This window comes from Misgurnus anguillicaudatus, chromosome 2, assembly GCF_027580225.2.
Source record: "Misgurnus anguillicaudatus chromosome 2, ASM2758022v2, whole genome shotgun sequence".
Lineage (NCBI taxonomy): Eukaryota > Metazoa > Chordata > Actinopteri > Cypriniformes > Cobitidae > Misgurnus > Misgurnus anguillicaudatus.
The window spans coordinates 47,767,628-47,829,422 of NC_073338.2; the positions used below are offsets into that span (position 1 = coordinate 47,767,628).

Here is a 61,795-nt window from a genome sequence, read left to right on the forward strand (position 1 = left end):
GAAGAGCTGCTGTCAAACACTGGATTTGTTAGGAGCTTTCAGGAGGTTCAGAACATATTTATTTGATGTGACATAAAATGAGAGGTTCTAATAGATGCACTCAGGAATGTACGAGGATGCTCGACTGGTGCATAGCAGCTGAGATACACAGGCAATATGGGCGACAATTGCTGTATCACATCTCTCTGGCTATGTAATATAGCAGTTCTGGGATTTCCGCTTCCTAATACCTGTGCTATTATTGGAAGTTTAAAACATATGTTTTCAATTTCGGCATTAAAGCGATAAGCCACAGAGGCCATGTGCTACAGTAAATTATACCCCGGGTTAGTGGTGTTCTTAGACACAACATGACACGGTGAAATGGGAGTGGGACATTTTTGCTTTTTCAATGGGAACAATGATGTCTCTGAATGGAGTATCCCTCTTCAGAATTATGGATGTAGTTTTTAAAATGTAGTAATTAATTAAAAACAAAATAAAGCTGAATAAAAACTAGAAAAATGGCTGCTAGAAAATGCATAGCAAACTGTTTAACCTTCTCAGAAAAAAAATCATATGACATCCAAAAAACAGATCTTACTGTAGATGCAAAGCAAAAAAATAAAAATAATAATCAAAAAAGAGACTAAATCCCAGAATACACTGCAGGATGTTTGCACTCCTATAACACTTTCCAACATGGATCATTTAAACAGGCTTGCACCCTCCTTTAATATAAAAAAATTCAATAAACCACAATTGTGCTGATCAGTGTTTGCTTTAGTTAAGCCCTTGACATTCACTAAGGTAAATCTTTCTTTTCTTAGTGTTTGTATGTGTTTAGAAATGCATGTGCTTTGTAAAATAAAGATGCGTTTCAAAGTTAAGTTGATATTGGTTGCTTTTTATGAAGATGTCAAGATGATATTAAATTAAGCTGCTTTACATGAAGACTGCTATAATTGTCTGGTTTGTAAATTCACTGTGACAAGGTAAATAGAAAAGTGTCACCTATTTTTGCACATCGTTAACACCGCACAAACATACAAGCAAATTTAATTAAGGTAAATCGCTTAGATCTAAGTTTTCTTTGCAATAGCAGATGTATCTTAAAACATGCTTCAACAGCCAAAGAAAACTTAACATTAAAACACAAAAGTCAGGGGCCCAACTAAAGCAAACAATGATCACCATAATGGTGCATGCATATATATATATGCATGGATGCCCCAAAGCATATAAAATTTGTTTAAAAATTTTGAGAAATTGCTTTTATGATAAGAAATACACCAAGTGACAGAAGAAATTGATTTCAAAATAAAGTGTAAGATTTTTCTTTATGTACTATTTTCTTTCTGGACTGAAAGTAAAACAAAAATATACAATATTTAGAGAAAACTGAATCATCTTGAGACATCTCATATTTTACAATATCAACAAATAAAGTGAATAAGAATGTGGTTCATCATGACAGATGATATTGTAGCAAAACACATGTCATTATCAAAAGATAAACACTGCTGTTTAACCATATCTAGATATTATATTAAAAAAAATTAATAAAACATATTTTGAGATCAGCATAAATCTAGTCATGACTAATCAAGAATGCATGTGTACTCAGTATATTATTTAGAACAAAGCTGCTTTCAAGTTCAATGCCTTGGGTCATAACCAAAATTGAGTCAGCACCGCATCCATTCTTCAAATTTTTTTAACCCCTTCAGGGTCTAGGGAGGGCTGCAGGCCAGGCAGGTTACACCGAACAGATGGCCAGTCAAACAATAACCATGTAATAGGATTTTGTTTTGAGTGCAGTTCCCTAAAATGACCAGCAGGGGACATCCAAACCTTTAAAAAACTTGAAGGTTTATACTTGAGGTTGGCGCTTTGGACTACCTTCCTAACATATAGCAATATTACACTATACTATTAAAAAATACAAAAGAGTTAAAGTGAAAGCAGAAAGCAATAGAAAATGTCAAATTAAAACAAAGTTATAGAATCTAGTAACTAAAGCTAAATGTAAATAATACATAAACATACATCAACAAAAAGAAATTCATAAAAACCTGCTCAACAGCATTTAAATGTCAGTGAATGACATGAACAGTCTATGTGACTCATAGTTTAACAATGATATTTTAGTAAACATATGGTGACACAAATGAAAATTAATCCACATACTACACTTTTACTATGATAAAACCATGGTTCATTTTCCTAAAGGGTTTGTGTGTAAATGTACACACAATTACAAAAAAACAAACATTGCATATGAACTGTGAATTAGTCACGTAACTCACATGTCATTTTGCTCACAGCTGATTGGTTGTATTTCTTATCTAGAACATAAGCTGCCATTGAGTAGGTTAGCCATGTAGTGTAAGTTACTACGGCAATGGACACTTTTTAAAACCAAGCTACTTTCATGGTACCCAAACCAAGGATTGGCACAAATTAATCCTAAACTATATCCAACTAAACCGGCTTCGTAATTTGAATACAGTAACAGTTTATTAAAATTAAGTTGGAGTGAAACAAAGAAAATGGAAAAATACTCCACCGAGTTAAGGTCAATGAGTACACATACTGTATATGTGACCAGACAACAAACAGAGGAAAAACTGGAATTTATCTGATTCTTACTGTAAACATTTCAGCAAGCTTTTAGTGACTTTAGTTGGCAACACTGAAAAGTCCCAGTGACCGGTGTGATTGATCTAAAGAGTTCCTTTTCCTGTTCCTTCTTTGGAAAGTACTGTACAGAAAGTGGCTTTTGGGTCATACATAGTTTTCTAAATACAGATGTGCACAGACATGATCACTACTACTAATGTTAATATTAATGCTGATGCCGTATTTATCCAGGTTCCCTGTTTACTTTAGGTCAGTGTTTATAAATCTACGACCAGTTGCTCAAGACAGGCTTGATGTAATGTGTGCACTAAATGTTATGTTTTGTTCTCATTTAGTTACATTGTAGAAAGTATACCTATACAATTATATCTGAAAAAAAACTAATTTGCCCAAATGAGGATGTCTTTATTGATCCTTCACTTGATTACACATAGGATGGATATTTTGGAAATGATAGATTATGTAAATGTTGGGTAATGTAAGTGTATTGCTTAATGTGAAACGGTGTAATCTGTCTTTTATAGTACAAGGGTTAGGGTTAGTTGAAACATGTATGTTGCATTGTTTGCTGTTGGATGAACTGATTGTTAAAAGTACTAAACTGAAAGAAGATCATACTGTTGTTTTAGTGAACCAAATGTTCTCATTACATATTACAAAAATCTTGTTTTTGAAACAATGATTATGTGGACTAAAAACATGTGCAACTTACTGAAAGCATTACATCAGGTTTTGAAAGAATATCTAGCTGTGTTACAAGTGAAGTGTGATTTTGGATTTGGATTTTTGTACTAAGGGTTTCGAAAATGTACACCTTACTTGTGAAAATAGTACCAAAGCGAATAAAAAAAACTGCAATAGATTAAAACTGGGATTGGAAATATGAATGTGAAAATAAAAACAGTACAAAAATCATAATTTTAATAAACTTGGACAAAACTTTATACGTGACGTCAAATGGTTGCAATAAAACCCTACAGCGAGGTTAACGTGATAAAAAAGTCTAAGATGAAATGTATAAATGCACACAGACAGCAGGTGGTGGTATTTGGTCCGCATTTCAGCATCAGGGGCCTCATTTCAGAAAGAAGGTTAAAGGTCAGGTTTTTCTTGATGCAATTTTTCAAACTTTAGTTGGTGTGTAAGGTTGCTGTTAGAGTAAGTAATACCTGCTCAAAGTTAAATGCCAAGCAACAGATTTCGCTTTGTGTGAGTGGGAAATAAAAAAAATTCTCATAAAAAATATAAAAGATACCATAGTATTAACCAGTAATATTTCACAACAACCATTACACGTCATCAATTTCAGATCACGAAATATAACGCGGCATGTAGGTCAGGGGTTTTCAAACTGGGGGGCGAGGCCCCAGGGGGGCCGCGAGATGGTGCCAGGGGGGCCCCAGTTTTATGACATTTTATAAAATACATCAATTTATCATGAATTCTGTGTAATTAAACATAAAAAATAAGGCTACTAACCAAAAGCACTACTTTATTTGTATAATTGAATATGTGTTTTAGTAAAATGTTGAGTTTAGAACAGTTTTTTGTCACAAATTTTCTTTGGGGGGGCCGCGAAGGAATGCATCATGCACAAGGGGGGCAGCACGCTGAATAAGTTTGGGAACCACTGATGTAGGTTACAATGAGTGTTGCATGTGGTTTCAACGTGTTTTCATTAAATCAACGACGTTAAAACCAAATATAAAAAAGGAAAAAAGTACAAGTCTTCATAGTCGGGTAAAAGCTGTGAAAGCTCAAACTGCGAGCTCGTGCTAAAACAAGACATACTCATAAAGATATAATCAGATTAATGTGTTCATCTGTTATCTGCAGTTGGCTACTGTAAGTCAGTTGTGTCGTTATATTTTCTTCAGTGATTGTGTTTGTTATCAGCAGGTGTTCATCATGACTCAATCATCACTTCGTTATCTCGTTATTCATTAGGTTTGTTAGCTGTGATGTGTTTTTCTTTATAAACAAACTTAGCCTTTCACCTAATTCCTGCAATTCTTGTCAGGTATTATGAGAGTACAATATACCCCGTGGTTTCCTTGAAACAGCACCAAGGTCCACTTTCACTTTCGACAAGAAAAAAAACACGTGATGCTACCATAGAAAAAAACATCGAGCAGACAATCGTGAGCCAGGACTCGAGCAGCATACAGCAGCAACTTTAAAGAGAAATACTCCGTTAACGGACACAGGGCTTTTCACATCAGAGTGACTAAAAATACTGATTATTTTGTTTCGTTATGTATTTCTTAAAATTGTTTGATCTGTAAAAGGTTCCAATATTTAATGTCGTAGCTTTATGCGCTTTATTTTTCTTTTAGGTTTTGTACTTTCTCGTGTCTTATTGAGATGTCACGTAAGATGGTGATGTCAGCTCCAGTGTGTTTGATCGACACTGATGCAAAGGGGATGTTGTGTGTGAAGAAAGAGGCTAAAGCCATTCTGGACGGGATAACGGAGCCGGTTGTGGTCGTGTCTGTGGTGGGACTTTACCGGACGGGCAAATCTTACCTCATGAACCGGCTTGCAGGACAACAGTCAGGTCAGAGAAAACATAAGCAAAGTCTTGCGTATGGAAAAATGTGAAAGTATAGGAGGAAAATATCCAGATGTTGGAAGTTGCGTTTCCTTTCACTCGAAGCACCGCTGAGTGCGCAGCATAGGTGCGCAGTCAGAGTACCGCGAGAGCGATTCTACAGCATATGAATCAGTCTGCTCTCGCGATACTTTATCATACGCTGATCGGTAAAAACGTTTAATTCTAACTTTACATTTTATTTTGCTGTGGTCTCAGGCTTTGCTCTTGGTAACACTATCGAGTCGAAGACCAAAGGAATCTGGATGTGGTGTGTCCCTCATCCCTCTAAAGCAGGACACACTCTGGTGCTGCTGGACACTGAAGGACTTGGAGATGTGGACAAGGGAGGAAACCATCATCATCTTCATCATATATGGCAACACAGCATTCACAACTACATCTTACATAATTGTTTTGGCACAGGTTCCAAGATGATCTTTATAAATTTCATTTAAGTAATATCACATATGCAAGAATGCGACTGTTCTGAATTTCCGTATGCCTGTAATTTGGCCATACATTGCTTAAATTCATCCCTTACAAAAATGTACCATGTTTTTGTTGTTGTAGAAGTGTAGTAATATATAATTCAACAATGACATTGAATTATATATTATAAGATATGTCCCTGAGTTGATTTCAGTTAAGACTTCCAAGACGTCCATTTAAGTCAGGGACTATGGTTAAGTCCTGTCTGGGAAACCGCCCCAACAGCTGACTTCATCTGAATGTTTCAGGGAGATGAGAAACATGACACTTGGATCTTCTGTCTGGCTCTTCTGCTCAGCAGCACCCTCGTGTACAACAGCTTGGGAGTCATAGATAATATGGCACTGGAAAAACTACAGTATCCTTATACAAAATTCTATACCATAATCTCATAAAGTATGTTTTACTTTTACAATATTACTAAATTTGTTTCTTATGATCCATGTGCAACCAAGCCAACATTTCTTGGTGGGGCCAATGTAGGCACCACATGGGCTTAAAGTTTGGACCCTAAGTGGGTTTGTCCGCTGGTCCCATCTGACTTAGCCCACATGAACTTGATGTAGAAACTGAAGCCAATGTGGACTAAACCAATGCCAAGTATGGGTGTGGTTGGGTTGAAGAATTAATAAAGTTAAAGGAAAAGTTTGGTATTTTACACTTAAAGCCCTGTTTTCAGACTGTTCATGATGAAATAGAACGGTTTCCACTGAAATTTCGACATATGCGGCTGCCCCGAGAATTTTGGGGTGTTTGTTGTTTCACCTCCCACCTCTACAATGGCTGCATAGGTGCACTGGAACAATCCTTCCCAAAATGCATTAAACTTTCGTTTGCAAAGACGTGAAACTCACCGAGTGGTCAGGGGTGTTCGCCGACATGCTCACACAAAAATCGCTGCAAAAGACGCCCTCCAACAGATGTTTTAGCATTCGTTGTTAACTTGTGGACCTATTTTCCAAACGCCTCACACTCGTATATTCTTCCGTTGAGAGCTTGAATAATAGACACTCCAGCCCAGTTGGTGGCGCTAATCCGCCTTTGCAAATTGCAAGAATACCAACAAAGTTCCCGGCACGGAGTAATACCGTACCTCATAGCACAACTAATACAAGTCAATGGAGTTGGACAAAACTCTCTTTTTTTTTTCTCTGGTTCATCTTTTCTTTAGTGATTCTGTTTATTAACAGCAGGTGTTTTATATTAATGGTCAATCATCACTTCATTCATGTCTTCATTATCTCATTAACTTCTTCAACCCAACCATACGAATACTTGCCATTGGTTTAGTCCACCTTGGCTTCAGTTTCTACATCAGGTTCATGTGGGCTAAGTCAGATGGGGCCAGCATTGATACCCTCGGACAAACCTGCTTGGGGCCAATACTTCAAGCCTATATGGTACCTACATTGGCCACACCAAGAAATGTGTGCTGGGAAATTACAAACCAAAATGTATTTTTTTAATTGTATGACTTTGAGCACATGAATTATTAAAACACAAATGTAACGTCATTGGTTTTTTGGTGCATCATGACAAAATTATCATTGATATCTGAACACTTCAATAGTTATCCTATAACTAATCTTTTTTTCTTAAAATATTTCTACCTTAATCTTGTAATATTCTGAATGTAATTTAAGTCGTAAATCCTTTTATACATTTTCAAGTTTACAGTTATGTTTATATTGTGGTATTTTATAACTGCACATACACATGCTATTCATTCACAAGCAAACAGTGTACTTTCTCCTAAACACCATGCTTACAGTTACGTAACGGAACTGAGAGAGCACATCCGTATAAAGGCAAAAGCAGAAAACATGGATGAAAGTGGACAATACATGAGTGTTTTTCCAGCCTTTGTCTGGACCGTTCGTGATTTCTATCTGGACCTAGAAAAGGACAATAAACCAATCACAGCTGACGAATATCTAGAGGGAGCTCTGGATCTTAAACCAGGTAACACCTACAACAATGTCCAGTTTGCTTTTCGTAGATTGGCGGTACCAGTTGCTCAGTCTGAGAAAATGGAGAAACATCTGAGATGCAGACTTTTTCTTTATTCTTTTTTTTTCAAATAATGTTGCATGTAAATAATAAAGCGTGTGCTTAAATTTATTTAGCACACGGCAAATTTGTGTGTCACTTTATAATAACTGCTTGTTTGTTATTTATTTTAATTATAGGTGACTCTCGTAAGATTGAGCGGTATAATCTGCCCCGCCGCTGTCTGCGAAATTTCTTTGTGACGAGAAAGTGTTTTGTCTTCCCTCGACCTGCTGCACCGAAGGACATGAAGAGAATGGAGAAGCTGAAGGAGGCTGAGCTCGATCCAGAGTTCCTGCAAGAGGCAAACGTTTTCTGTCAATACATCTACAGCAGTGCACAGTCCAAAACAATCATGGAAGGTCGCACTATCACTGGAACCGGTCAGAATCTACCTTTAAAAATATATAAATATACATACACACATAACATTATGACCACCTAATATTGTGTAGGTCCGCTTTTGCCACCAAAACAGCCCTGACCCATCGAGGCAGAACCAGCATATACCTTTTCACAATTTCAGCTACAGTAGCTCGTCTGTTGGATCGAACACACGGACCAGTCTTCGCTCCCCATGTGCATCAATGAGCCTTGGCCATCCATGACCCTGTCGCCGGTTCATTGGTTTTCCTTCCTTGGACCACTTTTTTCCTGCTTCTTACACGTCAACTTTGAAGACGAGTGAGTTGATGTGTTGGAAGCAGGAAAAAAGTGGTCCAAGGAAGGAAAAATGGGCAAGCTTAAGGATCAGAGCGACTTTTACAAGGGCCAAAATTTTGATGGCTAGAAGGCTGGGTCAGAGCATCTCCAAAACTGCAGCTCTTGTGTGTTGTTCCCAGTTTGCAGTGGTCCATACCTATCAAAAGTTGTCCAATGAAGGAAAAGTGGTAAACCTGCGACAGGGTCATGGGCGGCCGGTGCTTATTGATGCGCGTGGGGGGGCGAGGGCTGGCCCGTGTTGTCCGATCCAGCAGATGAGCTACTGTAGTTGAAATTGCTGAAAAAGTGAATGCTGGTTCTGATAAAAAGGTCTAGTGAAGTCCATGCCATATAAATAATATGCACCTCATCTCTTTTGAGTAGCTTCCATGTGCATAAAAAAATTTGTGTATATTTGTTTTTTGGCAGTTTTGGGAAATCTGGCCGAAGTGTATGTGGCGTCAATTCGCAATGGAAGTGTACCATGTCTGGAAAACGCAGTGATTTCCCTGGCTAAGATCCATAATGGAAAAGCAGTGGATGAAGCTCTTCAGCTCTACGTGTCTGAGATGCTCAAATCAATCCAGTTTCCAGTTGACCCAAAACAGCTGTCTAATATTCATGAGCTTGCAGAGAAGAAAGCTATTGAAGTCTTCATTCGCAAGTCCTTCAATGACACGGATCAAAATTACCAACGCCAGCTTGCGGTACCTGCAAACATACTGTACACGCAAACACAGAGCAGTTAGAGAGAGACAGGAAACAGAGAGAAGACAGGAAACAATGTTACAGGTTGTGTCGCCATAAAAAAATCTAGAATCAAAAAGTTCACTTTTTGGCAACCCGAATCCCGGCTCAAGGTCCTTTGCTGATCCTTCGGTCTCCATCCAGTACTTTCCTGTCCTCTCCTTGCCTTAAAGAGATACTGTCTTTCAAAGTAAGGCAAAAATGGCCAAAAAAATAATTCGAAATCTTGGTAAACTTAATAGACTCTCTATTTTTATTCAATTTGTATCTGTCTGAATTTGCCCATAAAATTATATAATAACACCACTATACGGAAGAGACAGAAGCGTCTTCAGAAGCAAAATACGTGTTTAATGTGTGTGGCTCGTCATGTCAAAATATGTGTTCGGGAGGTCATGGGAACCTATGTCCAACAAATATAGGTGTACAATAGCACGCTTTGAAGTACAAGCAAGATTAATTTGCAGTCTAGAACAGAAGTAAAAGTGTTTTAGGCTATTTGTGATGGTTGTCATAACCACCACACTACCGCGGTGGCAAAGTGTGACCCGCGGTGGTGTGCATGTCACAAACTATCAAAAAATATGATCTTGTCCAGCGAGAAGTTTGTTTTCCAAGCGCTTGGCCGCTCCAGAGCGTCTGCCATTGCTAAGTAACCTAAGCATTGTTTGACGTTGTGACGAGCACCCACAGGCGGAAAAAAATGGTGCCTATGAACATGGACGTTTTTTAGGAAATGTATATCTGAACCTTGCTTACATTTTTTTTAAATTTCGAAATTATGTATGCATTACCTATATAAGCCTATATGCATTAATACACACATGCACACTCTTGCATGCAAAGCGTGCACACACATTTTATAACCACCGTCACGGCCCTATGAACATACAAACAGATTAATATTTTCTCTGTCTCTTCTCTACATCTTTCTGCAGAATAGTATTCAAAGACAATATGAAGAATTTTGTGAACAGAATAAGGAAGAATCTAAGAACGTCTGTCAGTCTGTTCTGAAACGTGTGTTTGAGCCCGTGGAAGACGGCTTGCATAATGGAGACTACATGAAACCTGGAGGATACAGGCAGTATAAAGACACACTTACACAGCTGGCCAAGGATTACAGATCAGAAACCGCAACGCAATTAATGGTACACAATACAATTTTATCCTTAATTTAAGATAAACAATGTTTTCTCGTGTTAGCATTTGTTGAACAAAGCATGCTTAATTGAGAGTGAAAATCTTTACGATATACTGTATGTTTCTCCATGTCTATTCTGTATTTATACAGGTTGAGTATGATCAAATCCATACACATAAATTAACTCCATTAATTTAGCCTCAATGTTAAAAGTTTTAGGATTTTTAATTAAAGGAACTCAATTATTTACACCATTGCAGTAGTCTAGCCTAAAGATTACCAGGGCCTGGATCAGGAGTTGTGTAGCATGCTCCGTATGCAATAGGTGTATCTTTCTGATATTGTATAATGCAAATCAACATGATCTTTGCAATGTAATCAGTGAAGGACAGTTTGTCATCAAAGACTACACCAAGGTTTCTGGCAGTTTTGGAATTGGCAGTAATAGTTGTGTTTCCCAGTTGAATGGATATGATTCTGTATCTAGGGTTGTGCCAGAAATACCAGCAGCTCCGCCTTCGCTAGGTTCAGCTGGAGTTGGTGTTTCTTCATCCAAGCCGAGATGTCTGCTAAGCAGTCTATAATGCGTGCTACTATGGTGGTATCTTCTGGGTGAAATGAGAAGAAGATGTGAGTGTCATCAGAATAGTAATGGTAGGAGAAGCCATGTGCCTGTATGATAGGTCCTAATGATGTTGTGTAGAGGGAGAAAAGGAGTGGACCAAGCACCGATCCCTGAGGGACCCCAGTGACCCATCTAAAGGGTTGTGGACAATGTGCCCCCCACGAAATCCTGAAGTATTTCTCGGGGAGCTAAGATTTGAACCATTGGAGTGAACTACTGTACCTGTGCTCCCTAGTAACAATAGGGTGGTTAGTAGGATCTGATGGTTGACTGTTTTAAAGGCTGCCGACAAGTCTAGCAGAATCAGAACTGGATTCCGCCCTAGCCAGCCGTAATGCTTTCGTGACCGACAGCAGTGCTGTTTTGGTGAAGTGGTTGCAGGGCTCGACATTAAGGCTTGTCCGCTTGTCCGGGACAAGTGGATTTTGTAGGACAAGTGTAAGAGAAAATTAGTTGTCGGACTGGACAAGTAAAATTTCAAACTATGTTCCTTCACGTTATGTGCCGTTAACGACACAGCAGAACGCGCAGCGCAAACACCGAGCGGAATATTCAACAGAGAGCGCGGCACGCCGACACACACGTTTATGTTACTGTTATTGTTACTAAACAAGCTGCGCACGCATTAAACCTGATCGCCCTCGGAGGGGCGGGAGTCGCGGGACGGAGTTCGTCACTGTACATTAAAAATCCCACACGAACATTACAGCATAAATCCTAGGTTTAAGATTGATTTGATATGTAACAGATAATCTAGATACATTTATTCTAATACGTTTTTTAAAACATGGTAATGTTTTATTGTTTTGCTTTAGTGTTTTAATGTCAGACAATCATTGAAAAATCTTCTATTATTTTGCTTTAATTGCTAGTCCGGGTTTGGTTGAAGGCTACAGTTTGTCCGGTTAGAACAAGTATGTCTCACTTAAAGTATTCAAATCGTTGACTTTATTAAATGTGCATAGATGTGTTGTTAGTATAATGCAAACACACGCACAGTCCACAAAACCTCCTTTGATTTAAATTAATCCTGCTTATTTAAACTATAACTATTTACACTATTCAGCCGATCTCCTTTCCCGTTATCACCGTTCACCTGTTCTATTCTCCGACACTGCGCAGATTCTAGCGGAAAGTTTTGGAACAGTCCATTTCGCACTTAATAACAGGGGTGATCGGATTAGTCCATTTATTAAAGGTGACACCTTTCTACAATCATTGAAATGTGGGAAAAATGAAGAGAAAGGCAGCAGATATAGCATCATTCTTCAGAAAGAGTAGCAAGAAGCAGCCAAATGAATCTTAGTAAAATACATTTCAGTGCCCTACAAAATTCACGTGATTTTCTGGTCTCTATATTTTCAGCAATGTGAGATATAAATCCTGGTTTCAGAGTAAATTTCAAAAGTTTTATTTGATTAAATAGTTTAAAAAAACATGAGGTTGAATTATGACTATAAATTGTATGTTAATCTCAATTAATTTTAATTAAATTTCAAGTATTGTAGCAATTGTATGTTATACATCATTGTGATTAACACACCTATAATACTTAAACGTATTTTAAGGTTGGATGATAGAGATTTTATGTGCCACCAGAGTAACTGCTGGCCCTTGCCGGGCCACCCCTATGAGAAATCCCTTGCTCCGCCACTGATTAGCAAAACACAAAAAATACATTATATTATAAATCTTTACCCGGACATGTGACTTTTGTGCATGGACAAGTGCAACGCAAATTTACTTGTCCGAAGGACAAGTTGCTCAAAAAGTTAATTTCAAGCCCTGGGTTGCATTTGAAGTCTGACTGCATGCCATCAAGTAGGTTCTTCAATGATAGAAAGGAAGATGCCTGATTGAAAACTGCTCTTTTGAAGTGTTTTCGCAATGAACAGAAGGAGTGAGACAAATCTTTAACTGTCTGTGAGAGAGATGTGGAGTGTGGCTTTTTTAAGCAGTGGATTGACAAGGCCCTGTTTAAATTTGAATGGAAATGTGCCAGTGAGCAGGGAGGTGTTAATGATGTGTATGAGTGTTGGTGTATCCGAAATGGGCTGTAAGAAATGGGTGGGAGTTGGGTCGAGGGGGCAAAGTTTAAACAGCTGCTCTGTGTTGGGTGCGCTACTTACCTTTGTGGTAAGGTATGATAGTTAAGCAGTTTTGACGGTAGCCGGAAAAGAGGTTCTGAAAATATTGAAAGTGGTTCTGCATGAGTTTGCAGTGGTCACGTGGTTCAAGTCGTAGCTCTCAGAAAACCATAAAAATCATGTATTTACAGTTATTACCATATAACTGTAAAAATACACCTTTATTCAGATATTTTAAAGCAACACTATGTAGTTTCCATGTAAAAATGACTTAGAGCTTCCCCCATGTGGTTGAAAAGCGCAACAGTGCCTGATATCAGACACTCTTCTGCAGGCAGGGGGAGGGGCGGGGCTGTGTGCTCTACCCTCCACCGCCACTTTCAGAGTGTGCTTGTAGCAGCTAGGAGGTTGCTCAGGTTGCAGCAACAGTACAATTTGTCCAGTTAAAAGTTGTTCTGTCACTGGAATAATTTTAGAGACATTATTTAAAGGTAAAAAACTACATAGTGTTGCTTTAACCAAATAAATAAATACTTGAAGTTTATTGCAAAAATAGATTATTTTAAATGTAATATTTTACTGTAATTATGGATCGACCGATATGGATTTTTCAGTGCCGAAACCGATTATTGTTTCATCAACCTTAGCCGATGACCGATACAGGCTGCTGATTTTCTTGAGCTGATATTTGGAGCCAATACTGCTTTTGCTCACTCAATTTGCATCATAAAAACAACACAATGTTGAAGCCAAATGTTACAATTCTCAATCTTAAAAAAGTAACATTTATTGAACTTAAAAAAAAAACTATATTTAACAAATAGTACAAACAGGTGAGGGTGCTGTGGAACCATAAACTGCACTCTCCACAATGACGAGGAACTATCAGCAAAAGATATTGATTTCTAGCACTTAACTACTACAAATATTCCCGGACAGGAATTATCTTAAACTAGGACTAGAGTTTAGTTGAATTAGTTTTAACAAACATGCCTTACTAAAAATATTACATCCATTTTGAGGCAAAACACAGGGCACTGATGTATTTTAAGATATGTTAAAAAGAGATGTTATTAGTTTGGACAGTTCTTACATTTATTTTAGTCTAGGACTAGTCCAATCCCTGTCCGGGAAACCACCCCATAGAGATGAGAAATAAAATCCGCTTTGACCAGCTATGATCAGCTGTTAGGCCGAGCTTTCGATGTTGTCATGGAAAGGTTAGTTGTTTTTAGTCACATGACCTGCATCGCTTGCGGCTTCCAGCACTCTGTCTGTAAATAATGCCGGAAAAAAATCGGTGAACACGGCAGCCACATATCGGCCGATGCCAATACACATAAAGCTCGCAAATATCGGCCCGATATATCGGCCGGCCGATATATCGGTCTATCACTAAACGTAATTATTTTACACCATGAAAGTCTCCACAGAAGTTAACATGATGTTAAAAAACTAACAAACATACACATGATCAAAAATAATTGGAAAAACTCTGGATAACTACATGAATAATAATGGTTACACTACAAATAATCATTGTTTTCATTGTAAAAGCCTATTTGTAGATTCAATAATCTCGATTTGATTGTCCTAAAAATGCAGTGTAACACAATAATATAAAGGTGTGCCAAATAAAAATTAAACATGAGTCTTTCATAAGGTAAGCATTTTTAATTACAGAAAATGTATAAAATCTATAGCATTTGGCCTATTTAAAGCTTAAATTCTGCATAGTTCATTACAGTACCAAAAACAGATTTATGAAATAGTTGGAACGGTGTAAATCCCTGTAATAATGTGAGGAAATCCAACATTTATATATTTTAATTTTATGATTTAGATTTTTTTTATTATAATACTATTAAAATATTGTTAAAATGTTACATTGTACTACAATATTGTATTGCTTTCACATTTAAAGAAGCTAATATAACTGACAGACTTTAAATTAAAAATATTTTTTTTCCATAGAGTGAAGAAGTGTTGAGTAAGTATTGGGAAGAAAAGGAAGAGTCTGGAATGATCATTCTAGCAGCCGATGAATCTCTTACTGCAGCTGAACATGAGAAAGAAGGTAAAACTAGTAGCCATCTATACTTTTTAAAAGGGTACTGCCCAAGTGACAGCTATGGGACCATTTTTACCATTTTTTTTTCTGACTGTGTAGACCTTTGTAACGCCTGCTTAGGTTATGTTGGTATTGGTTAAGCCTTCGTACATAATATCCTGTCTCTCTGTCTCCACAGTGGAAAGACTAAAGAATGAAGTTTTAGAACAGCAGCAAAGAGGTCTAGAGGAACAGAACCGGCTCCAGGTGCAGATGATGGAAGACCAGAAGAGAACCCATGATGAACATGTGAGACAACTCATGGAGAGGATGGAGAAAGAACAGGAGAGAATGAGGATAGACAATGAACGAGTGATGGAGGCAAAACTTAAGGTAAGATCTGGTCCAGAAGTTAGATCGAAAAGTTTTGAGTTAGTTTTTGTTGATCAGTTCAGGGTCTGTGTCAGCTATTAAGTTTCATTTTGTTTTTGTGTATTAAACTTAAGGAACAGCAGGTTATGCTCCAGAATGGGTTCAGTAAGGAGGTCAGTCGTCTGCAGGCAGAGATCAATAGTCTGCGTGCACAGAAGCCTCCTAGAGGTGGTTGCATTATCCTCTGAAAATACTTGGATATAGCTATATACATTATTCATGGCAAAGTGTAACACATATTAAATAATGTGTATTAATAATTCAACTGAAATAATTAAAATGAATGTGAGATTTAATTTAAACAAAGGTCATTTAAACAAACTGTTATAGTTGAAATAATAGCATTTTGAAGACTTTGAAAATGAGGAAAAGTTTTCAGGACATGGTACCGCATGCTTGCCTTCATGAGAAAGGTCAAAGTCCCCCTGCCTCTCAAAGCTTTCCTGAGCTATTCGTAGTTGATGGCAAACCAGACTAGGGTTGCAAAGGGGTGTAATCTAGGGAATTTTGGGAAAAATACAAATTGGAAACTTAATGGGAATTTATGTGAATTATTTGGAAATTTTGGGAAGTTTATATAAACTATCATATGACCAAACAAAATGTTAATTTATGCTTGTATAAGCAGACATGCATGCAGGGTAATACAACTTTAAAAGAATCCACATAATTGCGCTCATTAAGCCTGGATTTGTTTAATTAAAAAGTCCTTTAGAAATCATTAATAAAATATTAATGAGAAATTATTATGAAAGCTTTGCATAATAAGTGTGCCATAGGGATAACGTATTTCTGTTGGCTAACCAGGAAGTTAGCGGGATACTAGTTCCCTAGTTCCCATTCATTTTTTCATATAGTTTAAGATTATCGCAAATAATAAGCTCTGTGTTTAACAAAAGTTAAAGACACTTGCACGTTTTGTCTAACAAGTTAGTCTTCACAGATGATTCTTCACATTTGTTTGATCTTTGGTTGTGTGCACACTTATAGCCCACAATGACAGCCTAGTGGTTGCATTGGCAACCTGTTGCCTTTACATTTCTAACAATATTATTGAAGAAATAATTGTAATGAGTATATATTGCTATGTGATGATAATTGTTAACAAGCAAGCACCAATAAATCACAGCATAATAAACTGATTGTGTTGTAGCCTTTTTGTAATTATTTGGTAAATTGCACTACATACTGTATTACGGTTCCTCTGTATTTCTTGGGTTTGCCTCAGAAACAGTATTTTTTATGTCACCTCACAAATTTCCTATTGGATTAAGGTCCAGGGATTGGGCTGGCCCCGGGGGTCTCCAACCCTGCTCCTGGTGAGTTACCGTCCTGAAGATTTTAGCTCCAACCCCAATCAAACACAACTGAATCAGCCAATCAAGGTGTTCAGGGTTGCTTGATAATTACAGACAGGTGTGTTGGAACTGAAGTCTGCTGGATGGTAGCTCACCAGGAGCAGGGTTGGAGACATCTGCTATAGACAGTTTCAACAGTAACAACATAAACAAACGACTTTCACGATACAAACGTAACTTCCGGTAAACTCCACAAAGAATCAATAAAGAGAGAGTCCTTTTTAGAGTAGCTTATTTCTGATAACAAGCAAACTAAACAAGTAGATTACCTTAGTTCAAATCATAGCTAAAGCATATCAAAAACTACACTAAGCTACCATTACTGTGTAAAATGAATGTATGAAATGTTAACTATAGATTGGCTGCCAAACCAAACATTTGGTATTGAGCGCTTTCTACGAGCTACTTAACGAACATTTACGTGCGTTTCCCAAAGATGCACGTAAAACGATCACTCGCAGCTAGGTTTTAAGTGCTACTTACGAGTCGCTATCCGTTTGTCAAGTGCTGAAATGTCACCAATAGAATGACCCGAATTTGTAGCAGTTTAGGCTAATTACCTTCAGCCGTTTTTTAATAATATTTTTCATAATTGTTCAATTACTTTTTAAATGTTTTAATAATTTCTGCATAATGAAATATTCTTTTCCGTATTTAGTTAGGACTCGTCCCACTTCGAAATGCCTTCTGCGTTTCTATTATAGTTTATATTATTATTATTATTATTATTATTATTATTATTATTATTAGTTGTTTATTATGTTTATTTATTGTTATGGATTATTGCATTGTACCGTAAATATTTTTTTTGGTTTCTTTAATTAGATGCCATTTCCCTTCAAAACACTTTTTAGATTAATTAAAGCAGCAATCGGTAGGAACCATTTCATGAATCAATTTGCTATACCAACTTTTATCAAAATACAAAAAACTTTTACCAACTTGTACAAAATACGTTTTCCTTCTTTATTAATTTAGGTTTAGTCATTTAAATTTGATTTCTCATTTGAATTTTAAATATATTAAAATAAAGTTATTTAAACAAATAAACAAAGAAAACCCCAATATATATATAAATATACATTTAAAACATTACATTATTGTTATGGTTATTGTTATTGTTTTGGTGACGGGTAGACGGCGATCATAAATCACCCCTATGTTTGGCAGCTGATCTGTAGTTAATATTGTAAACATTCATTTTACAAAGTAATGGAGCTCAGTGTAGTTTTTGTTTTAGCTATTATTTGAACTAAGGTAATCTACTTGTTGTTTATTTTGCTTGTTATTTTGGTAGTTTTTGTTTGGTGGGTTTCATTTGGTTTTATTATTGATTATAACACTGGTGCTATATACTCGGGTAACTTTCGTTGTGTTAATTGTCTCACTATGTTGGCTCGAGTGAATAAAGTAATTTTTCTTCTGAGAACTTCTGAGTTTTTCTTGTAAAGATTTAAGCTTAGACTTTTTGGCACTACATTACTAGAAATAAACTACCCTTTAAAGTTTGGTGGAAGTTGCATTTGTTCCATGAAAGATGTTTATCTTGTTGCTGCTGAAATGGATAACATTAATCTTGTTGGTCTTTGCTTACTGGTGTTTTTTGGGGCCATCATCTTGTTAAAACATCCATTAAGAAAGGTAGTTTTCAGGGTTTTTTGTCAGCACTCTAACCATTATGTACAGTAGCTACAACATTTGCTGCCTTTGTCCTTGAATAAGGGCTACTTGTTTGACATCAGTTTATTTTACAGAATAAATAACCTCACTATTTGAATGACACACTACTATTATTTTCAATTAATGATTCAGTTACACAGAATCAGCAGCATGCATGTCATGTCTGTTGGGTTACCATTACTTTACTACTACTACTACTACTACTACTACTACTAAAAACTTTGCCATAGAAATATAATTGGTGAAACACCATAAAATGAAAATTTATGACAAAAAACTGTTCTAAAATTTTACATTTTAATTCATCAAAACATATTAAGTTATACAAAGTAGTGCTGTTGGTTAGTAGCCTTATTTCTTTTTAGGTTTAATTACACAGAATTCATGATAAATGAATGTATTTTATAAAATGTCATAAAACTGGGGCCCCCCTGGCACTATCTCGCGGCTCCCCTGGGGGCCCCGGACCCTAGTTTGAGAACCACTGCTCTAGAGTACATAAGTGAAGTTCATACAGAAAATTGCCACTTAGGCAAGTAGCAAAGTGTGAGCAAAAATGTCGTTTTTAGGTGTATCATTTTAAATGCAAATGAGCTGGGGCACATTCAAGTTCAAAACAGTGTGCAACATCTTGCTACGGTTTCCGGGTTGAACGTCATGTTTCCTGGAAACAGTGTGCATCGATGTTGAAATGGGTTTGAGATACGTTTTCTCTTGTTTGGTGGGCGTGTCAGAACTGCAGTCCAAACAGCAGCAACATGTAAATGAACCACACGATACTAAAGAGACAGCTCACACAATGGGTTCAAGTTGGAATGTTCTCTCTCATTCTGGACGGCAAGTGCAGTAATTGTAACATTGAGCGTATTTTACAATATTAAACACATTTATAACGATTTCATCAGGCTCCGAAAACGTTTTAAAAATAACACAAAGCATAGCCTCTCAGCTACCGTAGTTGCAACTCTTGCGTCATCACAACAAGGTGTTCAGCGCATCACTGTTTCTGTTTAATAAACTTTGTGCAACGTTTTGTCGGGGCTGAACGCACCCCAGATCTCTGCACTGAATGGCAGTGGTTGGATAGTGTAGATAATAGGCGGTATTATCCCCTTCTGACATCATAAGGGGAGACAAATTTCAATGACCTTTTTTTTTCACATGCTTACAGAGAATAGTTTACCAAAACTAAGTTACCGGGTTGATCTTTATCACATTTTCTTGGTTGATAAAAGCACTGGGGACCCAATTATAGACCCCTTCACAGTTCACGTCACAGGTGGTTCCCACTGCGCATGTCGGGGTCAGAAAAGTCATTACAGCAGATTGAGTTGCATATTATTCGGTATCGTCAAAAATGCCTACTTGCGTCGTGGGATTTGAAAATCGCACGAGGTCTGCCATTAAGTTTTTCGGGATTCCTGCAGAATCTTAAAAACAAAAAATACAACATCTGTGGCTGCAAGCAATTAAACGTGCAGACTGGGACAATACAAAGAGGCTTGTGTTTGTAGTGCTCACTTCATTTCAGGTAAGTCATAATTTTTCAGCTGTTAGATTAAACTAGAAAGCCCAAATGGTATGAACAGTTTGACCCCATGCTGCGCGTGCACCCGATAGTCATTCAATGTTTACAAACCTTGCAGGGGTCTATAGAACAAAAACTTAAACAGATTTTCATGATATGTCCTCTTTCAATTTACCTTTTGTGTAATATAACTACTTAAAACAGTTATGATCAGTCTTGAAGAAAAAAAATACAAAACTAACTTTTAAAGATGCAGTGTGTAAATTTTAGCTAGTGGTGATGTTGCGAATTGCAACCAATGGCTTAGTCCACTGCTCACCCCTCGCTTTTGAAACACACATGCTGCGTCCGCAACCGCCTACTTCATACTATATAGTACGCGAAAAGCAGTAGGCGAGGCGAGTAGTATGTCCGAATACATAGTATTCGAAAAACAGTATGCGAAAAGTACCCGGATAACCTACTACTCCGGGTTAGATTTTGCAGCGTGCATACGATGGACACTTCACTATCCCATGATGCCCCGGGAGAGGAGTTATACAACGAAGAAGAAGAGGCATGCGGCTGTTTTCGCGCTGAAATAGCATGACGTGATGACAACGTAAGTGATGTAGCAACATGGCGGATGTAGTACGTCCGAATCTCATTCATACTACCAGGATTCATACTATACAGTACCTAGTGTTTTAACGGCAAGTAAGTAGGTACTTCATCTTATTCAGTACCTACTATACAGTATGCGGTTTCGGACGCAGCCATAGAGAAGCTATGGTAGCCGGCACTGGACAAACATGTCATCATTGGAGACAACTTAGTAAAAAATGTGTCCTTTAAGGGCTTCTGTAGAAAAATGGTGGCACAAAATGGCAACTTCCATGTTAGGGGACCCCCGGTGTATGTAGATAAAAAGGTCTCGTTCTAAAGTAATAAACACCGGTTCATTATAAATGGTCTTTATACACCCCTGATAATATAGTTTTGTATATTATTTAGCATTTCTGTCAAGAGATCCTTCTAAAAATTACACACTGCACCTTTAAGACTAGAAGAAGTAATGCAACTGGCCACAGAAGTTCTAGAAGCAAAAAACAATGCTGTAATGAAACAAGTGTAGGCAGTGGATCAAATGCAGTAGTGTTTAATAAACAAGATAATCAAAACAGGACAGGCACAGGGAACAGAACCAACATTACACTTAAATAATATTCGACAAAGAACAACTGAAACACAAGGGCAATACACATGGGTTAAGAAGAAACACCTGGGAAACAATCAACACGAGGATCAATGAACAAAAGAACTACACAGAATTGGGTGATTCTCACGAAACCATTGAAACACCACGGCACTAATGATTTTAGCTTTAAAATGTGTAATATAGTAACATTAAAAAGCATCAGAATTAACACAATACTGTGTTCTACCTTGCACAATGTGTGATTTCAACATAAGAATTTATAATTGTAAATTTTATCTTATTTTCTGCTGAAATTCTCATTACCGCAATGTGTCCGGCTGTGTTTGAACATGCGTTATGTTGTAATTTAATCAAATTAACACAATAATATTAAGAAAAAAAAAAAATGGATGTTTTGCTAGACTACTTTAGATGACAGAAAAAAATATATACTGAATATTCATGTATAATAATAATGAAGAAAAATTAGGAAAATGATGTGTCCATGCCTGATGTTCTCATCCTCCGCAACACTTTTTGAGAACAGTTTAAGCACACATACAGAATTTTAATAAAGTTTGATTTTGAGTGACCAAGCACATGGACCAGTTACTTCAAGATGGCTATCAGGTAAGATCATTTTTTTACAGTTAATTTGAAATATTGTCTTGTCAGAATGCTTACACGACATTTTGATTATCATTACCGCAACAGATGCTTATTAAATGTTAATTTAATGAATAGAAGCATAATACTTTGATTTTAAATGCATGTGCAGAATCTCCAAATTATGTTCTTTCAGGTTTGTCATGTCATTTTGAAAATATGTCAGTGTTGATGTTTTCTGACTGTTGCGGTAATGAGATTTTTTAGGACTATTTTTTAAAATTATGTTACAAAAAGTGTTAAATGATAAGTAAAAGTTTTTAAATTAATGTTCCCATTTACTCCAGACTTTGTTTTTCAATGTCTGGTGGGGAAAAAAGTAAATTTAAGCAATTTTTACATTTTCATGCTTGACATTTTTAAAACCAAGTTTTCGTGAGAATCACCCAATTACAAACATGGGCCACAAAATAAAAGACATGGACAGGGGAAACACAAGACAGAACTGCATTTATGTCTGTTTTTTTATCAATATAGCCTGCAGACACTATGCACTACACATATTTTGGGTGTCCCTTATTTCCTCTATTTAAAAACAAAATCATCGTGTACTTTCCTGTGTTGAAGTGATAGACCGGTAAGGGAAATGTTCAAATGGGGATATTTCTTTGAAACGGGTCTACAAGAAGAGCTTCACTTTCGCTTTCACTAAGAGCACGTGACTCACCCATTCATATGAATCCAAAGCGGGGTGAGTTTCTTTATTGGAGGAGCAGCTGACTTTACAGCATGTAAACTGAAGAATAAACCAATAAAGAAACGAAGTGCTTTTTATTCAAGCGTGACCAATAGTCCAATTTAATTTGTAAGTATTTTTAAGGAAATTTAAAATTATCCTAATGCCATATTTTTTATCTTTTAACTATGTGCTTGTTGTCACAGTTTCTTCTTGAGTTTGTGTGTGAAGTAGAGAGATGTCGTGCAGGTTGATGTCAGCTCCAGTGTGTTTGATCGACACTGATGTTAAGGGGATGTTGTGTGTGAATAAAGATGCTAAAGTCATTCTGGACGGCATCGCGGAGCCGGTTGTGGTCGTGTCTGTGGTGGGACTTTACCGGACGGGCAAATCTTACCTCATGAACCGCCTGGCAGGACATCAGTCAGGTCAGAGAAACTATATTGTTTGGTGGAAGTATTGTTCATATAATTAAAAACCGGTTACATGACTGAATAAATTCAAGTAAGCTAAACTAATGATGGGAAATCGACAAATTGAAATGAATCGTCCCTTAAGCAACTGTAAGTTACGGACCGACATTTTGTGCAAAACTGTTTATTTTAGGAACTCAAAGGTACAGCTGTGAGATATAATCCTACACTGATGTGATCAAGACGGTTTAAACCTCATGTCACTCTTTCTTTTAAACTCGTATCAACTTTTTGTTTTAGTGTAGGGAGAAACGAAACTTTTCGAAGCTTTGAATCAATTGAATCTCGGAAAATGATTCACTGTTTCGAACCGCTCGAAACATATAAGAATGGCGCCACCTGCTGGCGAAAACATTGTAAAAGTAACTAGAGCTCAGTTGCCCCATGTTCTTCTACCCTTTATGTATGTATTTTATAAGATACAAATGTTAGATTTGTAAAAAGAGTTTATGTTGTACCTATTTTGTTTGTAATTGCTTCTTAAATATAATAAAAAAGACATTGTTAAAGAGGAATTTGCAAATATTTGGAGACGTTAAAAAGGATGAAAAGTCCCAAAGCAAGATAATTATGTTATGTAACTTATTACAGGATTTTGATTAATGTGAAATTCCCCGTATTATAATTTTACGTTATTTCTTTTTCTTTCATTTTTTTTACTTGATATGTAGCAGAACAATGAATGTAAATTGAGTGTAATCTCAGTCTTCTTTAGTAATTTTCTTAGTTATTAATGCCTTTTTGTATTTCTTGTTCAAAGCATTGAATAATAAAAAACCTAAAGAAAATACTCAAAAAAACATTCAAAACGTTCAAACATTTTACACTTTTTACAAAATAATTGCAAGATTTCTCTAATAATAGTTTTAGAAAAAAATAAATTAACTTAAACCATAAGTTATTTTTTTTGTTTGTTTGTCTTATTTAGGGCAAACAAATGATTAAAACTAACTCCCCTTTTAATTATGCACATTTTTGTCATTAAGTCTGTCTATAAACAAAAAGTAGACAAAATGGAAGTGTTATTACCCAGAAGGATGAATATTTTTTTTTTAACTTTCATAATAAAACTGACTCGAGTTCACGTTACCATATTAGATACTGGGTTCACTTTGTGATCAACTCCCCCTAGTGGTGAACCATCGATTATGACGTAATGATGCCTCGTTCAAATCACGTGACTTGGCCAGTTACACTGATTCAAAACAAAAGATTTTCACTGATTTCTCTTTCTCTCTGCACTATATAGCAGTGGCGTGGTTGGGCAATTCAGTTTAAAGGGTTGTATTATTATTATTATTATTATTATAATAAAACCCCCTTCTGACAAAACAAGGGGAAACCAATTTCAATGACCTAATTTTTTACATGCTTGCAGAAAATTGTCTACCAAAACAAAGTTACTGGGTTGATCTTTTTCACGTTTTCTAGGTTGATAGAAGCAGGGACCCAATTATAGCATTTAAACATGGAAAAAGTCAGATTTTCATGATATGTCCCCTTTAATAACATATATGACATATTTACAAATGATTAAACCAAATAGTGTGTTTGTGACATGTGAATGTCTTGTATCATCTTAAAACTGAACGTAAACATGTTGCACGCTACACTGCAGCATTTTTTTACACTCCAAACACTTTGCTGTGGTCTTAGGCTTTGCTCTCGGTAACACTATCGAGTCGAAGACCAAAGGCATCTGGATGTGGTGTGTCCCTCATCCCTCTAAAGCAGGACACACTCTGGTGCTGCTGGACACTGAAGGACTTGGAGATGTGGACAAGGTACATCAATATATCACAAAAGCATTTCCTGATTTGTTTCTGTGCAATTATGCTATGAGGCTAACAATATGTAAACAAGACAAGTTCACTTCACAAAGCAATAACAATAAATAAATTGAATTTTGACGTTTAAAGGTTTCTCACATACATGTAGGCCTTCCACACATAGAAACAGCAAGACAGATAAATAGCTTAAAATGTCACCTATAGATTTTGTATTTCTGATTCTGACCTCTACACTAAATAGCAGTGCCGTGGTTGGATAGTGCAGATTAAGGGGCGGTATTATCTCCTTCTGACATCACAAGGGGAGCCAAATTTCAATGAGGTATTTTTTCACATGCTTACAGAGAATGGTTTACCAAAACTAAGTTACTTGATCTTTTTCACAATTTATAGGTTAATAGAAGCACTGGGGACCCAATTATAGCACTTAAACATGAAAAAAGTCAGATTTTCATGATATGTCCCCTGTAATAACATATATGACATAAATGATTAAACCACATAGTGTGTTTGTGACATGTGAATGTCTTGTATTATCTTAAAACTGAACGTAAACATGTTTTCCTCGTGCCCCTGCATTCGTTAAATATGAGCAAACAAAATATTTCAATCATATATCAATATTTAATTTTTCTTACCTTACTTATGAGGTATATTGGCATGTAATAAGCAGGATAATGAACAGGCAGACAGTTGTTATTGCGAAATATGCCCCTTTAGTCTGATACAAGACCATCCACTTCGCATCCTAATCACACTGTCGGGGCTTATTTCTGTGATAACCACGGTTTTTTTTATTGTTCAGAAATCTCGTTTTTTTGGTTGTGCATTCCAATTAATTTCAATTCAACTGCAGTTGGTTTGTTTTGATTTAAACCTTCATAACTTAAAAAATACAGCTTAGTAGAACCATAAAACAAAATAATAACATGATAACATAATAATAAACATGTTTTGACAAAAATGAAAAAAATGGATATATCTCGTTTTGCAACGAAACTCTTCATGTATTTATAACTTTTTTTTTTTTTTGCAGAACCCTGCTTTCAAAAGATCAGTTCTGTACTGTACTGAATTATTTGTTCTTCTTATTAAAAATTTTGGTTATTTCTAGGATGCTGTTAACAACAGTAATTCAGTTTATGGTTTAATGATTAAGGACTGTTACAGTGATCTGTTGACAGGGATATTAAAGGCGGGGTGCGTGATCTCTGAAAGCCAATGTTGACATTTGAAATCACCTAAACAAACACGCCCCTACCCCAATAGAATCTGGACCTTCTTTTTGATAGACCCGCCCCACACATACGCAACCCAGACAATGATGTTGCTTACTAGACACACCCCTTACTGCTGATTGGCTACAAGTGTGTTTTGGTACTCGGCCTCGGCCCTACTCCCTTTTCCAAAGTGTTTTTAAAAATCACCCACCCCGCCTTTAACATAAGTTCAACTATTTGTCAGCTGACTGGATCTGTATGTTTCAGGGGGATGAGAAACATGACACTTGGATCTTCTGTTTGGCTCTTCTGCTCAGCAGCACCCTCGTGTACAACAGCTTGGGAGTCATAGATAATATGGCACTGGAAAGACTACAGTATCCTTATATTTAATACTATACCCTAATCTCATAATAATGACACCTTATAGACCTTTTGCGAATCGACGTCACAGTTACGTCGCGCGCGCATGTGGTGGCAGAAAAACAGTGGAAATGAATTAGACACGAGTGAAACGAACAATATAACTTACTAGAAAATGTCTTGTTGTGCTGTTGAGTGTCAGAATAGGAATGCCAAAAAAGATGACCTTCATTTTTATAGTATACCGTCGTCGAAGACACCATTTGAAGATAAATGTAGGCGTTTATGGTTGCAATAAGCCCTCAACCGGACAGACTGGAGTGATGAAATAATTTGGAAATCTTTTAATAATTACAATAGAAAATAATTAGAGAAGATATCCGGAGTTTTGTCGAAGTCTGTTCCCTCGATGTGTCTCTTATAGCGTTTTCATCACGTTACGTTTATAATTTATTTAGAAAGATTAAAGATTTGAATGAGTTCATAATATCAATAATATTACCATTTATTAAAGTTTTCGTATTTTTTTCGTTTTCTATTACTTCTTTTTACCTTATATCTTAGCCTATGTCTTCTTCCTGTTTGTTCTAAATTATGATGTTTACTAATAAATATAAGGGGTGACCCCGAATAGTAGAAGATTATATGCATCGATAGTAGAAGCCTTATTCGACTAACAATCTCACAGTATAATCGTCGCAGATGTTTTATGAAATGAGGATCATTCAATTTTGGCCGTATATGGGTGCACACACACATTATCTGATTTCACATATAACAGCTTTCTCACAATATATTAATATACAGCATATTATGATAATGCTGCAAATAATATGTGAAGTAGCAGCTTTCAAGAAATATTTTTAAAATGCGTTAATAAATCCAACATCCCCTGTGACCGGGCTACACGGAGGTTTCTTCGTTAATAAACCATTGCCTCTTTGTTTCTACATTTAGAAGACAAAGCTGGCAATTATATTATGGCTATACTTTTTTCTATTCTTTTAATAATTTATTTTATTTATAAATCACTCTGGGTTATCTGATTTAACTATTTGGCTTGTGTTTTGTTTTTGTGCACTTGAGGCATTTTGCATATTTGTTCTGCACTTTGTTACTTCTGACCTATTTTATTAAAAAAAATGTATCTATTATAAACGTAAATTCTGATCTAATTTAAGTCTGTAAATTTTGGATAGCTTTTCGTTGTATCAATGTTGCGCTATTGCGTGCTGGCCATGCTTGCGCATGTAATTTAGCCGAACGGGCGCTCTGCGTCTTATATTTAGAAGTTCATCAAACTAAACATTAAAAAACGGATGTTTTTCGACGGGTATAAGTTTTTAAAATGTATTTATCATACATTTTGGTTATCTTGTCAAAAGCTAAACTACAAAACAGGTAAGCCGTTTTTTAAAATGTCGGTGATGAAACGGAAACTATATCTGCACCGAACCTATTTCTGCCTGACACGAATGTCTTTCTTGTGATTTAATATTATGGTTGGTGTTCACTTTTAAATGATAGCGAGATTCCTGAAATAAATAATATCATCCGGTCTTTCTGTATCTAAAGTGAATACAGAGATGATCAAAGTCACAGCAAGCAAGCAGGTAATTCTGTGCTAAATAATAACGCGTAGTGTCCATAAAATCATTAATTTCAGTGTTTTTCATGTTATAAATTAACGTTTAATGAATTGTAAATAAAGATTAGTTTTTATCATTTGCAGTCACAATCACAAATTATTTGTCATTTCTCATTTGTCGGGGTTTTTTTTTGGTCATGACTGCTTTGACGCGCTATATCTCCAAATTAAATAAAAACACCTAATTGTAGCCGGGGTTTCCAAGGCAGAATCACCTTTGTAATTTTTTTTTAGGTTTAGTTATCAAAATGTATTTTTGTGTGATGTTCTGTAGATCGTGGCTTTAAAATGTTATGAGGAATAAATAAACTAATGTTGCCTTATATATTTTACCTTAAAAAAATAAATATATAAATGCATCGTCAGTTTTGTCTTCGTTCATCACTTGAAAGACAGTTTTGGTCACTTTAACAGAAAGTTGTTTATGTGTGCTGCTTATGAAAGAAAATAAAAGTTACCAATTTGTACCTGGTCTGGTATGGAGGACCACAAGAGTCATGCAAAATGTAATAAAGAACTTCAATATTTAATAACTACCTGGACAATAAAAATAGCAATTAATACATTTGTTTAAAAATTCATTTATTAATCTATAAATAAATAGACAAAGTTACAAAAAAAATCATTATGTAACATTTTATTAGGCAATAAAAAGTGAGATTATAAAAATAATGTAGAAATGAAATATTAATACATTAATAAATAACTCAAATTAATATAACAATTTACAAAAACAACATAAAACACTCAATAAGTTCATCATTTTAAATTGCATTTACAAATTCTTAATTAAATAATGGAATTTCAAAATGTATTTCAAAAAGCGATTTAAAAAGAGAAATAAATAACTGGATTTATAAATTGAACTACAAATAGAGGTTTAAATTAGGCATTTAAAAGGGCATTTCTGTTTAACATTTCTGTTTTCATTTTCCCGATGGTTCTCCTTATTCTTTTCGCTACTCGATTTGCTTTTCGTTTTAGTCTCTCTATTTAGCTTTTCCGTGACTCTTTGGGTCCTTGCAAATGGTCAAATGAGAAATGCAAATTAACTATGGCCAGGTGGATGTAACAAGCTCGCTGATTGGCTCTGATTGTACGTCATGCGTAGATTGATCTCGGATGAGGACCTGAGAAAGACGGTAACTTAAAATGGAGGAAACGTGGACCAACACTATAAATGCTGTAATTTCTTTGGCTAACTATGTGGAGAGTAACATGAATGATCTAGTGAACTATGACTATGCGTTGACGACATTGCTTAATCTTAGAAGAAACCTGGAAGCATCCAGTCGGCATGTTGAGGACACGGTATGGACTAAGTTTAATGAAGTGGAGCGTTTAATTCGCATTGGTAATGTCTCAGAGTTTCAGCCCAGTATTGACATACCACAAGACCAACTACATATGCAAATCTCACTTGGCATCCCTCGCAGTGAGATGGCAAAACGTTTTGGTGTGTCTTTGAAAACACTTAATCGCAGGATTACACGATGGGGGTTAAGGTAAGATAGCTGCTATGGATGATGACATACAGACACATAACGATATAAAGTTGTTTTTAATAGCTTTACTTTTTGTGTACACAGACGAGTGGACTTGAACAAAAGTGTTAGTGACGCTGAGTTAGACGTGATCGTGTCTGACATTCATCGCAATTTCCCCAGCGCTGGCTACAAGATGATACTAGGTCACTTGAGGTCAAAGCAACTTTTTGTCAAACGTAAGAACTTGATTTATTTGTACACTGTTATTGAACACTTTAAACAGAATAATACTTTCAACCAAAATACTGGCCTTATGAAAATTGTGGGCAGACATTTGTTTATTATCAAACGGTTAAGTTCCGGGGCTCATACTGGTTGAGTCTTGTTTTAGGCTGTTGTAAAAGAGCTTATTGCTTTTATTAAATGTAACAATTCATGTCTTACAAGATCATGTGTTAATTATGCAATTACTCTATTTTAGGGAGCCGTGTACTGGCATCGTTAAGGCGAGTAGACGCTGAAGGAGTTCTGATGCGTAGGCTCTCACTACGCACCGTTAGACGAAGAGTGTACTCTGTACCAGCTCCCAATAGCCTGTGGCATGTTGACGGGAATCATAAGCTTATAAGTTAGGCCAAATCCGATGCTCTAAACTTCTGTTCACAATTGTCAGATAATGGGGGTTGTTTGGTGGGGGAATTATGTTGATAATGGTCTCACTCAGATCATTATATTTTCTTGGAGAAATTGTCTTACCCCTTTTTGTATTTGTTGTTAAGAGCTGATTAGTAATACAGTTTACACTTTAACACTAGTAGAATTTGTATGCAGTGGATGCACAGCGAGTTTATGATCTTGTTTTCATTGTGTTTGTGTGTGTTATGGTAGAGAAATTTTGAGTGTTTTATCTTACAGATTAGTATAAATGTTTTATATGGTATGCTTTTAATGTGTTTTTTGGTTAAGGTCTACATGAATTAAGTTTTAAGTTGTCTCTCTGTTGCTTGCATATAAATGTGTTGTTCCACAGCTGGGCCTGGAGGAGATGAGGGTGTCCATGGTAAGGATAGCAAAATGGTTGTATGATGTGTTAGAGAACAAAGACACTGTTTTTACCACCAGTGTGAGGATTGATGTATGTCTTGAAGGGTACAGAGATAAAGCCACAGCATCACTAAGTTGTTATGAGAAGGAGCTAAGGGGCCTAAAGGCAGGAGTCTGCTGAGCATTGATATAGTACAGAGTGAAAGAAAGGCAGGGCTACTGGACCACTATATAATATACTGAAAAACTCAGAACGGGGTCATTATCATTTTACCAGGTGTACACCCTATGACCAGTATTGTTTCAAGCTGTCGAACACAATTCTTTAATAAAATACTTTGAAGAGAATTTTACATCTCAACCGTCTCTGATTCTCCTGAAAAAATTCACGACAGTGTGTGTCTGTTAGAGCTGCTGTGCAAAGTGGCTTATATACATTCTCTCTTAATATTTGCAGATGGAGAATAGTTGTGCATGGAGGTGTTGATGGGTTTTCACGGCTCATTGTTTACCTGACTGCAGCAACAAACAACAGAGCCCAAACTGTTCTGGAAAGTTTCCTGTCAGCTGTGGAGCAGTATGGCGTCCCCTCAAGAGTCAGATCAGATAAGGGAGGGGAAAACGTTCTGGTGGCACGCTTCATGGTGACTAATTGTGGAATCAACAGGAACAGTCACATTGCAGGAAGAAGTGTACACAATCAAAGGTGATTGATACTCCAATTAAGTATCTGCTTAGTTTTAAAATTTGTATTACCGTCTCATTTTTAACTATTTCTTGTTAGTTACAAGCAATGCATCGACCTAATTTGAACTAAATTCAGCTTTTAAATTACATTATGAATTAGCACAGTTATAGCTTTTATTTGATGTAAACAATTGTGTGAGTTTAGATATTAATAAATTACTTGGACAACTGTAAATAGACCAAATGGCTGTAATAGTGATACTTGTAAATAGTTGTTAGTCCAGGAACTATTAATAAAATACTGACATTTTATTACTTGTTCTAATGCCCTTTCCCAAAGTAAACAAAGCCTTAAGACCATTTAACCTACTACCTATACTGTAGCTTCTAACATTTGTTTTGATTAGAAAATTTAATTTAACACAGTGACTGGATTTATCTATTACATTGCATGTAAATATAAAATAAAATTAACTGTTAATTTTAACTTTTAAAGTGTTGTTATATGTAACAACTGACACTTGATCTTATTTTTTTTTAGGATCGAGCGACTATGGAGAGATGTTTTTGAAAATGTCCTTGATCTATTCTACAGCACTTTCCTTCGTCTGGAAGCTGAGGGGTGGCTTAATCCAGACAAGGAGACAGACCTCTATGCTTTACATAGATGTTACATGCCACACATCCAGTCACATCTGCAACAATTTCAGAGAGCATGGACCAACCATTCCTTAAGATCTGCAAGAAACCAGTCCCCTCTTCAGCTGTGGTCAAGCAAAGAAAGAGATAGACACACACTACACATTTCTCAGGTATTTAATCAATATGGAACCAGTCTTGCATATAATGTATCTGACTGTTACACCTGATAAACAAAAATAAATTACAGACAGATGATGACAACAGATGGTGGAGAGGCCCACAACGACCTTCAGTTCAAATTCCTGAGCTACACCTTCCCAGAGCCCTGTCTGTGGTAGAACTTTCCACACTGACAAATCCAACTGTACCAGTGGCAGAGATGCTACCAGTGTACATTGAGACTGTACGGATTCTTCGAGAAATGCTGGATCATTAAAGAACGGATGAACATTGACTGTATATATAACTGATGTATCAAATAGCAAAGACAGTTAGTTTGGTGTTTGAGGGATGGTTTGCCCAGGGGTGGGGGTTGTGTTATTTACTCGCCCTCATGTTGTTACAAAGCTGTACACATTTTTGTTCTGATGAACACAAGGGAAGATATTTTGAGAAATGTTTGTGGAACCTTTTTTCTACTATTGAAGTGAATGGGGTTCACAAATGGTTTGGTTACAAACATTTCACAAAATATCCTCCCTCCTGTTCATCAGAACAAAGAAATGTATACATATTTGAAGGCGAGTAAGTGACACAATTTTCACTCCTGGGCGAACCATCCCCCCAACACCAAACTGACTATCTTCGCTATCAGAGAACCACTGTTTATAAGAGTGGTCTGTTGTAATAACAATAAAACAATAGGGCCCGAGCACTGAGGTGCTAGGACCCTAACAACATGTTTTTGTCTCAAAACATATTTAAAAGCTTAAATTCAACAAAACTCAGTTCTGATTTAAAAGCTTAATTTTAACATGTTGAATAGTGCACTATAAAACTTCTAAAATGAGCTATAAATAAAGTGCACAATGAACCTGGTACATTTTTAAACTAATCCAAATGTTGGTGCCCAAAGCACAGCATTGCACATTTGTGCTTTAAAAGAATCATAGTCTTTGTGAACCGGTAATTTTAGAACAAGGACACACGTATTTGCTTCAGGAAATATTTTGCCAAGTTCTTCTGGAAAGACTTCAATTGTGGGCTGAGGGAAAAAACCGCAGGGAGGTATCGTGGAAGCCCCAGATGCGAACTCGAGCACATTCTCCAAAGTTAGTGGCGCACATTCTCTTTCTAAAAAAAGTCTTAGTTTATTTTAAATACCCAACAATAATGTTTATGTAACTTGAACAAGGTGTTTTATACTTAATGTAGGGCACTTGATAGTTACACATTCCAATAACAGTCTGTGAACTACATTTTAAGTTTTCACAATACATCTTAAAGTCATTTTTAAGTGTAGAAAGGTTTGTATTGTATTTTAGGGATAAGACTAAACATTTGGCACAAAAGTTCACAGCAGCTGTACAAAGCAAAGAAAAAAAATTCATATTGCATGTAACAAAACAGACTTAAATTATTGTACCTTCAACATCAATTAGCCAGTCTCGCCAGTAGCATACGGTCTGGTTTTCTAGCTCTCTTTTGTGTGTCCCTGATGCTGAAAAGCTGACTTGGAAAAGTGTTGAGAGGTCGCTAGCCTTCAAAGGCCTCACATCCTTCACAAACATGCTATGGAACAGATCTGGGTGTGCTCTCATCTCTTTGAGGAGTCCAAGTGTGGTGAAGCCCTCCACAAACCTGCATAAAAAGCCATTCAAAAAATTCCCAAATTACCATCTACAAATAGGTAATTGACTTTAAGGCCTTAATGATTTGTTTCCACAAAATGTACCGAATGATATATTTGAGCACATAGCAGTAATTCAATTAATGTGTGTGTGTTAAACAACTACTTACTGTTGCAATGCAACATTTAATCTGCCCTCAACAAAGAAATTGACAGCAGATTGCACAAGGGCATCCCTCTGCTTCAGTGTTGTGATGATTCTGCAAGACCCAACAATAGCCAGGCTGTCCTCTGCCTCCTCTATTGCAGCTTTTGCATCTTCAACAGTTCTTGCTTCTTTAATCTAAAAACATTACAATCACTGTTTTAAATGTTGCATGAATTCGTATAAATTATTACTGACAGAGCAAGACTCACTTTTAGTAGTTTTTCTTTGAATGTGACATCACTCACTTCATCCAATGTTGCACGGGCAGTGGGTTTATCACACACCTGATTAAACAACCTCTCCGAGAAGAAATTTGGTGCCACACCTCCATGTATTGCACACACAGATATCATCTGTGCTATCTGTGTGTATAGTTTTCCTTCTAAGGCTGTGAAAAAAATAATGTTTATTTTCATGACAAAACATTCAATGCTTAATGTGCTGAGAAATACAAGGAATCTTCCCAGTAAATATCTACTCCTACGTATAGGACTGTGTTAATGGCATTTTGTTACATTTTTTTAAACAATTTAAAAATCATGTTTTTCGTGATCGCATTTTTAAAACAAATAATACCTGCAAAATTATAGAGCTCAAAGTTCAATGACAAGCGATACATTTTATTTAACAGAATTCGCTTTTCAAGGACTACAGAGAACGGCTGGTTTGGAATTCAGCCCTCTACTTCCCAATATAAGTGAATGACGTCAATATAAGAGTTTTTGATTAACCTCTGCCCACAGGACTATGCCAGTTACCAGCTAAACTAAGCTGCTGCTGAATCACACACTAAACCAGCTACACAATCAGAACTCAATACGCATTTCTGAAGGAGGGAATTCATAGAACAAGGAAGACATCAGCCCGTTTTTAGGACAGTGAAAACAAGGGTGTAGAGATTAGGGGTGGTCTATAAATCGCCTGCGATTCTTAGGGGCTTTTTACACCTGGTCACTTCATGCGTTTTCTCTGATCGGATAGCTATCTGATCGTAAAAAGACCAGGTGTAAATGCCCTCTGAAACGTTTTCGAGACGGATTTAAATCCGATCGCTCAAACCACTTCAGGAGGTGGTCTGGGACGCATTTCAGACGAAACTAGAGAGGTGTGGGTGCGTCTGGTTGGTGGGGCCACGTGCGTCAGCGCTTTGCTCCTCCCGGGCGTGGGCACGTCGCTCGCGGGTAGGCTGGAGGAGCGCTTTATTGCCTTGTGGGGTGATGACAGCGGGTAAAAAAGCTTCATAGAAGCTTTACAAGAGTCTAATGACAAACTCAAATGATATTAAACAAAGAAATAAACGTTAAGAGAGAGTTTTGTGAATGCTTTTCCCGTCATGGACCTGTACATGAAATCACCGCGCTGTCACTCTCCTGCTGCGCTGTACTGCGAGCTTTAGCTCATGCTGAGCAAGGAGACGCGCGTCCCCTGCCTAACATACAGTACAACATACAATAAGTGCCGCCTATTGTTGCATAAACGTCATCTTAAGTTTTTTAAGGCGGAGTAATAAATAGTGTATTTGCATTATGGGAGGAGGTAAAAGATCGGATTCATATCCGTTTTGCCAAGATGCATTTATGTGGCCAAATGTAAATGGAACAGTTTTAACAAATCAGATAGCTATCCGATCAGAGAAAACACATGAAGTGACCAGGTGTAAAAAGGCCCTTATGCGCATCTCATCAGTACAGCCGGTTTCATGATTGGTAGTAAATCACCATCACCTGCTTTCAGATGGAGCGGCATTTACTACACAGAGAACACGATTTTGCTGAGCTTCTCTGTGAAATACAGCTCAGTGTAGTAAATGCTGCTCCATCTGAAAGCAAGTGATGGTGATTTACTACCAATCATGAAATTGGCTTTACTGATGAGATACACATGAGAATCGCAGGCGATTTATCACCCACACCTAATAGAGATGAGTAACTGTGTGAAAAATACTGCATTTTTACATACATGAAACATGAACACGTTATATTGTGCAACATAAACACAGTCAAAGCTTCAAAAACACAGGAAAAACAGGACCTTTAAACCACCTTTAGGGTGGTATGTCAATTTTGTATTAGGTTTTCCTTACCTGCAGAAGAACTTTACTGTTCAACAACAATATAATCACATGAAGATAATACACAATGTAGATCAGTGGTGTCAAATCCGTTCCTGGAGATCTACTGTCCTGCAGAGTTCAGCTCCAACCCCAATCAAACACACCTGAACCTGGCAATCAGGCATTTAGGGCTCCCTAAAAATTAGAGTCAGGTGTGTTGAAGCTGGGTTGGAACTAAAATATGCAGGAGGGTAGATCTCCAGGAACAGGGTTGGTCACCACTGATGTAGAACATACCTTGACTATCGAGAGCCAGCGTCTTATCTGTCTCTGGTCCTTCAAATATGCTGGACTGATGAATGGCTTTCATAAGCAATCTTAAATACTCCCGAGTGGGTCCACCACCATCTACTGAACCTTCGGATATTTGTTCACTGTCAACAAAAATGACATCCAATCTGGCCTCAGGATTAAACTTTCGCCGCTTAAAGGCCTGAACTGTACTCTTTAGTATGTTATGGACGTTGCCAGTGTAGTCCCTGCATATGTTTATGTGATTGCTGGCCGGGCACGAAGTGTGATCAATCTTTTCCCCAAGTCTGTTCAAGATGGTTTTAAGGTCAGTCCTGTACAGTAATGAAAAAAACAAGAGGTAAAATGACTGCTAATTGCAACTGTCAGCAAATCTCATGAAAAGTCCAAGGTTAGCTTTAGTTAATGGAAAATCATATTTCAACAGAGTTTAATGAGGACCAGTTTATTTAACATCAGTTAATACCACCATGTAGAAGTTTTATTTTAAAGGAACAGTATGTAGGATTGTGGCCAAAACTGGTATTGCAATCACAAAACTTGTGGCCAAAACTGGTACTGCAATCACACAACTGGTGGCCAATATACAAAATGACAACATAAACATCAGTTGAGGGCTGCAACTCCACTTTTTAAATGACAATATCCTGGCCAGACCACTGTTGTGAGTGATATAAGTATTTGAAATGAAAATGATTTCTTAATGTCTGGTGACATATCAGGGCCATATTATGATTAATTAATATACATTTCTTACATACGGTTCCTTTAAATAAGTTTTATTTACACTGTGTGTCAAGACAAAAAACAGGGGATATTATAACGGAGGAATAATCTTTAAAAGATATGTTACTAAAAACATTTGCAAAACAACATACCCTTCATGAAAGAATGAGCTGTCCGTCTCTGGTAAAAAAGTAGGTGATGATGGCAAAGAAAAAGAAGTTGCTGGCATTGGAAAGAACTGGTTGCTGACACTGGGAGATTCAGCTTGATTGTTGGAATCAAGTGCTGGGACAAACTGCAATAAATTAAAAACAAGAGTATTGGCGTACCTAATTTTCCAAAACCGAAAGTTACATTACATTATTCGAGTAAGCTTATGTTGGTATAAAGTTATTTACTCTGGTAGAATTAACTACCATATTGTCCCGAATATAAGACAACTTTTTATTTTGGAAATGCCTTTCAATAAACAATGGCATCTTACATTCTAGCTTTAGACTAGTGTTTCCCAATCCAGTCCTACATGGCACCCTTCCCAGAGTATTTAAAGGTGCTCTAAGCAAATTCACGCGTTTTAGACCATAACAATTTTTTGTTACATACAGCAAACATCTCCTCACTATCTGCTTGCTGGGTGTCCGCTGATCAAACTGTAAAAAAAAAACGCGATCTCTGTAGACAGCCCAGGCTCCACAAACTGCAATAAAAACAAAGTGGCCAAACCTACCACCAGAAACGATTATTAAGTGTTCCAGCCAATAAACGACAAGAAGGATTTGGGGGTGGGGGTTGGGCACGTTCATGAAAGCACGGAAGGGGGGGTTAGCTATGCTCCGTTTGTTTGAAAACAGTTCAAACATCAACAAAAAGTAACTTCACACAGATTCCCTTAGAGCGCCTTCAAGATGTCTCCATATATTAAACACCAGATTTAGTTCATCAGCTTGTTGGGGCGCACTCACATTATTCTAACCAAACTGTGGAGCATGTTTGACCCCCAAATCTTGGTTCGTTTGACTAGTGTGATCATCGCGCCCTGGCCAGCTTGCAGAGGTGGGCACAGTGCTTCCCATTCCTGGTCCACGAGGCCCTCCTCCCAGAATGTTTTAGATGTCTCCTTATTTAAAACACCTGATTCAACTTATCAGCCTCCTTCCAAAATGGTAAACATGTCTCCCTAACAAGCTGATTAGTTAAATCAGGTGTGTTAAATAAGAAGGCATCTAAAACTTTCTGGAAGGGGGCCCTCGAGGACCAGGATTGGGCAACACTGGGCTAGAGCACGGTTCACTTGGGCTCAGGCGCAGAACGCGCAGTGTGATCACAAATCGCGCCAGCGTTGTTCAAAAGGAGAGATGTCAATTGCACGACCACTCAGCTTTATTTGCCTTTGTAAAAACCTTCTGATGTAAGCAGCAGGGTTACATGAATGTCTAAGCTGCATACGTGACTGATCAATTAAACAATATGGCATGTGAGATGGCAGTGTGTCATCGCGCACCAAACCCCCCAGAATAAAAAAACAAAGACAGACTTGACATCACGATGGGTTCTATTGTTAAGAGCGCTTTTCTTCAAAACAATCACATCCTAATGACGATAGCGTGCCTGGGCTCGGATCTGTCAAAGTACAGTCACAGTGTGAGTGCGTGCTTTTGGGGGAGTAGGGAGAATCAGGCTCGGTTTGGTATGATATGACTGCGACCTTAGTGTATTAATTAAGGAAACGTTTCAAACATTCTATAAAGAGCCTGAGTAGTGGAATCAGGTGTTTTATATAAAGAAACATCTAAAACTTCTGGGAGAGGGGACCCCAATGACTTGAGTTGGGAACCCCTGCTATAGACAATTAAATATCTATCATACTGTACACCTGCAAAAATGCAGTAAGTGGTGCCAAATACACAAACAAGTTCACCTGGACTGAAGCTTCTTGATAAACTCTGTTTACAATAAGGCAGTCTTCTACCAGTGTTTCCGCTATATACATTCTACCGTGGCGGCCCGCCATGCCTAAAACATCCCCGCCACGCCTGCGGTTGTGGATAGAAGGTATACAGCAAACGAAATCTCTTTGGATGACCACTGTTTTATCCTAATCCTTCAACCAAACCCAACTCTAAACACAAAATTTCACACGATTGTAGGATGTATTTGTATCTCATTTAGCCAGAGCCGCTGTTTTCATCCTAATAATCCTACCTCCAAATCTAATCCTAAACTTTTCTGCATTTGCTGTATCCCTTCTAGACAAACCCCACAGCCGCAGCTCGCAAAAAAGCTACAGAAATGTCCGCCCTGCCAGACTGGCTGTCTTAGAAATAAATTCCTTTCTGGATTCGCGTTGTTAAATCATTTATAAATAAATCTCCTAAAGGATCATAATTTCTTCCATGGGTTTAGTTTAATGAACAAATAGATTTAAATCAACAGAGGATGATTAGGCTACGTCTCTGTTTTGAGAAATAATAATAATAAAATAAATAAGCCTATACGAAATATGTTACACTTAAATAATAATTAAATTGACAAAACGAATAAAAAAGTATTTGAGTTTCTGTTTTTTTTTGTGACGCGCTGACCAAAGCAGCAGAAAGCACGTCATGTTTTTAATGATTTTAAATAAGCACAAAGTTTTCTCCTTATTGTGAGTTTACACAAATAAAAATACATAATTTGAAGTTTCGAATATTGTTTTACTTTTATCTTTATGACTATAAATTTAGGGTAATTTAAGGTGCAAGGTCATCACGCATTTGATGTTCACCGGCGCATATACACGGACGCAGCGCAGGGCTGCGAGAAAAGACATTATTAAACTTTTGATTTAACATATTATGAGTTTTTTGGACATTCATTTGGAATCACTGTACTCATATTATCAACTTATCTGGCCATTAGTTATTCAGAATATAGGCTATAAGCGCAGTAGCGCGCAGCTGACCGCTCAGCTGTCAATCAATCTTCTGTGATTTAGATCGACACTCACAATGTTTCACATTAAATGATATGATATTTGTCCAAAAACAAAAGGCTAAATACTGAATACTACTTATATGCGACTGCAAGACATTAATAGTCGAATCTGTTTGTAAGGAAACTTACATTATTCCCGTGGAAGAGAAGAACGTTGGTAATAGACACTTGAGGCTGATGGATGTTCGGTCAATCACAGCGGTGCGGATTATCAAACAGGACTGTGCGTGAGTTTGCAACAGATCTGTAACGCTAAACACGAGCACAACTTGCAATGCACACTACATTAAAACTACAATGAAATATCCGAACTACGTACGTAGCTATGTAACGTTTTTTAAGAAAATACATTTTAGATCAAACATAGAAAAGCAATATGCTATAAATATAAGGAAAAGTAAATGACAGCATGAAAATGATAAAAAAATACATGTTAGTTTACTGTAGCCTATATTCTACTTTAAAAAAAATAATAATGTACATTTATAATCATCATGGGCGCCCCCTGCCGCCACAGCTGAAAAAAATCCTAGAGGAAACACTGTCTACTGTTAATAAAATATTATTAGGCAATGTGTTTTTTTCTCAATGAGATCGACAGCCTAGGCTAATTGTTATTAAATCCAGATAAACTGCATGTGATAAATGGAACTATATTCCATTAAAAGGGTTTAATAAATGTTGGGAACCACACTGGTCCCCTTGGACTTATAAAAAGTATTTCAAATGAAAGCATTTTCATAAGAAAAAGACGAGTTGGTATTAAAAAAAGCCTTTTTCCAAAAGGTACACTTTAAAGGGGGGTGGGGGTCATCTTATATTTGGGACAATACGGTACTACATAATTATTAAGGTGAGTCGGGCATAATGTCTAAGAGTACAGTTAACTATTCTCTAAAAATGATAGAAAAAATGACAGTAATAGATGCTTGTTTAGGTATTATGTGAGAACAGCTAATAAAATTACTACCAGCAAGTACTATTGCAAATCACACCCATTACTTATTTGTGTATTGATATTAACTTAAAGAAATACTAATCAATGTTACCATTAACATTAGTTTGTTGACTTTTTTCTAGGCTGCAAATCATGGCTCTCACCTCCAAATCATCAATTTGAATCCAGTGGATGTAAAGTGTTCTTGAACCATTGATATTGTTCCCCAAAAGTGTTCCAGTCTAGCCTGGTAATACCATCCTCTGCTATTTTGCTTCGCTTCATAGACAGAGTCTGGCTGGGCATAATTGACAAACGTTTTCCTTCTCGTGGGAGGGGCTTGTCTGAAGTTTAAAATCATTGGTCTAAACGTAAGCCAATCACACATAGCATTTGGATATGATGTGCTTTATGCGCCGGATCAGCCGCATCGAATCTCTGCTGTAAAATACACGTATGATGTGAAAACAAACCCATCGAGCGAAATACCAGAGTTAACATGGCTATGAACGACTTTTGCAGATTATGTAAAGTAAATCGGGCCAGAGCTAGTTGAACACTATCCTTACGGTGGCTTTCCACTCACGTCTAACGGGACCTTACGGTGGCTTTCCACTCACGTCTAACGGGAGGAAAGCCCCTCTCTCCTCTCAAACTCTTCCACCAGACAACAATAACCATATGTAAATTAAATCTCCCTACCTTATTTTCTGGTTAATCAGGAATGTCACCAAATAATGCTTGCCCACGCGTCCTCCAACATTAACTGTGAACAATATAATTCCCTTCCATTATTTCTCGATCGTTGTGCACGTCAAGCTGTGCTGCACACAGTTTCTCGCTGACGATCGGTAAAGTTGATAAATTAAACTTTTCCAAAAACTTGTCGGGAGCAGGGCAACAACATAATCTCCATTCAAATGTTTAACAAACACTTTTCTTGTTCGGGTTTAAGTTGGCAAGTGCCGGTTCTCCACAACAGAGCTTTCTGTAGGCTTGTTCGAATTCGTGCGGCGCCGCTAGAACTGACAGACGGATGACGTTAAAGTGCCGCGAGAGCGAGACGAAATTACACTTCGTGTGATTTCTCGAGTCGTTCTCGCGTTGCTTTGACGTCGTCCGGCTGTCGGTTCTGGCGGCGCCGCGTGAAGTCGAGCAAGCCTTGTGTCTTCATGTCCACAACAGACTACAACCGTGATTCGGCGTTTAGCGTCTACGTCACGGCTCTCAGCCCGCCCTCTGTTCGTTGATTGGACGGTCGTTTTGAGACCGGTGGAAAACGGTTTGAATGGGAGGTATCTCAGACTGAGCACAGAAGCGTAATGAAATTTAGCGGAAGTACGAAGTCTGACGTAGTCAGGCTAGTTCCAGTCATGTTGCTTTTGTTACTGACAGAGCATCTTGAATGTGAAAATACTCTGTAGCATCATCATCTTCTCCGACAAAATCAAATAATATCTACATAACAAATGTAAAAGGAAATCTATTTAATACTAATTTTTAAAACCTAAAAACACTGCACAGTAATACCGCAATCCATGTAATCACAATCAGAAAGTAGTGGACAAACCTGAATGGATTCAGACAGAACAAATTTTCTTGTTCTTGTAATGCCACTGGGGTACTTAAATCTGAGTGGAACACCATCAGCTGGCTCAGGAACATCAGCCATTCTCAACTGTCTCTCATGTATAGCCTATAAAAATAGAATTGTAATAAAAAATAAAAATAGATGAGAGCTGCTAAATTTGCAATTATATGTTGACCTTGCTACCATGATCTCGATTAAGTCTAAAATGTAAAAAAAAAAAAAAACATAAAACATGTCTGTAGCAACTAATGTGATATCTTCAATTGTCTTGTCCAAAGTTCCAACCATATTCAGTTTACTGACAATGTAGACCACACTTCAGAGTCTGAAATACAGTTGAGCATTAAAAATATTTTGAGAACATATACATAATTTACAACAGATCATACCTTTCTACGTCTTTCTTCATTTTCCAAAGAATGCTTCTGCATATTATGCTTTGACAAACATGTAAAACAAAATCAAGACAATTATTTCCATTATCCAGATTATGCAATGAAGTGTATAATCAAACAACATTAAAAACGTGCTGGTAATAACTTGGTGAAGAGGTGTCATATAAAAAAAAGAAGAAACATAATAATGTCCTCACTTAAACCCACATAAAATTTGTATGACATACCTTTTCTTGATCTGCAAGCAAAGACTCCTGGTACTCTTGATCCTGCTGACAACGTAAGGATCGCCATTCATCTAAGGACTCCTGACAGTAATAAACAGATGGACATTTTATTAAACAGAATTTGAGAAACATTGAGTAATGTGACTCTTGTGTCAGTGGAAGCAAAAGTGTAGTATCACTTTTAGAATTCAAAATATAACTTAATAAAAATTATGTTTCCCAGGAAAAAGCACATGATGTTTTTGTGACAAATTTCATGAGCTAATCCTAATCTGTAAAGTGTAATGCTGTTTACCTGCATTGGCTCGCCTTCTGTTAAATCAATAAACTGTACTATTTCAGAATCTGTGGATGATTGATCTATGTCCACTTCAGCTCGATCAGTAGTGTTGGGAAATTCCTGACCATCTGAAGGATAATTGCTTGTTGATGCTTTACTGATCTCACTTGCAGACCTTGAATGAATATCCAGAGTCAAACATAGGTAATCCATGTAGATTAATAACAGGCACAGTAAAATAACTGCATTTCTTTCTAAATGTTAAGATTATGTAAGAAACTATGACTAATCATATAATTATCATTCGGCTGACCATCTCAACTGATAAATATATTTAAAATAAAGGGTTAAAAGAAAATACAAGAACAGAAATACAACAAAAAAATTAAGATTATATCTGAATTTTCCCAAGACAGACTTTGCTTATGCCGACAACATAACGCAAATGAAATGATTGTACACTGATAATAGTACAAGATTTTAAACTGCACATGTGGGGGTCCTGTGCATACCTGCAGCTTGTGACATGATCTTTGAGTTCACAGAAAAAAATATCTTCTTCACAAATCAGACATCTTTCCTTGGGCCCAGACACAACTGACTCTGGTTCCACCTATTGTTCAGATAATACTAGTACTTTAATCACTTTAACAATCATAGCAATACTATAACCAGTACTACTTCGGTGTACAAAATATCAGCAGTGTCATTAGAACTTACAGGAGTTGTATCAATGTCCTTTTGCATTGGACGTATATAGATTATGGCACTCTTGTTGTGGTCCTTGATAGATTTGATGGTATACCCTGTGTTCGGGCAAGGCATCACAGAAAGTTTTTTGCTCCTGGTCATACCAGACAATCTTAAAAGCTCAAAGCCACCACAGCTATTCAGTTTTGGGTAAGCTGTCAAAATGTGACATTTGAATTCCTCTGCACTGTTTTCATCACCTGTAAAATAAAAGAAGAAATAAACACTGTAAAATTTTGTTTGATTGTTAAAATTTGAATATTCAGTAATCACTGAGACTATCAACATTACATCCTTTAACAACATACCAAAAAAAGTAAGTTTTTTCTCCCCAAGGCCAGCTGCATATAGTTTTTCTTTTTCTACTTTTGTTGGTACCATGATTTGATCAATGCTGTCCAAACAAAAGTAGGATCTTGTGTAGCTTGATCGACGTTTTGCAGTTGTACAGTGGCTACCTGAAGTCCTGCCAGCATATGGTGCAAAAATTCTGCAAACTTCAGCTGAAAAACAAAATAATTCTTTACTGATATTCATCTAAATTGATAGCATGGTTCTTAGATCTTTAGAAACTGTGATGGAAAATAGACTTTGGCATTCCACCATGGTAGTCATCTCTCCAAAACATTAATTTAGTTATATCTACAGACATGAAAGACATATAATCCAACAAAATGTAATACTACTTAACAACGCAATCAATTATCTTCGCTCAGCAACTTGTAAATACAATCACTATAGTTAGGTTGCAATTGATTTGTTGCTGGTAAAATACATTACTTTATTAAACTAATATATATACACACAATATTTTATCAAACTAATAAAAGATAGATAGATAGACAGACAGACAGACAGACAGACAGACAGACAGACAGACAGACAGACGGATAGACGGACGGACAGATCGATAGACGGACCGACAGACAGATAGACGGACCGACAGACAGGGGTGTCTCTAAATCCGCCGCTGCACACGTGTGGGCTCGCAATCTAAACGAGTCTTTCAACATGAAATAACAATTAATGTTAGAATTTGCAGGTCGCACATGCGGGAGTTAACGTGCACATGTCCTGCACATGTAAAGCAGGTATTCTAAACCTGTCATGCAAGACCCGCAATACACATTTTAAACTCATCTTAAACCGCAATTTGAAAACCCCATGCTTGTGTATCGTATGGTGGCTAGCATAAACTTACCATCAACAGGGTGTCTTGACAAGGTGGGTGTTGAAGTTGATGATCCTTGTGCAACACCGTCTGTGGATCGGCGCTCCATTTCACTAGCAATGTCTCTTAAAATTTTTGATATTTCGGTGTTAACGTTAGACATTTTGAGAGAGAGCGATTAACGTAACACGACTAACTTACATCGATCTTTCTGGCGCCAGAATTCAAGGACTACGCTAGCCAATTCCTCTAACCAATCAGCGAGCTTGTTACATCCACCTGGTCATAGCTAATTTGCATTTCTCATTTGACCATTTGCAAGGACCCAAAGAGTCACGGAAAAGCTAAATAGAGAGACTAAAACGAAAAGCAAATCGAGTAGCGAAAAGAATAAGGAGAACCATCGAGAAAATGAAAACAGAAATGTTAAACGGAAACGCCCTTTTAAATGCCTAATTTAAACCTGTATTTGTAGTTCAATTTATAAATCCAGTTATTTATTTCTCTTTTTAAATCGCTTTTGAAATACATTTTGAAATTCCATTATTTAATTAAGAATTTGTAAATGCAATTTAAAATGATGAACTTGTTGGGTGTTTTGTGTTGTTTTTGTGGATTGTTGTATTGATTTGAACTGTTTATTAATGTATTAATATTTCATTTCTGCATTTTTTTTGTAATCTCACTTTTTATTGCCTTATAAAATGTTACTTAATGATTGTTTTTTTAACTTTGTCTATTTGTTTATAGATTAATAAATGAATTTTTAAACAAATGTATTAATTGCTATTTTTATTGTCCAGGTAGTTATTAAATATTGAAGTTCTTTATTACATTTTGCATGACTCTTGTGGTCCTCCATAGTCTGGCCCCCTCCCAACCCATGCAGACAAACATAGATATGATTCGACTATCGGTCGACTATGGAAAGATTCGACAATTCTGATTCGAATATGTAAATCCTTAGTCGAGGACACCCCTATTGCACACACACACGATGTAAAGTGTTAATAATATATAAACAGGCCTATACAAATTAATTTGTATGTAAACATAATAGTTTTAGAACAAACACGTAGGCTATAAATATAAGGAAGAAATTGAAAACAGCAAATCATGAAATATTTAATAAATGATATTATACAGAATACATGATAGTATTGCTCTTATAACTACGTCAGCGATTCATACTGTAAAAATAATTGATTTACCAATAAAGAACAATACATATACATTACATACATGCACACATAGCCAAGCCATTTAAACTTTTAATTTATTTTAAAAATAAACGTAACTTGGTGAAAACGTTATAAGAAACATTACACTTCAGAGAAATATAGGGGGAAACAGACTTCTACAGAACACCGGATCCATAAAAATCAAAGTTTTCAAAACACTCAAAAGTAAAACACTTCACACAGCTATTGAGAAGCATTCACTTTCTGCCACCAGTTGGGCTCCGCCCACAAAAAAGTCATCTCTGTTTGCAAACACGCAAAAGGTCTATAGTCAATAATACAATCTAAAAAGTTCTAAATCAAGCTGTTTTTATAACCCAGCATTGTGTGTGTGTGTGTTTAGACTTAAAGGAACAGTATGTAGGATTGTGGCCAAAACTGGTACTGCAATCACAAAACTTGTGGCCAATACACAACATGACAACATAAACATCAGTTGAGGGCTGCAACTCCACTTTTTAAATGACAATATCCTGGCTGGACCGCTGTTGTCAGTGATAAAAGTATATGAAATGAAAATGATTTCTTAATGTCTAGTAACATTTTATGGTTAATTCGATACATTTCTTACATACTGTTCCTTTAAATCCCAGTTTCACAATAAAATTATTTTATCCGTAATTATTCTCAAAACATTGACACATTTTGGTTTAAAATAGTGAAATACTATTTATTAATAAAGTGTAGGGTTACTAAGGTTTATGGTCAATTGTAACCCTCTCAACTCTTTGTCTACACTGTGTTATACAGTACACACACAAGCACACAGTGTAATTTCTCCTAAATGCCACGGCTATAGATACATGACAGAACTGAGAGAGCACATCCGTATAAAGGCGAAACAAGACAACATGGATGAAAGTGAGCAATACTTGAATGTTTTTCCAACCTTTGTCTGGACCGTTCGTGACTTCTGTCTAGAGCTAGAAAAAGACGATAAACCAATCACAGCTGACCAATATCTGGAGGGAGCTCTGGAACCTAAACCAGGTAAGAAAAACACACACACTTCAAGTGATAAACTTGAGTTACAAATGACAGCAGTGGTAATTTGTAATTCTTTATTATTCATAGGTGACTCAGATAGGATTGAGCAGTGTAATCTGCGACGCCGCTGTCTGCAGAATTTCTTTGTGACGAGAAAGTGTTTCGTCTTCCCTCGACCTGCTACACCGAAGGACATGAAGAGAATGGAGAAGTTGACGGAGGCTGAGCTCGATCCAGAGTTCCTGCAACAGGCAAATGTTTTCTGTGAATACATCTACAGCAGTGCACCGTCCAAAACTATGGGGGCAGGTTGCACAGTCACAGGAACCGGTGAGGACCACAGAATGTATTATAAGACATATAAATGCCATTTTATCAGTGGTGGCCGGTGACTTTTTTTTTCAGTTCATTACAACATGTATGTAGCCCGTCACGTGTGTGGTTTGCAGGGCTTTTAACCAGAATTTTTTCCCAGTTGGTTCGTTCCGAACAGAAACAATATTTTAACATTTCCGGTTTTCGGTTCAACCCTAAAATTTATGTTCCTGAACCGGTTAGAACAAATAAATAAAGTTCCCGAACCGGTTAATAACGTTTCATCTCAGTTGTGGGACATACAAATAAGTAGGCTGATCATTAGGACATTAAACTTAAATTATTAGTCTACATAATTTTACTTAAGTCTCTATCTTGTCATCAAACATTAAAAAAGACTACATCATGTAAAAGCGGCATAACTGTAATTCTGACATGCCTACATTTGTTGAGTGCACTTAAACACGCGCACACACACAGACGGAGGACAAATGCCAAACAGCGCTTCAGGAAGATGCAGCATAAACAGTCACTCTACATAAAGTGAAAATTACGTGGTTTTTCAGTGCTTTATTCGCCAAATGTATTTTAATGGACTACAGTATGAGACACAGTAGCGCAACCCCAGCTAACAATTTTTGGTTCCTAAAACGTTTTTCTAACGTTAGTTTTTGGTTCTAAAAACGTTCCCGTAATGTTAGTTTTTGGTTCCTATAACGTTATTTTTTAAGGTTTGTTTTTGGTTAGCCAGGAAAGTTTTCTTTACGGCAATAGAACGTTGTTTTTAGGTTAGTTTAACGTTCCCCTAATGTTATTGTAGCGTTATGATAACGTTATAATAACATTAGGAGAACATTAGTTTTAGGTTAGTCTAACGTTTTTCTAACGTTACGGTAACGTTAGAAAAACGTTAAACTACCCTAAAAATAACGTTCTCCAAACGTTATTCTAATGTTACTTTAACGTTAGGGTTATTTTAAAAATAACCACCCTCCAACGTTATGGGAACGTTACTTTATGGTTACAAAAATAACCATTAGAGAACGTTCTGTATAAGTTATTTTTAGGTTATTTTAAAATAACCACCCTGCAACGTTATGGGAATGTTTTTTTGTGTGGTTGCAAAAAATAAAACCTAAAAATAACGTTCCCAGAATGTTATTATTTGTTTCCCCAAAAAATAACCAAAAAATAACGTCAGGGGGATGCTCCGTGTTTGCTGGGACTCTCTCTCAAGTTTATACATCAAGAGTTCTGATCTTTGAAGGGAGGAGTTGGACCAGACACATTCAACCGCATGTGCGTACAGAAAATTGCTCACTTTTAGCAATTTTTTGTCTTTTAGCGGTTAAATTGTTTAAAATCATTTAAGTGTTAACATTTGCAAGCCTTTGAAACACGTGCAAGTGATCAACTTTCTACCTATTTAAATTTGCGTATTAATCCGCGAATCGCACGATCTGTACGGATCACGGATCAACTGCGATCCGTTACACCACTAATTAGTAAAAAACAAACATCTTGAGATTCTTGGTAGCAATATTTACCTCTTATGATTGAGCATTAGAGACTTTTGGGCTTGAGTAGGCTACTTGCTGGTGGCAACGATGACCTGAAGTGAACTTCAGCGAGTATTGCACGAAAAAATAACGGTATTAACCAGTTACGATTCTTTTAAATAAACGTTTCTGGTCCGGAATATATATTTTTCCTTGCAAAACATCAAAAGTTTCTGCTTTTCGTTTTCATTCCGTGAACCCGGTTCAAAGCCTTGGTTGTTCATAATTTCAAAATATGTGTTCGGCGTGTCAAGTTATCCTATGTGCATCACGTGTCTTGTCAAAATAAGTGCCTGCTGCATCTCATGCATAATCAGAGTTTACTGTTAAATGAGTGTCTTGCGTGTATTTTGTGAACGTGAGCGTCTCTTTTACATAAACGGTTTTGATGCGTGTGCAGCAGGCACTTATTTTGACAAAACATGTGATGCACATAGTTCACATGACGCAACAAACACATATTTTGAATTTGGGCCCCTTGGATGAGCAGTCACGAGCCGCCACTGATGAAAATGAAGTACAAGTGTGAATATGTTTGTTTTGGTAGTTTTGGGTAATCTGGCTAAAGTTTACGTGGAGTCAATCCGCAGTGGAAGTGTACCGTGTCTGGAAAACGCAGTGATTTCCCTGGCTAAGATCCATAATAAACAAGCAGTGAATGAAGCTCTTCAGCTCTACGGGTCTGAGATGCTCAAATCAATCCAGTTTCCAGTTGATCCAAAACAGCTGACTAATATTCATGAAAGTGTGAAGAAGAACGCTATTGAAGTCTTCATGCGTCAGTCCTTCAATGACACGGATCAAACTTACCAACAACAGCTTGCGGTACCTGCAAACATACACACAAACTAAAGTAAACAGTTAGAGAAACATGTACAGATATACAACAGATAAGGAAGTGTGATCGTAGCCAGGAAGTACAATAATAAACTATTAAAAAATATATAATAATGTAACTAAAGCATGAACATGCATGTATGCATCTTAATTGTGCATAACCATAATAAAATATATTATAAATCAATGCAATGTTGTGAAAATAGGTATTATTTATGTTAAAGACCACATGAATAATACTGTTTGTAGCATATTAAGTTAGCAAAAACGATTTTCTAGTTGGTTGGAGCCATAGAGTGAGCGTCTTTATCTCTGTATCTCTTTCTGCAGATGAATATTCAAACACAATATGAGCGTTTGTGTGAACAGAATAAGGAAGAATCTAAGAACCTGTGTCAGTCGGTTCTGCAATGTGTGTTTGAGCCGCTGGAAAACAGCTTGCGTAATAAAGACTACATGAAACCTGGAGGACACAGACGGTACAGAGACACACTTACGCAGCTATCCAGAGATTATAGATCAAAAATACAGACCCAAATAATGGTACAAAATACACTCACACGTCTTGCATTTATTTTTCTTATTAAAGGTGAAGTGTGTAAATTTTAGCGGCATCTAGTGGTGAGATTGCAAATTGCAACCAAAGGCTTAGTCTCACCCCTCGCTTTTGAAACACATAGAGAAGCTAAGGTAGCTGCCACCGGACAAACACGTCATTGCCGGAGACAACTTGGTTAAAAAAAATTGTCCGTTAGGGGCTTCTGTAGAAAAATGGCGACACAAAATGGCGACTTCCACGTAAGGGGACCCTCACTGTATGTAGATAAAAAGGTCTCGTTCTAAGGTAATAAACACATAACGGTTCATTATGAAAGGTCTTTATACACCCCTGATAATATATTATTTTGCATTTCTGTCAAGAGATCCTTCTAAAAATTACACTCTGCACCTTTAAAATTGTGTACGGAAAGAATTACGGGATGTGTTTGTGTTCACGCAGAAGTCTCACTGGGAGTTTTATGGGATTTTTTCTGGGATCAATATGCTGCGTGAATGGGGTTACAGAGAGAGAGAAAAAGACATATAGTACAAACAAGTAAGAATTTGCATCTTTTTTAACAGAGCGAGGAGGTATTAGGAAAGTATTTGGAAGAGAAAGAAGAGACTGGAAGAATGATTCAAGCGACAGATGACTGTCTGACTGCAGCAGAACATCAGAAAGAATGTAAGTAACTCAAATTTGTAAATGTGTACATAAATGTTTTCCATTATTGTATGGTTTGTTAGGATATGACAATATTTGAAAAAGATACAACTACTGTATTTGAAAATCTGGAATTGAGGGTGCAAAAAAATCTAAAAATTGAGAAAATCACTGGCGGTAACACTTTACTTGAAGGGGTGTTCATAAGACTGACATAACACCTTCATAATAATGACATCACACTTGCCATGAACATGAATGTGATTTTATGCACATTTATGACAATTGTCATATATGGCTCTATCTTACACCCGGCGCAATGCAGCGCAATGCAGCGCAATGCGCAACGCAAGTGTCATTTGCTATTTAAACAACGCGGCGCTAAACGTGAAAATTATAATTGCGCAGGGTGGAAAATAGCAAATGACACTTGCGTCGCGCATTGCGCTGCATTGCGCCGGGTGTAAGATTTGCGCTCCCTTTTGCGCCCATGGGCGTTCTGGTCTGAAAACGAGGTGTGTTCAGGCGCATTGTTGGCGCGTTGCTATTTTGAGGCGACTAAAATAGACTACGCCATTGACCAACAAAAACCTGGTCTAAAGTCTAAAGTCAATGGCGCAATATATTTTTTTTTGTTGTTTAAAGAGCGCATTAGTAATATGTGCCTAAACGGGACGACAACGCGGGTTTGCTTATCACATAGTACATGAATGCGCACAGCAGCACAAAAACGCTTTTAAATATGAAAGATTAAATGATTGAATGTAAAAGATTATTATTGAGTCTCTTGGACATAAATGAGGATCGATTATGAGATGTTAGAAGGTGCAAAGAGCTGCTTCACCTGTAGCCTGGTAAGTAAATAAATGCTTTGCTTTGAACAAATGCATCTGTTTTTAAATGTTTTTTTTTTAATGCTACCTCACGGATTTATTGTATATGATGACTCTGTACCTGTGGATATGGTGAGATGAGAAACATTTTTAAATAATGATTAAAAAAACTCTTTGCTTAAAAAAAACGCTGTCCAAGTGCTGAAACGTTCGGAGAGCCGTTTGTAAATTCTTTATCTCCTGTTTGTTACAAATATAGTATTTTTAGAGTACAAACCTTATCTTACATACTTGTAAATTATTTTTTGATGATTTTGGATAGCCATACATTTAAAGCAATTAAAAGCCTGCTTTTTTACTTCCATGGCTAAAAGAAAACGATTTTTAAAGGTTTTAATAAAAAAATAACAATTTCAATACAAGTGAAAAACAACACAATTATTTAACATTAATCTTAAACTGGGGATCTTCTTCCTCTGCTTAGTTTTTCAGTTTACAAAGTCCGTCATCTAAATAGGGATTAGACATAGCGGCAGCGCAACAGGCTTTTAAAGGGGATGAGAGCTGAGACTCTCATTAGTTTACTGCACGTTACGCCCAAACTACTCCCATTACAATAGGACCAACCCTTTTCGACCATGCCCTCGGCGCACAAACCATTTTTCCCGTCGTTAAATTAGCAAAAGTGGATTCGGACACGCCCATTTAGACGTTGCGCTGTGCGCTTTAGATAATGTGCTTAGATCGTTAAAATAGGGCCCATAATAATAGCAACCCGCCATGGAACTTGCGCCCTTGCGTTTAAAGGGAATGTTGGATAGCGTTCTGATTGGTTTATTTGACGTTACGCCCAAACCACACCTATGAATAATGAACCTACTTCAGACCAACCCCTTATTGATTTGTGCCTGTCGCAAGACTTATTTCTCCCGCCGGGAAAATAGCAACAGCGCCCAAGATCCGCCCACAAAGTCACTTGCGCTTTGCGCTTCGCACTTGCGTTTCAGATCGTTAACATAGGGCCCTAAGTCTCATTCGTTCAATTATTTAATTTTTAATGCAAAGATGACACTGCTTGAGATGTCTTTGTTATGACAACATGACATACACCAATACATCATAACTTGTCATAAACATGACACACCAGAATAATTATCAAACTTAAGAAACTACCTAGCTTTATGGGTTAACATGACATTATTATTATTACTATCATTAAAATGTTATTAAGTGTTAATACAATGTCAAATATTTTTATAACATCATCATGAATATTTTTCTTGACCTCAACTACAGTGGTACAAATTGAACTTCTAATTAAAATGTCAATAAGTGTTAATACTCCGTCAAATAATTTTAAAAACCTTAACAAAATGTAACGGACATGTCAAAAGATTATACTTTATGTATGTGCAAAATACACACAGAGGGTTCTGAAATTTTCTGACAAAAAAGAAAAAAATTAACAAAACATTTAATTAATTTAATGTAATTAACTGTTTTTCCAGCAATATGGACCCAACGCTGCATGGCTAAACCCAATATTGTGCTGTTTTCATTTAATTTTAGTTGAATCAGTCTCCAAATGCAATTAAAATACAATTTTATCAATTCTAATTATTATTATTATTATTATTATTATTGGATGATTGATTTTATTTCTTAAACACAAGGAGGACACTTTATGAACTGAATATTATTTATGATGCTGTTATAAAACTATATGACAGAGTATTAACACTTAGTGATATTTTAATGACACATTGTATTTGTATCAGTTGTAAAAATTGGTCAGTTATGTTGTCTTAGTAATGTCAAATTGTCATTACCAGTTATGATGTATTGGTGTATGTTAAGTTGTCATAACAAAGACATCCCAAACAATGTCATCTTTGCATTAAAAATGTCACAACTAAACTAATGACACTTAATAACTAAATGTGAATAAAATCTCCTTCATGTTTATAACAAATGTTATGTCATGATTATGAAGGTGTCATTTTAGTCTTATGAACACCCCTTCAAGTAAAGTGTTACCAAATTGCATTTTAAAGTTGTTGTCCAAACCCTTAGCAACACATATTACTAATGATAAATACATTTTTGATTTATTTACGGTAGAACATTTACTAAATATCTTCACAAAATACAATCTTTACTTAAAGCAACACTATGTAGTTTCCATGTAAAAATGATTTACAGCTCCCCCATGTGGTTGAAAAGCGCAACAGTGCCTGGTATCAGACACTCTTCTGCAGGCAGGGGGAGGGGCGGGGCTGTGTGCTCTACCCTCCACCGCCACTTTCAGAGTGTGCTTGTAGCAGCTATGAGGCTGCTCAGGTTGCAGCAACGCAATTTGTCCAGTTAAATGTTGTTCTATCACTGAAATAATTTTAGAGACATTATTTAAAGGTAAATGTAAATAATATTGTAATGTTTTTAGGCATAAAACAGAAATGTATAATTTTGAACCATACAATGTATTGTTGGCTATTGCTACAAATATACCCATACGGCATGAGACTGGTTTTGTGGTCCAGGGTCACAGATTGATCAATCATGTAAATTGTTCACACCACATTCATATAGCTGATTTTCGTACACTATATATCTGTTCCAGTAATTACAATGTAAAAATAAAATACGTAATAAAAGATCGCATTTTGAATGCTACACCATAGTCACATTTTGTTTGGCTAATGCCTTTTCTTTTTCCAAAACAAAGGTGTCCATGTGCACATAGCACAACTATAAACAGCATCTATAGCACGCAACACTTGACAGAGCTGACAAATATTGCCTTATTTCGTCACCGTTTTGCACGTGTAGGTCTGGAAAGCTGTTAAAGCCATAATGCCTCATATAAGCAACAATTGCAGCCATTTCTAGAGCAAAATGGTTTAAGAGATGCTTTTTGGCGTTAAAAAATGGCGCTAATACCAGTAATATCTCACGCACAAACATCGTGTAGTAAATCGTCTTGGGTGAATCATTTAAACAATTTTCTCCCATAAATGTTTAAATGCATATGCAATAAGGTCAGTCACAAAAATAACTAGACCACACCTCTTCTGCATGAATTATCCAATGTGCGTCTTCAGTAAATCTTGACAGCTGTTATTTAATGCAAAAATGATGGTTTGCGCTGGCGCTGGCGCAAGATGTTAGTAAATCTGACCCTAAATCTTTTAACGCCATTCCCCTGTCATTTACCCTCACTTTCTGGACTCCAGTTTCCATAATCCTTTTCACCCCGTCATTCACCATCCTGGTATCATTGCCATCACCTGTTTACTATTATCTAAACTTTGTCTTTTGTTGATTCTAGTCAATGTCTATGCAACATCTTATTCGTCATCCTCTTCTCCCGTGTTTGGACACCTAAATGATATCAGATGTATTTTAAGTAGAGTTTATGTCTGTATACGCACTAAACCGTCTCTCTGTCTTGACAGTGGAAAGACAAAGGCGACTTATTTTAGAACGTGAGCAAAGAGAACGAGAGGCAGAGAACCGGCGACAGAAACAGATACTAGAAGAACAACAACGAGCCCATGAGGAGCATATGAGACAACTCATGGAGAAGCAAAGACTTGAAGAAGAGAGAATAAGACAAGAAAATGAACGCTTGCAGGAGGCCAGACTAAGGGTAAGACGACTAATAAATTCACTGTGCTGCCATGTTTTTACTGTACAGTAGCCCTAAACAGACAAACTGCTCAACAGAGCGTGTTTGGTCACAACGTTGTCTCAGACGATGACGTGTTTGTACTGGGGCGGCGACCGTAGCTTCACTACTTATTTTAAAGAATGATACAAAATACAATGGGTGTGAAAAAGTGTTTGCCCTCCTCCAGTTTAATAACTCTTAGTAATAAAAACCTTCATTTAAAAAGTGCATGTTGTGTTCACTTGTGTTATCTTTGACTAATATTGAAATTTGTTTGATGATCTGAAACATGAAAGTGTGACATGTGCAAAAACATAAGACATCTGGAGAGGGACCAACACTTTTTCACACCACTGTAGTTTTTGTTTTGACATCTAGTTAAGAATATATACATTTAAACACTTAATCCATACAGTATGTGTAAAAACATGCCTAAAAGTAAAGCGAAATACAAAATGAGAAAGAAGTTAAGGAGGAGATGGCAGAAACTAGAGATAAGATGGGTCAAGGCCATAAGACATGAGCTGAGAGACAGAAGGGAGGGATGCACCTGGAGAGAAGTATTGTGAAACTGTAGAGGAGGATAAAAGACCTTCAGAACAACATTTCTGAAAGTAGATATTTTACACAGAGTTTACGAGGAAAGCATAAACACACATTAGTTTTACCCAATATCATTATAAATATATACAGTGAGGAAAATAAGTATTTGAACACCCTGCTATTTTGCCATTTAGAAATCATGGAGGGGTCTGAAATTGTCATTGTAGGTGCATGTCCACTGTGAGAGACATAATTTGACCCACTCCTTCTGTAGATCAGTCAGGTTTCTGGCCTGTCGCTGAGAAACACAGAGTTTGGGCTCCATCCAAAGAATCTCTATTGGGTTTAGGTCTGGAGACTGGCCACGCCAGAACCTTGCTATGCTTCTTACAGAGCCATTTTTGGTTATCCTGGCTGTGTGCTTCGGGTCATTGTCATGTTGGAAGACCCAGCCTCGATCCATCTTCAATGCTGTAACTGAGGGAAGGAGGTTGTTCCCCAAAATCTTGCAATACATGGCCCCGGTCATCATCTCCTTAATACAGTGCAGTCGCACTGTCCCATTTGCAGAAAAACACCCCCAAAGCATGATGCTACGACCCCCATGCTTCACAGTAGAGATGGTGTTCTTGGGACGGTACTCATCATCATTCTTCTTCCTCCAAACACGTTTAGTGGAATTATGACCAAAAAGTTCTATTTTGGTCTCATCTGACCACATGACTTTCTCCCATGACTCCTCTGGATCATCCAAATGGTCAATGGCAAACTTAAGACGGGCCTGGACATGTGCTGGTTTAAGCAGGGAAACCTTCCGTGCCATGCATGATTTCAAACCATGATGTCTTAGTGTATTACCAACAGTAGCCTTGGAAATGGTGGTCCCAGCTCTTTTCAGGTTATTGACCAGCTCCTCCCGTGTAGTTCTGGGCTGATTTCTCATCTTTCTTAGGATCATTGAGACCCCACGAGGTGAGATCTTGCATGGAGCCCCAGTCCGAGGGAGATTGACAGTCATGTTTAGCTTCTTCCATTTTCTAATGATTGCTCCAACAGTGGACCTTTTTTCACCAAGCAGCTTGGCAATTTCCCTGTAGCCCTTTCCAGTCTTGTGGAGGTGTACATTTTTGTATCTAGTGTCTTTAGACAGCTCTTTGGTCTTGGCCATGTTATTATTTGGATTCTTACTGATTGTATGGGGTGGACAGGTGTCTTTATGCAGCTAACAACCTCAACCAGGTGCATCTAATTTAGGATAATAAATGGAGGCAGGCTAGACTAACAGGTCTTTGAGGGTCAGAATTTTAGCTGATGGACAGGTGTTCAAATACTTATTTTTAGCTGTATCATACAAATAAATAGTTAAAAAAATCATACATTGTGATTTCTGGATTTTTTTACATGTCTCTTACAGTGGACATGCACCTACGATGACAATTTCAGACCCCACTATGATTTCTAAGTGGGAGAACTTGCAAAATAGCAGGGTGTTCAAATACTTTTTTCTCACTATATATATATATATATATAATCGCCAACCTCAAGAGGTCACATTATATGAACTGTGCCAATTTGTAATCCTGTCAAAAAAATGTGCCATATGTCTAAAGCCCTATTCGGATGGTAATTGTTTCTCGTGGGGATGTAAGGTATTTTCATCATTTACGGGGGGTAGTCTGTGATTTTATTGCTTTCCGAATCCAGAATGTCTCTGTTTTTCCCCGACCACCCGGATAAAAATTCCTGCCCGACTTACCTAGTTTTTTTTTGATAAACACCAAGGTTGTGTGGTAATTTATTTGTCGTCAAAATCCACAAGAGCGTTTGGGCGAAAGTTTGTTACTATATCCACATTCTGGGGATATCAGAGACTATTTTTATATTGCTGAAAATACCTAGGTTATGGGCCCTTTAAATCTTGTTTCATAGCAGCTTTACAAGAAATACTGCCTTACAAACCCCAGCGAGTGAGATAAAGGGCAATGATAAAAAAACACACAATATTTCTGGAATGTATATGTCGAATTTATTTTTCTGTGAAATTTTTGGGGAACCCCTAGAAATTCCTGGAGGCCCCCTGGGGGTCCCAGGACCCCATTTTGAAAACCCCTGTATTAGTCTACAGATCTGGGTGTTTGGACTGCTATTAGATGTGTTTTAAACACCAAATTGCTTGATGGGTGTTAGGTTTGTGGTTTTAGGATGTCAGATATTCTTTGTAGCAGTTAAGGGTCTTTGTCAGCTATTTTGTTTCATTATGTTTTGTATATTTTATTACAGGAACAGGAGCGTTTGCTTCAGGAAAGGCATCAACAGGAGGCTGCAGAGCTGCAGATGATGATCAATAGAATGCATGCAAGCCATTCAAGTAGTAGTGACGATTGCTGCATCCTCTGATCATACACTTGACACCACTGCATTATGTTGTTATGTTTTTGAATAGTTACATATATTTTAGGTCAAATATGAGGAGCTGAAACATGAGCCCTGTCTGGGAAACCACTCCTAAAAGTACTGTAGTATCACCTGACCGGTGTCTAAGACTGATGAATGCATATCTACTTATAGATTTCATGCCTTGTAGGTTTATGTGGTGATATGGTCCAGCCATTACTTTCATTTATAAGATCACTTACTTATTGAAATCTAATAATATTATGTGGAAAAGCTGTAAACGTTGCACTGATATTTCTGAATTATTTGATGCATAACCAATGATGGTTATTTCTAAAATAAAATGCTGGGCCACCCAAAAAAAGTAATTTTGAGATTTTTGTTCTGAAATATTTTTAAGGACCCCACTGACCCCTGAATGTCTATATGATGACCTTTAACTCAATTCTTATTATTGCCTGCCACTACATTACAAACCATAGAGGCAATATCTTATTAAAGGGATATATCACATTAAAGGGGCCATGGGACAAGACTTTTTTAAGATGTCAAATAAATCTTTGGTGTCCCCTGAGCACATATGTGAAGTTTTAGTTCAAAATATCATATAAATAATTTATTATAGCATGTTAAAATTGCCACTTTGTAGGTGTGTGCAAAAATGTGAAGTTTTGGGTGTGTCATTTAAAATGCAAATGAGCTGAAATTTAAACACTGATCAGAATGATGGTGGTTTGTTGCAATTAAAACTCAATTGTGCTTTTCTCTGCACTAAATGGCAGTGCTGTGGTTGGATAGTGCAGATTAAGGGGCTGTATTTTATAATAAGGGCTCCTTATGACATCATAAGGAGAGCCAAATTTCAACAACCTATTTTTTCATGTGCTTGTATAGAATGGCTTGCCAAAACTAAGTTACTGGGTTGATCTTTTTCACATTTTCTAGATTGATAGAAGCACTGGCGACCCAATCACTTAAACGTGGAAAAAGTCAGATTTTCATGCCATGGCCCTTTTAAAATGAAATTAGTTCAGTTACAGTCCATTGAAAGGTAAAGTTTTATTGAGTTTTAAATCTCGAAGGCGATGGATGTTTTGTTATACCGTAGTAATACACTGTTTGCTTGGTTTAGCATGTGAAACATCAAATGAGTGAATGACATGAGTGATTTTCAATATGGCCAGATGAGGGAGCCATATACATATTAGAAATACAGTACTGTGCAAAAGTCTTAGGCCACCATGCCAGAATTAGATTTGTTGTTTTTGCAATGTTATAGTGATTTACATATATAATTGTGTCTCAGTCTCTTTAATAGAATACATCCAGAAATACAGGAAATCTGTATGTAGTATTAAAAACTGTATAAAAATGTAAACTGATGTGTCAATTTTTTAAGGTAAACTGCCCTTCCACTTGAGCAATAGCTGGAAACTGCAGGATCTCTTAAACCTAAATAAAATGCAATCATAATTTCTCATTTTAAATAAATTAGAATTTTTACTTAAACAACAAATGAACTGTGATTGATCACTTCACACCAGCATCTGTATTGCTGGATCACTCAAGAATCCTTTCTGTCAGGGCCGCCCCGAATTGTAAGGACCCTACAGGTGTAGGGGGCGCACAAAATGGGTAGGGCCTTTCTCGAAAGCACTGAGCTGTCCTGACAGATCTAATCAGCTTGATTTATATTCATGTGCAGTCCCATAAGGAACGTATTCAAGCAGCAAACCAGTGTTGCGTGACTAATGACAAAAAGATCTGGGAACAAGAAGAAAATATAAATTAGAAACAATTTTATGTTGGGTTTTGATGAAGGCTATATGCATTTTATAGCATTTTTACTGTTGTATATATGACAAAAAATATCAGTTGAATTAACTGTCTGTGTCTCAAAGTCTCCACAAAGGTTAAAAAGCATACAAATATGTATTTTTCTGTTATGAGTTTTCTTTTCATAGTAACATGTTGGCCTATCATCTACTTTAAAAGCGCACTGTAAATCTCATTTGTGCTATCATATATTTCAGTGCACTACACAATATGTAAAATAATATTGTGTCACTTCCAGCATAATCTATAATCCTTAATACTACAGCAGAGAAAGACAGAGCTTATCTCATGGTCACAATGATTGATGCTCTGTCAACAAACACACACCCCTCCCCAAATAACCCACACTGCATGCCAAATACTTCATAATCTTTTAGCCAAACAAAGAAATCTGTGCATTGTGATTGCTTGTATCCGTGCAGTGCTAGAAACACATAAATCTGCATTCAATTATTAATGCAGGGTTAAATATATTTTATTGTTTTTAATTTTTTATATAGTGTGTAGTGAGTCTCTGACGTGAAATTCGTACATCCAGGCAGCAACACAACGTTACAAGGTTAACATTGTCAGGCAGTGGCGGCTCGCGACTGCTCATTCGAGGGGCGCAAATTCAAAATACACGCAAGACACTCCCTTAACAGTAAACTTTGATTATGCATGAGATTATACGAGTATCTGGTAAACGCGAGCGTCTCTTTTATCATAAACTCTTTAGACGCGTCTGCAGCAGGCACTTATTTTGACAAGACACGTGATGCACATGGATCACTCGACGCGCAGAACACATATTTTGAAAAAAGGAACCACACACATGACGGGCTACATACATGTTGTGACGAACGTCGCAGCAAGCGCCCTCGAAAAAGTAGTCACTGGCCTCCACTGTTATCAGGTTAGTTTATGGTGCCCAAAATCACCATCAGCTCAATCACAGTCGACACACCCACAGACCACCTACAGTATAAAACCACCTGATTCA

General features: G+C 36.9%; 4 protein-coding genes and 1 long non-coding RNA gene across 5 annotated transcripts; 3 read left to right on the forward strand and 2 right to left on the reverse strand.

The window, feature by feature from the left end:
• Positions 1-4,734: 4,734 nt before the first annotated feature.
• Positions 4,735-16,676, forward strand: LOC141350988 (guanylate-binding protein 2-like). The gene is made up of 11 exons (XM_073856906.1): positions 4,735-4,874; positions 4,958-5,179; positions 5,432-5,557; positions 5,951-6,062; positions 7,476-7,666; positions 7,894-8,136; positions 8,885-9,162; positions 10,141-10,353; positions 15,033-15,135; positions 15,308-15,501; positions 15,615-16,676. Exons 2-11 carry the CDS (start codon positions 4,987-4,989, stop codon positions 15,726-15,728), a joined length of 1,767 nt encoding a protein of 588 aa, XP_073713007.1. The 5' UTR covers positions 4,735-4,874; positions 4,958-4,986; the 3' UTR covers positions 15,729-16,676.
• Positions 16,677-22,551: 5,875 nt separating this feature from the next.
• LOC129443137 (guanylate-binding protein 1) lies at positions 22,552-60,304 on the forward strand. The gene is made up of 11 exons (XM_073856907.1): positions 22,552-22,680; positions 22,832-23,053; positions 24,755-24,882; positions 26,376-26,485; positions 47,435-47,625; positions 47,710-47,952; positions 50,044-50,321; positions 50,664-50,876; positions 51,456-51,558; positions 55,826-56,019; positions 58,864-60,304. Exons 2-11 carry the CDS (start codon positions 22,864-22,866, stop codon positions 58,978-58,980), a joined length of 1,767 nt encoding a protein of 588 aa, XP_073713008.1. The 5' UTR covers positions 22,552-22,680; positions 22,832-22,863; the 3' UTR covers positions 58,981-60,304.
• On the forward strand, positions 28,594-32,684 carry LOC129426320 (uncharacterized). The gene is made up of 8 exons (XM_073871656.1): positions 28,594-29,624; positions 29,709-29,842; positions 30,088-30,234; positions 30,280-30,296; positions 30,637-30,755; positions 31,108-31,356; positions 31,879-32,149; positions 32,227-32,684. The coding sequence occupies exons 1-8, from the start codon at positions 29,272-29,274 to the stop codon at positions 32,413-32,415; spliced, it is 1,479 nt and encodes a 492-aa protein (XP_073727757.1). The 5' UTR covers positions 28,594-29,271; the 3' UTR covers positions 32,416-32,684.
• On the reverse strand, positions 33,447-43,686 carry LOC129426321 (G2/M phase-specific E3 ubiquitin-protein ligase-like). Its single transcript, XM_073871659.1, has 9 exons — positions 43,489-43,686; positions 43,194-43,274; positions 42,961-43,008; positions 42,551-42,676; positions 37,220-37,362; positions 36,327-36,655; positions 34,186-34,364; positions 33,939-34,111; positions 33,447-33,779 (listed from the first exon to the last, which is right to left on the reverse strand). The coding sequence occupies exons 1-9, from the start codon at positions 43,684-43,686 to the stop codon at positions 33,551-33,553; spliced, it is 1,506 nt and encodes a 501-aa protein (XP_073727760.1). The 3' UTR covers positions 33,447-33,550.
• Positions 43,979-45,809, reverse strand: LOC141350991 (uncharacterized). Its single transcript, XR_012359132.1, has 4 exons — positions 45,425-45,809; positions 44,532-44,726; positions 44,194-44,423; positions 43,979-44,086 (listed from the first exon to the last, which is right to left on the reverse strand). It is a non-coding gene; the product is annotated as an uncharacterized lncRNA (long non-coding RNA).
• Positions 60,305-61,795: the final 1,491 nt, after the last annotated feature.

What these genes read in the sequence shown, in the direction of transcription:
- LOC129443137 (XM_073856907.1), top strand. Translation starts at nt 22,864, where the DNA reads ATGTCGTGCAGGTTGATGTCAGCTCCAGTGTGTTTGATCGACACTGAT. An exon ending in ATGGCACTGGAAAGACTACA is followed by an intron (nt 26,486 to 47,434) that starts GTATCCTTATAT and finishes CCACGGCTATAG; the next exon opens with ATACATGACAGAACTGAGAG. An exon ending in TGCAGGAGGCCAGACTAAGG is followed by an intron (nt 56,020 to 58,863) that starts GTAAGACGACTA and finishes ATTTTATTACAG; the next exon opens with GAACAGGAGCGTTTGCTTCA.
- LOC141350988 (XM_073856906.1), top strand. Translation starts at nt 4,987, where the DNA reads ATGTCACGTAAGATGGTGATGTCAGCTCCAGTGTGTTTGATCGACACT. An exon ending in AGGACTTGGAGATGTGGACA is followed by an intron (nt 5,558 to 5,950) that starts AGGGAGGAAACC and finishes TCTGAATGTTTC; the next exon opens with AGGGAGATGAGAAACATGAC. An exon ending in ATTACCAACGCCAGCTTGCG is followed by an intron (nt 9,163 to 10,140) that starts GTACCTGCAAAC and finishes ATCTTTCTGCAG; the next exon opens with AATAGTATTCAAAGACAATA.
- LOC129426321 (XM_073871659.1), bottom strand. Translation starts at nt 43,686, where the DNA reads ATGGATTACCTATGTTTGACTCTGGATATTCATTCAAGGTCTGCAAGT. An exon ending in TTCTGTCTGAATCCATTCAG is followed by an intron (nt 37,363 to 42,550) that starts GTTTGTCCACTA and finishes AATTTATTGCAG; the next exon opens with TTTGTCCCAGCACTTGATTC. An exon ending in AGCTCATTCTTTCATGAAGG is followed by an intron (nt 36,656 to 37,219) that starts GTATGTTGTTTT and finishes ATTACTGTACAG; the next exon opens with GACTGACCTTAAAACCATCT.
- LOC129426320 (XM_073871656.1), top strand. Translation starts at nt 29,272, where the DNA reads ATGGAGGAAACGTGGACCAACACTATAAATGCTGTAATTTCTTTGGCT. An exon ending in AGAAGTGTACACAATCAAAG is followed by an intron (nt 31,357 to 31,878) that starts GTGATTGATACT and finishes ATTTTTTTTTAG; the next exon opens with GATCGAGCGACTATGGAGAG. An exon ending in ACACACTACACATTTCTCAG is followed by an intron (nt 32,150 to 32,226) that starts GTATTTAATCAA and finishes AATAAATTACAG; the next exon opens with ACAGATGATGACAACAGATG.